This window comes from Salvelinus fontinalis, chromosome 1, assembly GCF_029448725.1.
Source record: "Salvelinus fontinalis isolate EN_2023a chromosome 1, ASM2944872v1, whole genome shotgun sequence".
NCBI classification, from domain to species: Eukaryota; Metazoa; Chordata; class Actinopteri; order Salmoniformes; family Salmonidae; genus Salvelinus; species Salvelinus fontinalis.
In genome coordinates this window covers 15162026-15234114 of record NC_074665.1, presented here as the reverse complement: position 1 = coordinate 15234114, position 72089 = coordinate 15162026, and the positions used below count along the sequence as shown (strand labels likewise).

At 43.2% G+C, this 72089-nt stretch overlaps 1 protein-coding gene across 1 annotated transcript; it reads left to right on the top strand.

The window, feature by feature from the left end:
• The first annotated feature begins 11543 nt into the window (after positions 1 to 11543).
• On the top strand, positions 11544 to 66294 carry gpam (glycerol-3-phosphate acyltransferase, mitochondrial). The gene is made up of 21 exons (XM_055876502.1): positions 11544 to 11701; positions 30421 to 30549; positions 30847 to 30966; positions 31378 to 31451; positions 32185 to 32298; positions 32727 to 32876; positions 33258 to 33357; positions 37380 to 37516; positions 37895 to 37994; positions 47686 to 47898; positions 48096 to 48209; positions 50912 to 50997; positions 51299 to 51414; positions 52897 to 52967; positions 53408 to 53672; positions 53989 to 54146; positions 57768 to 57845; positions 58027 to 58164; positions 61456 to 61645; positions 62013 to 62071; positions 62309 to 66294. The coding sequence occupies exons 2-21, from the start codon at positions 30454 to 30456 to the stop codon at positions 62423 to 62425; spliced, it is 2496 nt and encodes an 831-aa protein (XP_055732477.1). The 5' UTR covers positions 11544 to 11701; positions 30421 to 30453; the 3' UTR covers positions 62426 to 66294.
• The last annotated feature ends 5795 nt before the right edge of the window (positions 66295 to 72089 follow it).

The window sequence follows — 72089 nt, the reverse complement described above, 5'->3', positions numbered from 1 at the left end:
TGTTGCTAAACAACCAACCCGTCTATGTTATCATATCCGCAGGATTATACACATGGCATGCTGCTGCTACCTCTCTCACTCCGACTGTACCATGACCAAATTCATAATTGACCATGACTCATGACAGTCTACTCAGGTGCTGTTCTGGTCAATGATGTATACAAACACTAGATTGGTTATGCTACTGTATGTTGTGACCAATGTGAGGCTTTGAAACCACTGTCCGCCATATTGGTACGACTCAAATGGAGCAGTCCTGCATATTAATGAATGACATTCTGCAGTATTTCAATGTAATGTTTCAAGGACAAAATTACATGTATTTAAGTATTTCTTTGTTGTATATATATTTTTAGTTCACATAATGTAGGTTAGTTTAAAAGTATGCTTTAAGGTGTCTGTAATAGAATATACTTGGCAAAAAGGAATGTAGACATTAACAAATGCATTTCTAAAACTTTCAAAACCTTACTTACGAATGCCAAGAGTGTGCAAAGTTGACATCATTGGAAAGGGTGGCTAATTTGAATTGTTTAACACTTTTTTGGTTACTATATGATTCGAAATGTATTGTTTCATAGTTTTGATGTCTTCAGTATTATTCTACAATGTAGAAAATAGTAAAATAAAGAAAAACCCTTGAATGAGTAGGTGTGTCCAAACTTTTGACTGGTACTGTAAGTCATGTCAAAATGGGTAGAATTGCAGGAAATTAGCTTTAAAACTGAAGTCAGCTAGAGTCACCAGGAGTAGTATGGTGATGATTTATTGTGTCGGAAGAACAAAAGGAACGTGTATTGTGGCTCGGAAAAGGATGGGAGCATGAAGTGAAAAGCTTTGACTTTCTGAGCAGGGCAGCGGTAAAAGGTGTCATCTTTGGCGTCTCATGGAAATTGAGGCTCAATGTCTTATACACCACATACGAGGAGTAGTAGAGGCACTTCGCCTGAACCATATGGTATGGTGGATGGAGGAAGAAGGGAAGCCTATCAGTATTATTACTATCTGATGAAGAGTTTCTCTCACACATGTATAGCTGGGGTATATGAGATACGCGGTGAGAGCTTTTCTGAACAGGCCGTTGCAATGTCCTAATTGTAAGAAGGTTTGGCCGTGTGTCAGACGGTAATAAATACTGCATATTGCTGGATGCACGGTGCTGCAATTGTGGTGGGAACCACATTCCCGAGTTCCATTAGTGCTGTGTAAGAGGGAGGGAGGTCAAAGTAGGAAGATTCTAGGCTGTCCAGCAGGTCTCCTGTGCAAAGGCATTGGAAATTGCTGAAGGAGCAAGTTGAAATGAGGAAGAAATGTCAATAGATGTTTTGCAGCCTGCAGAGAATTTAGCTTATCAATTGAAAGATCCTGAAACTTTGATAGTTAAAAAAAGGTGGATTTTGTTGTGTTAATTGTGCAGGCGATAAATTGTACAGGAAAAACCAACGAGAAATCAAAGTAGTTAGACATCATTGTGAATGCGACTAAAAGGTTTTGGGATCTACAGGACTTTGCGGGGAATACTGTCTGAAGATGTTCCCACCTTGCAGGCCCCAGAGCTTGTGTAGGGTTTTGAGTAGAGATTTGAATCTGACTGAAGGAGAAAACGTGTTTTTATTTGTTTTGTTTTTTTAAGTTGACAGTTTTTGCCCTACCTAGTAGGTAGCGGCAATGCACCTTTTTGATTGTAGTACGCCATAAAGCCTAAGAGAAGAAGAAGAAAGGCGAGCATTTTTGCTAGCTTGGAAGCCAAACATTGTGCCAAGAAAAAAAGATAGCATTTACATTTACATTTAAGTCATTTAGCAGACGCTCTTATCCAGAGCGACTTACAAATTGGTGCATTCACCTTAAGATATCCAGTGGAACAGCCACTTTACAATAGTGCATCTAAATCTTTTAAGGGGGGGGGGGGGGGCAGAAGGATTACTTTATCCTATCCTAGGTATTCCTTAAAGAGGTGGGGTTTCAGGTGTCTCCGGAAGGTGGTGATTGACTCCGCTGTCCTGGCGTCGTGAGGGAGTTTGTTCCACCATTGGGGTGCCAGAGCAGCGAACAGTTTTGACTGGGCTGAGCGGGAACTGTACTTCCTCAGTGGTAGGGAGGCGAGCAGGCCAGAGGTGGATGAACGCAGTGCCCTTGTTTGGGTGTAGGGCCTGATCAGAGCCTGAAGGTACTGAGGTGCCGTTCCCCTCACAGCTCCGTAGGCAAGCACCATGGTCTTGTAGCGGATGCGAGCTTCAACTGGAAGCCAGTGGAGAGAGCGGAGGAGCGGGGTGACGTGAGAGAACTTGGGAAGGTTGAACACCAGACGGGCTGCGGCGTTCTGGATGAGTTGTAGGGGTTTAATGGCACAGGCAAGGAGCCCAGCTAACAGCGAGTTGCAGTAATCCAGACGGGAGATGACAAGTGCCTGGATTAGGACCTGCGCCGCTTCCTGTGTGAGGCAGGGTCGTACTCTGCGGAAGTTGTAGAGCATGAACCTACAGGAACAGGCCACCGCCTTGATGTTAGTTGAGAACGACAGGGTGTTGTCCAGGATCACGCCAAGGTTCTTAGCGCTCTGGGAGGAGGACACAATGGAGTTGTCAACCGTGATGGCGAGATCATGGAACGGGCAGTCCTTCCCCGGGATGAAGAGCAGCTCCGTCTTGCCGAGGTTCAGCTTGAGGTGGTGATCCGTCATCCACACTGATATGTCTGCCAGACATGCAGAGATGCGATTCGCCACCTGGTTATCAGAAGGGGGAAAGGAGAAGATTAATTGTGTGTCGTCTGCATAGCAATGATAGGAGAGACCATGTGAGGTTATGACAGAGCCAAGTGACTTGGTGTATAGCGAGAATAGGAGAGGGCCTAGAACAGAGCCCTGGGGGACACCAGTGGTGAGAGCACGTGGTGAGGAGACAGATTCTCGCCACGCCACCTGGTAGGAGCGACCTGTCAGGTAGGACGCAATCCAAGCGTGGACTGCGCCGGAGATGCCCAACTCGGAGAGGGTAGAGAGGAGGATCGGATGGTTCACAGTATCGAAGGCAGCCGATAGGTCTAGAAGGATGAGAGCAGAGGAGAGAGAGTTAGCTTTAGCAGTGCGGAGCGCCTCCGTGATACAGAGAAGAGCAGTCTCAGTTGAGGCGGGCAGGTTGTTGGGCGGCCGGCCGTCACAAGACGCGAGATTTCATCTGGAGAGAGAGGGGAGAAAGAGGTCAGAGCACAGGGTAGGGCAGTGTGAGCAGAACCAGCGGTGTCGTTTGACTTAGCAAACGAGGATCGGATGTCGTCGACCTTCTTTTCAAAATGGTTGACGAAGTCATCTGCAGAGAGGGAGGGGGGGGGGGGGATTCAGGAGGGAGGAGAAGGTGGCAAAGAGCTTCCTAGGGTTAGAGGCAGATGCTTGGAATTTAGAGTGGTAGAAAGTGGCTTTAGCAGCAGAGACAGAAGAGGAAAATGTAGAGAGGAGGGAGTGAAAGGATGCCAGGTCCGCAGGGAGGCGAGTTTTCCTCCATTTCCGCTCGGCTGCCCGGAGCCCTGTTCTGTGAGCTCGCAATGAGTCGTCGAGCCACGGAGCAGGAGGGGAGGGCCGAGCCGGCCTGGAGGATAGGGGGCATAGAGAGTCAAAGGATGCAGAAAGGGAGGAGAGGAGGGTTGAGGAGGCAGAATCAGGAGATAGGTTGGAGAAGGTTTGAGCAGAGGGAAGAGATGATAGGATGGAAGAGGAGAGAGTAGCGGGGGAGAGAGAGCGAAGGTTGGGACGGCGCGATACCATCCGAGTAGGGGCAGTGTGGGAAGTGTTGGATGAGAGCGAGAGGGAAAAGGATACAAGGTAGTGGTCGGAGACTTGGAGGGGGGTTGCAATGAGGTTAGTGGAAGAACAGCATCTAGTAAAGATGAGGTCAAGCGTATTGCCTGCCTTGTGAGTAGGGGGGGAAGGTGAGAGGGTGAGGTCAAAAGAGGAGAGGAGTGGAAAGAAGGAGGCAGAGAGGAATGACTCAAAGGTAGACGTGGGGAGGTTAAAGTCGCCCAGCACTGTGAGAGGTGAGCCGTCCTCAGGAAAGGAGCTTATCAAGGCATCAAGCTCATTGATGAACTCTCCAAGGGAACCTGGAGGGCGATAAATGATAAGGATGTTAAGCTTGAAAGGGCTGGTAACTGTGACAGCATGGAATTCAAAGGAGGCGATAGACAGATGGGTAAGGGGAGAAAGAGAGAATGACCACTTGGGAGAGATGAGGATCCCGGTGCCACCACCCCGCTGACCAGAAGCTCTCGGGGTGTGCGAGAACACGTGGGCAGACGAGGTGAGAGCAGTAGGAGTAGCAGTGTTATCTGTGGTGATCCATGTTTCCGTCAGTGCCAAGAAGTCGAGGGACTGGAGGGAAGCATAGGCTGAGATGAACTCTGCCTTGTTGGCCGCAGATCGGCAGTTCCAGAGGCTACCGGAGACCTGGAACTCCACGTGGGTCGTGCGCGCTGGGACCACCAGGTTAGGGTGGCCGCGTCCACGCGGTGTGAAGCGTTTGTATGGTCTGTGCAGAGAGGAGAGAACAGGGATAGACAGACACATAGTTGACAGGCTACAGAAGAGGCTACGCTAATGCAAAGGAGATTGGAATGACAAGTGGACTACACATCTCGAATGTTCAGAAAGTTAAGCTTACGTTGCAAAAATCTTATTGACTAAAATGATTAAAATGATACAGTACTGCTGAAGTAGGCTAGCTAGCAGTGGCTGCGTTGTTGACTTTGTTTGAAAGTGTAGCTGGCTAGGTAACCTCGATAGCTGGCTAGGTAACCTCGATAACTGGCTAGATAATTACTCTAAACAACACAATTATCTTAGATACAAGGACAGCAAAGACAACTATGTAGCTAGCTAACACTACACTAATCAAATCGTTCCGTTGTAATGTAATAGTTTCTACAGTGCTGCTATTCGGTAGAAGTTGGCTAGCTAGCAGTGTTGACTAGGTAGGAGAACGGCAGCGCGGCGGACGAAAATAGCTGGCTAGCTAACCGATAATTACTCAAGACTACACAATTATCTTAGATACAAAGACAGCAAAGACAACTATGTAGCTAGCTAACACTACACTAATCAAATCGTTCCGTTGTAATGTAATAGTTTCTACAGTGCTGCTATTCGGTGGCTAGCTGGCTAGCTAGCAGTGTTGACTACGTTATGTTACGTTAGACGGACTAAAATAGCTGGCTAGCTAACCTAGATAATTACTCTAAACTACACAATTATCTTTGATACAAAGACGGCTATGTAGCTAGCTAAGATCAAACAAATCAAACCGTTGTACTGTAATGAAATGAAATGAAATGTGATACTACCTGTGGAGCGAAGCGGAAGTGAATATTCTGTTCAAAACTGATGGCACATCGAGTGGAGATGCGAGTGAGAAGAAATGGATTACAGTGCGAACAAAAATGAGACGAGAAGTAAAGTCTACTAAATCTAGTAAATCCAAGGCTAGTTCTGACTTTTTTTTGTTGGAGTGAGGCTTTTGGAACGATGGAGTTACCTGGGAGATTAGTTTTGAGTCATATTTTTGGGTTATGTGATATACCCTGTAAGACTTTGTGCCAAAACCCATGCAGTGTGACAAATGCAGAATATTTGGACATGTGTCAAGTGTATGTAGACGGGAGGAGTATCGTATGCCAGCTGAGGTTAAATGCTGAAATTGTGGTGGGGAAACATGTGCCCGAAGTCCTGAACTGCCATGTTAGGGTGAAAAGGTGGCAAGAATAAGGACTGTCCAGTGTGTCTCCTATCTGGAGGAGTTGAGAAGAGGGAACGGAGGAAGTGACGTTGAAAAAACAATGGTAGTTGGATTTGAGAGAGAAGTAAATGTTCCTTGCCAACAGAAGGATCCTGACATGTTGCATGTTAAAAATGTGGACTTTGTAACGTTTATTGCAATGGTTATAAACTGCACAGCGCAAACAGAGAGAAAATCAAGAAAATAGGTGTCATTGTGAGTGCAGCTGAAAGTTTTGGGGGGATTGTACAGCAGCGACATCACAAGGAATCCCGTCGATTAATGTTTCGCCCTCACAGGCCCCTTGAGCCTGTGTAGGGATGTGATTTGGACTGCGAGTGCGATGGGTTTTGATTAATTGATTTATTTTTATGATGTAATGTTTTTTTCAAGCTTTCCCGGTCATGGCTAGAAGGGTTACGGCTTATGTCAAAGTGAAGTCACCCTCATGCTCTGAACTCAGACATTGAACAAGTCATCTACTTATGCTGGCTGGCTGGCGTTAATGAAAAATTGTAAAATAAAGTTATGCTTATTTCTATGGGGGAGGTGCACTTGCCGACATGAGTTGCTTCCTACTGTATCATTATGTCGCCGACGGTAGCTAACATGGCCAACTTTTTTCCTCCCAAGATGTATTTATTTCGAGTAGGGTGGCAGCCTACATGGGAAATACATTGTAATATTGGTACGATAATTAGTTAGTAGCACAGTGATCAAAGGAAGCTGCTGAGGGTAGGACAGATCATAATAATGGCTGGAATGGAGTAAATGGAATGGTATCAAACACATGGTTTCCATGAGTTCAATACCATTCCATTTATTCTGTTCCAGCCATTACTATGAGCATATCCTCCTCAATTAAGGTACCCCCCAACCTCCTGTGACCGTGATACAGTTTACTCAATCAATGTGGAGAGGGGAGCATGCACTATCCTTTGCTCCCATTTGCCGAGCACTGCTGTACAGCAAGGGAAATACCTTGTCAGTTGTACAACTGAATGCATTCAACTGAAATGTATCTTCCGCATTTAACCCAACCTCTCTGAATCAGAGAGGTGCGGGGGGCTGCCATAATCGACATCCACGTCTTCGGCACCCAGGGAACAGTGGGTTAATTGCCTTGCTCAGAGGCAGAACGACAGATTTTTACCTTGTTAGCTCAGGGATTCGATCCAGCAACCTTTCGGTTACTGGCCCAAAGCTCTAACCACTAGGCTAGCTAACGTTAGCTAGTGTAGCCAATATGGGTGACAGCTAAAGCGCCATGATTATAGGGATCTTCACCGAAAATGTACAACTCGGACATTAACGTCAACATTTTTGTGGGGAAAAAATGAACAATCACTTTGATCAAAAGAAAAATGTATGATTCTGAACAGTCTTCCAATAGTGCATGGGCCAGAAGGACAAATTTAACACATTTGAGTATGATAGCCACGTATCGAAGGTAGCTAAATGTGGTTATCACTGCATTATATGTTATGACCCCTATGCGATTAGTTGGGCCAACAGGATTGAGGGTATTTCATGTAATTTTGTATTATCAGGGAACAATCTTCTCAAACTAAGGCAATTTGATATGTTATTAATTTCATAATTTTTACATTTACATTTAAGTCATTTAGCAGACGCTCTTATCCAGAGCGACTTACAAATTGGATAATAAATCAAATCAAACTTTATTTGTCACATGCACCAAATACAACAAGTGTAGACCTTACCGTGAAATGCTTACTTACAAGCCTTTAACCAACAGTGCAGTTCAAGAAGAAGAAAATAGTACAACACATATTAAGGTTTGAAAAAATAGGAATGGGAATGTCTATGGGCCCACTTTGGGGGGGGGGGGTCAAAGGTCATACATGTATGCATTTTGGGTTATATTGAGCCAGAATGGACAGTTTTGGGATGTGTTCTATTATTCACATGGTACCCTAGATCAGTGTTTCCCAAACTGTTGGGCATGAGGGATGTCCAGATCAAATGTTCAGATCAACTTGCCCATGTCAGCTAACGTTTTTTAGCTAGGTTTTTTAGCCCATAGATTTTGTTGTAATGTTTGAGTCACTCATATATTACATGAATAAACATTAGACATGGAAGAATGCATGACATTGCAAGAAAATTTGCATTAAAACGGCACAATTTTGGGAACTCCTGTCACGCCCTGGCCTTAGTATTCTTTGTTTTCTTTATTATTTTAGTTAGGTCAGGGTGTGACATGGGGGATGTTTGTGTTTTGTCGGTTTTGGGTGGTTATATGGTAAAGGGGGTGTTGGGTGTAGTGTATGGGTTTGTGTTGAGTGAATGTGTCTAGCTGTGTCTATGGTTGAGTGTAGGTTCTAGGAAAGTCTATGGTTGCCTGAATTGGGTCTCAATTAGACACAGCTGGTTATTGTTGTCTCTGATTGGGAGCCATATTTAAGGCAACCATAGGCTTTAGCTCTTTGTGGGGAATTGTCTATGTCTATGTTGCATGGTTTTGCACTTAGTCATTTATAGCTTCACGTTCGTCTGTTTGTTGTTTTTGTTTTGTTTTGTCATTCTTCTAATAAAGAGAAGATGTACTTTCCACGCGCTGCGCCTTGGTCCTCTCTCAGTCCCTTTGACTATCGTGACAACTCCTGCCCTAGATGATGACTACACCAAATTTCACACAAAACAAGGAGACCCATTGGGGAAGTTTTTAAGTAATAATAGATTTTGTCAATAATTAGTCCCATGAGCCTACTGTTTTTAAAAATGGCTGCCATTAATTTCAATGGGGAGGAACTGCATTGATTTTGCATGGCCATAACTGAATTTATAATTGGTGTAAAAGACCAATAATGGATTAAAATGTGTGTTACAACGAAGATAAACCAAAATGATGGCCAAAGTATGTCAGAATGTATTCACACCTATTGACTTTTTCCACATTTTGTTGTGTTACAAGGTGGGATTAAAATGAATATAATTGTAAAAAATGATCTCAAACACAACCAAAACAAATAGAAAATGCATCCAACTAATTTGTAGAGTTACAACTTTGATGTAGTCATTGCGTGCTATGAATAGGGGACCAAATACTTCACTTTTGACTACTTTAATACACATACGACACCATTCTGTATACTTCTGGCCCTTCTTTGGACACTGTGTTAACTAACTTCCAGATGAGTTTCAATGCCATACAACTCTCCTTCCGTGGCCTCCAACTGCTCTTAAATGCAAGTAAAACTAAATGCATGCTATTCAACCGATGCCCGCACCTGCCCGCCCGTCCAGCATCACTACTCTTGACGGTTCTGACTTAGAATACGTGGACAACTACACATACCTAGGTGTCTGGCTAGACTGTAAACTCTCCTTCCAAACTCACATTAAGCATCGCCAATCCAAAATTAAATTGAGAATCGACTTCCTATTTCGCAACAAAGCATCCTTCACTCATGCTGCCAAACATACCCTCGTAAAACTGACCATCCTACCGATCCTCGACTTCGGCAATGTAATTTATAAAATAGCCTCCAACACTCTACTCAACAAATTGGATGCAGTCTATCACAGTGCCATCCGTTTTGTCACCAAAGCCCCATATACTACCCACCACTGCGACCTGTACGCTCTCGTTGGTTGACCCTCGCTTCATACTCGTCGCCAAACCCACTGGCTCCAGGTCATCTACAAGTCTCTGCTAGGTAAAGCCCCAGCTTATCTCAGCTCACTGGTCACAATAGCAGCACCCACTCGTAGCACACGCTCCAGCAGGTATATCTCAATGGTCACCCCCAAAGCCAATTCCTCCTTTGGCCGCCTTTCTTTCCAGTTCTCTGCTGCCAATGACTGGAACGAACTGAAAAAATCCCTGAAGCTGGAGACTCATATCTCCCTCACTAGCTTTAAGCACCAGCTGTCAGAGCAGCTCACAGATCACTGCACCTGTACATAGCCCATCTGTAAACAGCCCATCCAACTACCTCATCCCCATACTGTATTTATTTATCTTTCTCCTTTGTACCCCAGTATCTACATGCACATTCATCTTCTGCACATCTGCCATTCCAGTGTTTATTTTCTATATTGTAATTTACTTTCGCCACCATGGCCTATTTATTGCCTTACCTCCCTTATCTTACCTCATTTGCACTCACTGTGTATATACTTTTTGTTTTCTTTTTTTCTACTGTATTATTGAGTGTATGTTTTGTTTATTCCATGTGTAACTCTGTGTTGTGGTATGTGTCAAACTGCTATTCTTTATCTTGGCCAGGTCACAGTTGTAAATGAGAACTTGTTCTCAACTAGCCTACCTGGTTAAATAAAGGTTAAATAAAAAATATAAGTGAATTTGTCCCAATACTTTTGGTCCCCTAAAATGGGGGGACTATGTACAAAAAGTGGTGTAATTTCTAAACGGTTCACCCGATATGGATGAAAATACCCTCAAATTAAAGCTGACAGTCGGCACTTTAACATCATAGTCATTGTATCATTTCAAATCCAAAGTGCTGAAGTACAGAGCCAAAACAACAACAAAATTGTCACCGTCCCAATACTTTTGGAGCTCACTGTAACATGTAAGGTTAGAGAGCATAATATTAAGATCATGATGGTCAGGAACAGAATAGATTATAATCACCAATGTTCCTTTTTAGAGATCATTTGTGTTTACCTAAATCTTTCTGGGGACAACTCAACAAATGACAGAGCACACCTTTCATTTTAGCATGATGAGTATTGCTATACAACAGACTATTACAGGTGGCAACTACTGTAGAAAACACAAGATGCTACTGTATTTACATCTCATGGACTATTATTTCCCAGTATGACCAATTTCCATAAAACAAATATGTAGTTCTGCTATTTGTAACACTGTTGTTTCAATGATGAGTCAGGCCAGGTAAATCATTAGATCTGATGGCAAACATTTACCAAATCCACTCCACTCAATAGAATGTTCCATTGTTGTTTGATACAATAATTTTCAATGAGCATGTGAACGTTCCAACTTTTCTCCTTTATCCATAGAGATCCTAATAAATTACTATTAAGTATTCTAATTCCTAATTATATGCCTTTATCAGCCTGTGACCATTGACTCCTATTTAACAAGTTAGATAAAGGTGTGAAAAACATAGAACGCTTCCGTAGAGGCTATCATATATCAATTTGATCAGGGGCTTGTAGGGAACGATTTAGCACCGTCAAACCTTTGCCACCCCAAAGGGAACATTTTCAAACTCTCGCGGGAGCTATCTTTCCTGCAATGGATTTTTTTTTCTTGTTGTTCACCCGGTACAGTAGGTGGCGGCAATACACCAGTATGAAATAGATTTCTAACTAACCTACTTTGTTCAATAGATTGTAGCACAGAAAAAACAATGAGCCAGATATTTCACCGGATGTAAAAATGTGAAGCAACCGGTTCCCGTTTCTACTCACTACCAAATATGGTGATGAGCGGAAGCCCAGTGGCCGGCAGTGGGAGAAGATGGAGCGAGATGGATTTTGTCTGCCATTCTGCATATTTTCTCACATATTAAACATTTCATCTCCTTACAGTTTTCTGATTCCGAAACTAGAATATGTAACAAACCGAGTGGACTGAGTTTGGAAGAGTTTTCCAAAGTAAAAAAGGCGTTTAGGAGTGCATGGGCGAATTGAGTTCTTGTACACGTGCACTTTACATAGTAGGCGTTCCCTAATGGAAATATGCAAATAAATGCTAGAACACGCCAATAGGATCTCACCTCTCATGTTTGTCTCTGCCCACCTCCTTGCTTGTTCGGCCAACTAGGATTAATTTTCTGCCATTGGAAACGACAGGCTCTGGTCTATCTTTAAAAAAATCTTTGATGATAGTCTGCCATTAACTCTCGAAGAAGAACATTGCGCCAACGGGGGTATATTCACAAGACATGGTGGTGCAGCTAGAGGTCGTATACAAGGTAAGACTGAGAAACTTTTTTATTTAAATATTAACGCTAGCTAATATTGTGTTGGCTTGTACCACGACGTTGATTAAACGGTTCGGTGCGGTTGCCTGCGGGTTTCTGTATAGTCGTTCTAGCCACTATGCTAGCTAGCTAAACTAACGGTAGCTAGCTAGCCTGAGTGAATGGTGTGAATTAGGTTGACCATTGAATGAAATAGCGTCATAGTACTAGCTTATGTTAGCTTAACGTCAACTGGTTTTGTGTAGAAGGTTACAGATTTTGTCAAAATTGACTTTAATAACCGGTTTAGGAGGATTTCCATGCACTATCGGCTGCCTAGGCAACTTCAATTTTCCGCAGCAGGTTATAATTATTAACGTATTATGTTAGGATCATTAGGATAACAAGGTCAGGAAGAGGGTTAAGTTAGCTCAAATGCAAAAACTATTTTCAACGTAATTTGACAAAAGCTCTATCCCATCTAAACAACCGAGCCTACTGTGATTTGATGACCAGGCAACAATGTGAGCTAGCCTGTGCTGTATAGCTAAACACTGCACCTGTCCTTGCCTATGCAATTTACTCAGCCATGAAGCTACTTCACACGTCACTTTTATGTTCACTATAACAACTTGCGAAATCATTTTTGTTAAGATTTCATTGTCATCCCCCACCATGGCATCTGTCTTGTCCGGCTTCATTTGACCTGTTTAGTGAAGATTAACAGGCAGTTTGTGAGTCGGATTAACCTAGTTAGTAGCCACCCACGCATGGATAAGATGTTTTGGCATGCAAACGACCGTTCCCTTTCTAGGAAGAAAACATTAATGTATGTTCATGAGTCCAATAAGCGATGTGTGCAGTACCTTTCATATGTATGCCTAGCTTGCAAGATGTGTGAAAGGTCAATGTACCACATCTATAATTTTTTATTTGACCTTTTATTTAACTTGGCAAGTCAATTAAGAACAAATTCTTATTTTCAATGACTGCCTTGTTCAGGGGCAGAACGACAGATTTGTACCTTGTCAGCTCAGGGATTTGATCTTGCAACCTTTCGGTTACTAGTCCAACGCTCTAACCACTAGGCTACCTGCCGCCCCATACATCCTTTCAATTGAAGCATTAATAGGATTAATGATAATAGCTCTCTTAGATTGTTTTGTAAATATTGATGGCCACAGGCAATTCAGATGCCTATACCAGGATCAGTGAAGCGTCCATACGTGTTAAGATTTCTATGAGCAAAGTCCCAAACCCCTCTTTGCCCTGCTTTTTTTGGGGCAGGTGTATTGAAGCCAGATTTTTTTATTTTTTATAACAAAAACAAAACACCTTCAAAAATGTTATGAAGCCTGTGTTTGGTGTTATGATGCTAGTCCTACCATCAATAATTTCCTCACCACCCCTGTTTGAACATGGCAGGCCATTGACCTTTGCAAACCCAGCAGAATTCTAGTCACACTTCTGTCATCAATGTGCGGGTCACCTACTACAGGAACACAAAGGGACAATGCAGCAAAGCTCAGTATGTCATTCATTGCTTGCTTGAGCTGGGCAGGAGCATTTTGGCTTAGTTTATGTCCTATTCAGTGATTAGCCCCCCCCCCCCCCCCCCCCCCCCCCAACACACACATACTCACACTTACAAACATGCACGCTTGTTGGTGTAGCTGTCCATTTATAAAGAGATTCTCTCAGCGACTGATGGTGACCTAGTTCTACACTGGAAGGCACTACCCATGGCGTGATTTTCCGATTAATTACATTAGGAATTCCTCCCCAAGCTATCTGTCCACAAATTTAAGTTTTGTGTGTATACTCGTTTTCTTGTTTGTCAATGCACAGTGATTAGCATAAGCCTACCACAGTGAATGTTGAGCTATTATATTGCCCATGGATTTATACTGTAGCCAGGTTCATTTTAGTAATAGGCTTGATGAACTGTAGTACCCTTTCTGCTTCAGGATCAGAAACGCATTTCAAGCCAATGAATCAGCCTCATTGAAACCGTTTTTATATAGACTTGGCATGAACTGCCAAACTTAAGAAATGGAATGATCAGAAGAATAGTCTACATGTCACTCAGCCCGACTGAGACTTGCCATTGACCTACATCAAAAACAGAGGGACAAAGGGACTGACGGAGGGAAAGGAGGGGGGGAAGGTTCACTTGACTTCAATTCCACCCGGTCCCATAGCTTTGTGCCAGACCTATGTTTCTGAATAAGGATAAATCATTGTAAATAGGTTGGTAGCAACTAACCTAATGCTTTTTATACGAATGCTTTCCTTCCATAAAGTTACGCTTCCGGCTTACGTACAGCAGTAAGGGCTTTTGTGAGGACAAACACTGTTCAGTTGATGACTCAAGCTAAAAGTACTGACGATGGGCTTTTATGATACTGCATCTCATGTCACCCCAAGGTTGGCTTGCTGCTATGTTACAGTGAGTGGGTTCATTTGACTGCAGGTCTACAGGGAAAGGCAATAGTACAGAATATGGTGCTCTTTTTTTAGTGCAAAGTTCCTCTTTCCAGACTGCCTGGGCAATGTGATAACAAGAACTTCGGCTACAGATGCGTATCAGATTGGAGGAAATTGTATTCTCATTGTGCGCTGTTGTATTTTCGCTGAGCTCACTTGGAATAGGCAAACTCCCTTTGCTCAATTTTAGAGGAAAAGACAAGCTAGATTCTGTCCATATTTTCTGTTAAACAAAGAGCCATTTTTCAAAGTAAACACAACATGGTTCCCAGGGTTTGGGTTAAGTAAATAACATTTTTTTTTTTGTGCAGCAAGAAAACACATTTATTGCAACGCAGCTGCAAGAGCAATTGTGTTTTGGTGTTAACCTAGGGTTAGGCGATTCCATATTGAAGCAATCGCCCGTTCTCCCCTATTTATGACCTTGGATCAGATGAGACATCCCGCTGAATTTGAACTAAAAGCATAGTGAAATAAAAAAGTCTTATGTTTACCCATTAGAAATGGTTAGAATGTGATTTCTGGACCTGCCATGTGTATTTATTGATTAGATAATGTAATGTCGAGTCATAGGGAAGACCTTGCCCAAAGGCAGTAGACTGCCAAGTCATCATCCCAGTATTGTAGAGATTTGAAATGGGATATTTCAAGGGTCAACAAAGGATATTCTTATTATGGCTAGTAGGGCATGGAATTGCCAGGGACCTCACGATACTTAGGTGCCGATAGTGCATTTGGAAAGTATTCAGACCCCTTTACTTTTTCCATGTTTTGTTACAGCCTTAGTCTAAAATTGATAAGGGAAAAATAAATGTTATCAATCTACACACAATACCCCATAATGGCAAAGTGAAAGCAGGTTTTTAGAAATGTTTGCAAATGTATTAAAAATGTAAAACAGAACTAGAACTGCCTTAGTTGCTGTCGCTGGCGGTGCAGTTGCCTTACCAAGCGGTGATGCAGCCCAACAGGATGCTCTCACTTGTGCGCCTGTAAAAGTTTTAGGATTTTAGGTGCCACGCCAAATTTCTTCAGCCTCCTGAGGTTGAAGAGGGGCTTTCACCACACTATTTCAGTTTGTTAGTGACTTGTATGCCAAAGAACTTTAAGCTTTCCACCTTCTCCACTGCGGTCCTGTCAATGTGGATAGGGGGTTTCCTGAAGTCCACGATCATCTCCTTTTGCTGATGTTGAGTGAGAAGATGTTTTCCTGGCACCACACTCCTAGCCCTCACCTCCCTGTAGGCTGTCTCATCATTGTTGGTAATCAAGCCTACTACTGTTGTCGTCTGCAGACTTGATGATTGCGTTGGAGGCGTGCATGGCCACGCAGTCATGGGTGAACAGGGAGTACAGGAGGGGGCTGAGCACTCACCCTTGTGGGACCAGCATCATTGCGATGGTTAACACTTAAATGTCTTACTCACGCCGGCCACGGAGAAGGAGAGCCCACAATCCTTGGTAGTGGGCCGTGTCAGTGGCACTGCTATCCTCAAAGCGGGTGAAGAAGTTATTTAGCTTGTCCGGAAGCAAGACGTCCGTAATTGTCTGTAGACCCTGCCACATACGTCTCATGTCTGAGCCGTTGATTTGAAACTCCTTTGTCTCTATACTGCTGTTTTGCCTGAGATTGCCTTACGGAGGGAATAAAAACACTGTTTGTATTCGGCCATGATCCCAGTCACTTTACCATGGTAAATGCAGTGGTTCGCGCTTTCAGTTTTGCGCGAATGCTACCATCTATCCATGGTTTCTGGTTAGGGTAGGTTTTAATAGTCAGTTGGTACAACATCTCCTATACACTGATACTGTTTACCAGGAAGTGTAATCGTCGATGTTATTCTTTGAAGCTACCCTGAACATATCCCAGTCCGCGTGATCAAAACAATCTTGAAGCGTGAATTCCGATTGGTCAGACCAGCATTGAATAGTCCTTAGCATGGGTACTTCCTGTTTGAGTTTCTGGTCATATTTGCCGAAAGGAGGGCGTGGGAGGGCCTTGTAGGCATCTTGCCAGTTGGAGGAGCAATTTTCGAGTGTACTACAGTCTAGAGATCGACCGATTTTAATCGGAATGCCAAATTTAATTAGGGCCGATTTCAAGTTTTCATAACAATTGGCAATCAGCATTTTTAGACACCGATTATGGCCGATTACATTGCACTCCACGAGGAGACTGTGTGGCAGGCTGACTACCTGTTATGCGAGTGCAGCAAGGAGCCAAGGTAAGTTGCTAGCTAGCATTAAACTTATCTTATAAAAAACAATCAATGTTGACACAATCACTAGTTAACTACACATGGTTGATGATATTACTAGTTCATCTAGCTTGTCCTGCGTTGCATATAATTGATGCGGTGCCTGTTAATTTATCATTGAATCACAGCCTACTTCGCTAAACGGGTGATTTAACAAGCGCATTCGCGAAAAAAGCACTGTCGTTTCACCAATGTGTACCTAACCATAAACATCAATGCCTTTCTTAAAATCAATACACAAGTATATATTTTTAAACCTGCATATTTAGTTAATATTGCCTGCTAATATGAAATTCATTTTAACTAGGGGAAATTGTGTCACCTCTTGTGTTCTGTGCAAGCAGAGTCAGGGTATATGCAGCAGTTAGGGCTGCCTGGCTCGTTGCGAGCTGTGTGAAGACCATTTCTTCCTAACAAAGACCGTAATTAATTTGCCAGAATTGTACATAATTATGAAAATATTGAAGGTTGTGCAATGTAACAGCAATATTTAGACTTAGGGATGCCATCTGTTAGATAAAATATGGAATGGTTCTGTATTTCACTGAAAGAATAAACGTTTTGTTTTCGAAATGATAGTTCCCGGATTTTACCATATTGATGACCTAAGGCTTGTATTTCTGTGTTATTTATAATTAAGTCTATGGTTTGATAGAGCAGTCTGACTGAGCGGTGGTAGGCAGCAGCATGCTCGTAAGCATTCATTCAAACAGCACTTTCCTGCATTTGCCAGCATCTCTTCGCTGTGCTTCAAGCATTGCGCTGTTTATGACTTCAAGCCTTTCAACTCCAGAGATTAGGTTGGCAATACTAAAGTACCTATTAGAACATCCAATAGTCAAAGGTATATGAAATACAAATGGTATAGAGAGAAATAGTCCTATAATAACTACAACCTAAAACATCTTAGCTGGGAATATTGAAGATTCATGTTAAAAGGAACCACCAGCTTTTATATGTTCTGAGCAAGGAACTTAAACGTTAGCTTTTTTACATGGCACATATTGCACTTTTACTTTCTTCTCCAACACTGTTTTTACATTATTTAAACCAAATTGAACATGTTTCATTATTTATTTGAGACTAAATTGATTTTATTGATGTATTAAGTTAGTGTTCAGTGTTGTTGTAATTGTCATTATTACAAATATATATAAATCGTCCGATTAATCGGTATCGGCGTTGAAATATCATAATCGGTCGACCTCTACTACAGTCTGAACTTCAGCAGCCTTTTCCCTCACATTTGCTTTGTTAAAATCCCCAGCTACAATAAATGGAGCCTCAGGATATGTGATTTCCAGTTTGCTTAAAGTCCTGTGTAGTTCCTTGAGGGCCATCGTGGTGTCGGCTTGAGGGGGGATCTACACGGCCGTGACTATAACCAAAGAAAATTCTCTTGGGCTAATAGTCGGTATTTTTGGGGGGTTTTCTAGGTTGGGTGAACAAAAGGACGTGAGTTCCTGTGTGTTATCACAATTACACCATGAGTCGTTAATCATGAAACATTCACGCCCACCCTCCTCCTTCCCGGAGTGATCTGTATGGACTCCGACGGTATATCCCGAGTGAGCCATGTTTCCGTGAAACCAAGTGTTACAATCCCTGATGTCTCTCTGGAAAGATATCCTTCCCCTGAGCTCCACAACTGTATTATCCCAAGACTGAACATTAGCGAGTAATATACTCAGAAGCGATTGTGTGTGCGCCTAAGTTGGACTAGAAGACCACTCCGAGTACCTCTCCTCCACCGGCGTTGTTTAGGGTCGGCTTCTGGAATCAGTTGAATTGCCCTTGGGGGTGCGAACAAAAGATCCGCTTCTGGAAAGTCATATTCCTGGTCGTAGTGCTGGTGAGTTACCGCCACTCTATTATACAATAATTCTTTCCGGCTGTATGTAATAACACATTTTCTGGGGGTAACGATGTAAGAAATAATACATAAAAACAAAATACTGCATAGTTTCCCAAGAGCTAGAAGTGAGGCAGCCCTCTCTGTTTGCGCCATTATAAAACATTCTCACGGTTCTATAGATATTGCAATTTGCTCACTGCAGAGAGACGAGTCATGGAGATAAAAGTTCTAAAAAAACATGTTAGTTCACCATTTAAAAAAGATGCTTAGTGCTTTTTTTTCTTTTTAGATCGGTTCGATTCTATAGAAATTATCACAGGTTTCGGTTTAGATAAAACATTTAACTTTTTAAAAACATTATGAAATAATTACATTAAATTTATTTATTTTTTTATTTTTTTGCTTTTTAATGGAAGTTCCAAAGCCCAAAATGGTGAACATTCATTTCACAAAATATTCTATTGTCTCTGTCAGGTCCACATTGGGTATATTTTGCATAGTTTTTATTTGACTTTATTTTCCATTCCTTTAACCCCTAAAAATCTAAGCTGTGGGAAGATTTTACCAAGTTAATGTATGGAATTGATTTAACCTTTCTAGGACACACGTTCCGCTAGCGGACCCCCCCCCCCCCCCCCCCCCCAACATTCCGCTGAAAAGGCAGCGCGTGAAATACAATTTTTTTTGTTGTTGAAATATTTCACTTTCACACATTAACAAGTCCAATACAGCAAATGAAATATAAACATCTTGTTAATCTACCCATCGTGTCCGATTTCTAAAATGTTTTACAGCGAAAACACAACCACCAGGGCAATTAAACTGATTCCAGAAGCCGACCCTAAACAACGCCGGTGGAGGAGAGGTACTCGGAGTGGTCTTCTAGTCCAACTTAGGCGCACACACAATCGCTTCTGAGTATATTACTCGCTAATGTTCAGTCTTGGGATACAACATCATCTTCAAATAATATTTTTGCAGGAATCTCCTTGCGAATGATTTTGCCGAAGATTGTATCTCCGCCGGGCTGGGCAACCACCAAATCCAAAAAACACAGCCATTTTTCCAGCCAAAGATAGTCACACAAAAGCAGAAATAGTAACTATTTCTACTTTTGTAAACTAATCACTAACCTTTGATAATCTTCATCAGATGACACTCATATGACATCATGTTACACAATACATTTATGTTTTGTTCGATAATGTGCATATTTATATCAACATCTCGGTTTACATTGGCGCCATGTTCAGAAATGCCTCCAAGATATCTGGAGTAATTACAGAGAGCCACGTCAAATAACAGAAATACTCATCATAAACTTTGAAAGATACATGTTTTACATATAATTAAAGATACACTAGTTCTTAATGCAACCGCTGTCAGATAAAAAATAAAAAAACCTTAGTAAAAAGCACACCATGCAATAATCTGAGACGGCGCTCAAATATAAATAACATTTCTCCGCCATGTTGGAGTCAACAGAAATACGAAATTACATCATAAATATTCCCTTACCTTTGATTATCTTCATCAGAATGCAATGCCAGGAATCCGATTTCCACAATTAATCATTTTTTTGTTCGATAATGTCCATTACTTATGTCAAATTAGCAACTTTAGCTAGCATGTGTAGTACACGTGTCCAAACACTGGCGCAAGTGAAGACAAACTTCAAAAAGTTATATTACAAGTCGAATAAATTGGTCAAACTTAGTAGAGAATCAATCTTCAGGATGTTGTTATCATATATATCCAATAACGTCCCAACCGGAGCATTTCTTCATGTCTGTATAAGTAATGGCACACATTGCCATTCCATGACTAGCGCACGTGACCAGGAACTGGCAATCTGCCAGACCAGTGACTGAAACACCTCCCATCCGGCCCCACATCACACTAGAGGCTTCATTCCACGTTTTACTGACTGTTGACATCTAGTGGAAGGCGTATGAAGTGCAAACAGATCCATAAATTACAGGGAATTGAATAGGCGATGACTTTCACATCGACCCTTTTCAGAATTCTCACTTCCTGTTTGGAAGTTTGCCTGCTATATGAGTTCTGTTATACTCACAGACATAATTCAAACAGTTTTAGAAACGTCAGTGTTTTCTATCCTATAGTAATAATAATATGCATATATTATCATCTGGGACAGAGTAGGAGGCTGTTCAATTTGGGCACCAATTCATCCAAAAGTGAAAATGCTGCCCCCTATCCCTAAAAAGTTAACTTCTTAGGGATCAAATCCCGTGAACGGGATCGATTTAACAACATCTGGTGAAATGGCAGAGCGCCAAATTCAAATAAAAAAAATTGAATTTTTTTACTTTTAACAATCACAAGTGCAATAAACCAAATTAAACTTTTAATTCTTGTTAATTCAGCTACCGTGTCAGATTTCAAAAAGGCTTTACGGCGAAAGCAAACCATGCTGCTATCTGAGGACAGTACCCCATCAAACAAACACAGACAATCATATTTCATCCCGCCAGGCGCGACACAACTCAGAAATAAATGATATAATTCATGCCTTACCTTTGACGAGCTTCTTCTGTTGGCACTCCAATATGTCCCATAAACATCACAAATGGTCCTTTTGTTCGATTAATTCCATCGTTATATATCCAAAATGTCCATTTATTTGACGAGTTTGATCCAGAAAAACACCGGTTCCAACTCACGCAACATGACTACAAAATATCTAATAAGTTACCTGTAATCTTTGTCCAAACATTTCAAACAACTTTCCTAATACAACTTTAGGTATTTTTTAACATAAATAATCGATAAAATTTAAGACGAACTGCGTTCAATAGTGGATAAAAACAAAGTGGAGCGAGCTTTCAGGTCGTGCGCCCCTAACAAACAGTACACTAGACTCGACCCTCGTTCTGAACAGCCCTACTTCTTCATTACACAAAGGGAAAAACATCAACCAATTTCTAAAGACTGTTGACATCCAGTGGAAGCGATAGGAACTGCAAGTGCCTTAGAAATCTGGATCCCCATAGAAAACCCATTGAAAAGAGTGACCTCATTCAAACGGTTTTAGAAACTTCAGAGTTTTCTGTCCAAATCTACTAATAATATGCATATCCTAGCTTCTGGGCCTGAGTAGCAGGCAGTTTACTTTGGGCACTCTTTTCATCCGGATGTGTGAATACCGCCCCCTAGCCTAGAGAGGATATTAGCTTTCTTAGAGAGCTTAGCAAATATATAAATGTATCCCCCTTTTTTTAATGTTACAAACTGCTGATCTACTTCCCTTTTCTAAACTGGTACAGGGTTACCTTCAGATGAGTCGAAACACTTGTGGGGGTTGTAGAACAAAACGGGACAGCGTGGGTGGGCTAAACCTGTTCGGAGGCTGCAGACGTTTTCGTAAGAAGACCAATTTTTGGGATGTTTCCTAGTCTGACAAACCGCTGGAACTCTGCCGCTTTACACTGCTGATGCGGAAGGCCGACATAGGTGGATGTGGTGGCTTGAGACGTAGCCCATACAAAAAACTAGGGACCTCATGAATTAATATTGCCAACAAACTATTTTAAATTACTACTGATGAATGGAGTTCAGTGTTCGTACGCATAGAAAAAGTGTGATATATCAAACAATCCTACGATTGTCATACGCACACTGGTAGGAGATAACCATTGATCAATACCTGTGCAGCCTTGACTATTTGCATTGTGAAACGCCCCTAAATAACCATAAATGGTCCATCATTCCTTTAAAATCTGTGGGAATATACAACGGTATCCCGGGAAATACAACTTTTCAGAGTCTGAAATACAGGTGCTAGTGTCAGATTAGGTACAATCAAAAGGTTTTATTTGGCTTGCTCAGTTGTGGTTTGACCAGTAAAAACATGGCTACAAAGCGAGGCCCATTAGGACAATTCAAGTTGCTTTTACAATGGCAAATATACTTCAAATGAGTAGACAACACTCTCCAATAAGCCATCAATTGTCAACAGCTCCATCCTGTAGGTGTATAGGCCAACATTGCTGTTCTGCAGAATGAACGGGTGGTGTGTTTTTTTGCCCTTCACATAACCCATCACCTGTACATTAAGAGTGGAAGCCTTTTCTGTTCACGTAGTGGAACTAGTTTTGAGATGGTGTTTTATGGTGATGTGGGTTTGCGTGAAAGTACGTGAAAGTGTATACTTCTCTATCCGAGCCGGAAAGAACGGGCACTATGGATTAGGGTCTTAGTAGTTAATTGCTACGTTTCTGCGCTGACCGGGTTGAATATTTGCTTAATGAAAACAACTCCCTTTAGCCCAGCGTCCCACATAGTCCTTGACTTCATTTCTCTCGTGAATTATTTGATTTCTCTACAGGAATGGCATGTTGGGCTCCCCAAAAAATGAACTAAATGGAACCAACGTTGTTTAATAACCATAACCATAACCAAAACATTTATAAAAGTTAGTGACTCGCTCAGCGCTAGAATTTGGAGAACAAGCTATACGATGAAAAATAGTGGCTTTTTGGTGCGGATACAGTCGACTAGCACTAGCTAATGCTACCAAGTATAGATTTTTGCAAATCGATACTTGGAGTCAAAGTATCGATATATGTAACTGTGTTTTTATTTTTTCATCACTAATGGCTAGGCAATATTTAGCAATAAGGCATGCAGGGGTGTGGTACATGGCCAATATACCAAGGCTGTTACTATGTACAGTGCACTGCATAGTGCTTGGTTACAGCCCTTAATCGTGATATTGGCCATATATCACAAACCCCCGAGGTGCCTTTATTGATATTATAATCTGGTTAACAACATAATTAGAACAGTAAAAATACGTGTATTGTCGTACTCGTGGTATATGGTCTGATACCACGGCTTTCAGCTAATTCGCATTCAGGGCTCGAACATTATAATAACTTGATGATGGGCCTAGCCTAGATAGTCTATCTTAGTCAGTGTTGTTCAAGAACATAGAGCAGCAGCTCCACATGTGTGCACACAAGCACAACACACAACCCTGTGGCTTTGGTGGACCCTGCCTCTGCCATGCCCCTCCATAAATACGGAGTGTCGGGACCCCTATTCCCGATAGCTAAACAATCAGGCGCAGGTGCTACTTTACACACACACACACACACACACACCCAGGCTCTGGCCCCTGTCGCTGCTTCTCCATTCCTGTTCTCACACACCCCGTGGTGATTGGAGGTCTTTGTCTAGTGTGAGACATGGTTTGTTCTGTTGTATTTTCATCAGCTCAAAACTGAATCAATGTCTGCTTGCATTTTTCTCTCGTGGCCCAAACCCAGCAGCTCGTGCCATTAGGCCAAATATATGCTTTGATAAAAACAAAACATGGTGGTTGATAATTGGCGTGCAGATGCTTTATGGACGTTTAACCGGTAAACGTGTTGAGCTATCCAGGGATTGGCATTAGTCTGAAAGGCACTTGCCCATCAGACAAGCCAGCAGTATTTTTTTTGGGGGGGGGGGGGGGGTTGCGATAAGTCACTTGCCTGAAAATGTGAAAAATGGTTCTTCAGTTTTGAGACTCCTATTCGTTTAAATGAAACCTGGGTGTGAGCATGCCGGCTCCGCGAGAGGCCTGCGCTGCTGTAGCGTAAAATTACCTTAAGGTTTTTGTTTAACATTTCGACACACAGCTCATCCCCGGGATCAAAAGGATGTACAGTGCATTCGGAAAGTATTCAGACCCCTTGACTTTCTATATTTTGTTACGTTACAGCCTTATTCTAAAATGGATGTGGTGAAAAAATCCCCCTCAATCTACACACAATAGCCCGTAATAACAAAGCATAAACAGTTTTAATACATTTTTTTTAAATTTACGTAAGTATTAAGACCCTTTACTCAGTACTTTGTTGAAGCACTTTTGGCAGCTATTACAGCCTTGCATATTTTTGGGTATGACACTACAAGCTTGGCACACCTGTATTTGGGGAGTTTCTCAGATTCTTCTCTGCAGATCCTCTCAAGCTCTGTCACGTTAGATGGGGAGCGTCGCTGCACAGATGTTTGATTGGGTTCAAGTCTGGGCTCTGGCTGGGCCACAAGGACATTCAAAGACTTGTCCCGAAGCCACTCCTGCGCTGTCTTGGCTGTGTGCTTAGGTTTGTAGTTCTTGTGGAAGGTAAACCTTTGCCCAAGTCTGAGGTCCTGAGCGCTCTGGAGCAGGTTTTCATCAAGGATCTCTCTGTCCTGACTGGTCTCCCAGTCCCTGCCACCAAAAAACATCCCCACAGAAAGATGCTGCCACCACCATGCTCCACCATAAGGATGGTGCCAGGTTTCCTCTAGATGTGACGCTTGGCATTCAGGCCAAAGATTTTAATCTTGGTTTCATCAGACCAGAAAGTCTTGTTTCTCATCGCCTGAGAGTCCTTTAGGTGCCTTTTGGCAAACTCCAAGCGGGCTGTCGTGTCTCTTACTGAAGAGTGGCTTTCTTTTGGCCACTCTACCTACTTCCGGCGCCGACAGAGATGGCCGCCTCGCTTCGCGTTCCTAGGAAACTGCAGTATTTAGTTTTTTTTATGTGTTATTTCTTACATTGGTACCCCAGGTAATCTTAGGTTTCATTACATACAGTCGGGAGGAACTACTGAATATAAGAGCAACGTCAACTTACCATCATTACAACCAGGAATATGACTCTCCCGAAGCGGATCCTGTGTTTTGCCTTCCACCCAGTACAATAGATCTGATCCCAGCCGGCGACCCTAAACAACTACGCCGTAAAAGGGGCAAACGAAGCGGTCTTCTGGTCAGGCTTCGGGGACGGGCACATCGCGCTCCACTCCCTAGCATACTACTCGCCAATGTCCAGTCTCTTGACAACAAGGTTGATGAAATCCGAGCAAGGTTAACATTCCAGAGAGACTTCAGAGACTGTAACGTTCTTTGCTTCACAGAAACATAGCTCACTCGAGACGCTAACGGAGTCGGTGCAGCCAGCTTGTTTCTTCACGCATCGCGCCGACAGAAACAAACATCTTTCTGGTAAGAAGAGGGGCGGGGGTGTATGCCTTATGATTAACGAGACGTGGTGTGATCATAACAACATACAGGAACTCAAGTCATTCTGTTCACCTGATCTAGAACTCCTCACAATCAAATGTCGACCGCATTTTCTACCAAGGGAATTCTCTTCGATTATAATCACAGCCGTATATTTCCCCCCCCAAGCAGACACATCGATGGCCCTGAACGAACTTTATCTGGCTCTTTGTAAACTGGAAACCACACACCCTGAGGCTGCATTCATCGTAGCTGGGGATTTTAACAAGGTTAATCTGAAAGAATATAGGGAGTTTTGTTATCAGCATATCGATTGTGCTACCAGGGCTGGTAAAACCTTGGATCATTATTATACTAAATTCCGCGACGCATATAAGGCCCTCCCCCACCCTCCTTTCGGAAAAGCTGACCACGACTCCATTTTGTTGCTTCCAGCCTACAAACAGAAACTAAAACAGCAAGCTCCCGCGCTCAGGTCTGTTCAACGCTGGTCCGACCAATCTGATTCCACTCTTCAAGACTGCTTCGATCACGTGGATTGGGATGTGTTCCGCATTGCGTCCAACAACAATATTGACGAATACGCTGATTCGGTGAGCGAGTTCATTAGAAAGTGCATTTACAATGTCGTGTCCACAGCATTCGCGTGAAACTGAAGGCGCGAACCACTGCTTTTAACCAGGGCAAGGTGACCGTAAACATGACCGAATACAAACAGTGTAGCTATTCCCTCCAAGGCAATCAAACAAGCTAAGTGCCAGTATAGACAAAGTAGAGTCGCAATTAAACAGCTCAGACACAAGAGGTATGTGGCAGGGTCTACAGTCAATCACGGGTTACAAAAAGAAAACCAGCCCCGTCGCGGACCAGGATGTCTTGCTCCCAGACAGACTAAATAACTTTTTTGCTCGCTTTGAGGACAATACAGTACCACTGACACGGCCCGCTACCAAAACCTGCGGGCTCTCCTTCACTGCAGCCGAGGTGAGTAAAACATTTAAACGTGTTAACCCTCGCAAGGCTGCAGGCCCAGACGGCATTCCCAGCCGCGTCTTCAGAGCATGCGCAGACCAGCTGGCTGGTGTGTTTAAGGACATATTCAATCAATCCTTATCCCAGCCTGCTGTTCCCACATGCTTCAAGAGGGCCATCATTGTTCCTGTTCCCAAGAAAGCTAAGGTAACTGAGCTAAACGACTACCGCCCCGTAGCACTCACTTCCGTCATCATGAAGTGCTTTGAGAGACTAGTTAAGGACCATATCACCTCCACCCTACCTGACACCCTAGACCCACTCCAATTTGCTTACCGACCCAATAGGTCCACAGACGACGCAATCGCAACCACACTGCCCTAACCCATCTGGACAAGAGAAATACCTATGTGAGAATGCTGTTCATCGACTACAGCTCAGCATTCAACACCATAGTACCCTCAACTCGTCATCAAGCTTGAGACCCTGGGTCTCGACCCCGCCCTGTGCAACTGGGTCCTGGACTTCCTGACGGGCCGCCCCCCAGGTGGTGAGGGTAGGTAACAACATCTCCACCCCGCTGATCCTCAACACTGGGGCCCCACAAGGGTGCGTTCTGAGCCCTCTCCTGTACTCCCTGTTCACCCACGACTGCGTGGCCATGCACGCCTCCAACTCAATCATCAAGTTTGCGGACGACACTACAGTGGTAGGCTTGATTACCAACAACGACGAGACGGCCTACAGGGAGGAGGCGAGGGCCCTCGGAGTGTGGTGTCAGGAAAATAACCTCACACTCAACATCAACAAAACAAAGGAGATGATTGTGGACTTCAGGAAACAGCAGAGGGAGCATCCCCCTATCCACATTGACGGGACAGTAGTGGAGAAGGTGGAAAGTTTTAAGTTCCTTGGTGTACACATCACGGACAAACTGAATTGGTCCACCCACAAACAGTGTTGTGAAGAAGGCGCAGCAGCGCCTCTTCAACCTCAGGAGGCTGAAGAAATTCGGCTTGTCACCAAAAGCACTCACAAACTTCTACAGATGCACAATCGAGAGCATCCTGTCGGGCTGTATCACCGCCTGGTACGGCAACTGCTCCGCCCACAACCGTAAGGCTCTCCAGAGGGTAGTGAGGTCTGCACAACGCATCACCGGGGGCAAACTACCTGCCCTCCAGAACACTTACACCACCCGATGTCACAGGAAGGCCATAAAGATCATCAAGGACAACACCCACCCGAGCCACTGCCTGTTCACCCCGCTATCATCCAGAAGGCGAGGTCAGTACAGGTGCATCAAAGCAGGGACCGAGAGACTGAAAAACAGCTTCTATCTCAAGGCCATCAGACTGTTAAACAGCCACCATTAACATTTAGTGGCCGCTGCCAACATACTGACTCAACTCCAGCCACTTTAATAATGGGAATTGTTGGAAATTATTTAAAAATGTACCACTAGCCACTTTAAACAATGCCACTTAATATAATGTTTACATACCCTACATTACTCATCTCATATGTATATACTGTACTCCATATCATCTACTGCAACTTGCCATCTTTATGTAATACATGTATCACTAGCCACTTTAAACTGTGCCACTTTATGTTTATATACCCTACATTACTCATCTCATATGTGTATTTACTGTACTCTATACCATCTACTGCATCCTGTCTATGCCGTTCTGTACCATTACTCATTCATATATCTTTATGTACACATTCTTTATCCCTTTACACTTGTGTGTATAAGGTAGTAGTTGTGGAATTGTTAGGTTAGATTACTTGTTGGTTATTACTGCATTGTCGGAACTAGAAGCACAAGCATTTCGCTACACTCGCATTAACATCTGCTAACCCCTAAAAAAAAAAAAAAAAAAAAAAAAAAAAAACACAACATCTGCTAACCATGTGTATGTGACAAATAAAATTTTATTTGATTTTCTACCATAAAAGGCCTTATTGGTGAAGTACTGTATAGATGGTTGTCCTTCTGGAAGGTTCTCCCGTCTCTACACAACTCTGGAACTCTGTCAGACTAACCATCGAGTTCTTGGGCACCTTCCTGACCAAGGCCCTTCTCCCCTGATTGCTCAGGTTGGCTGGGCGGCCAGCTCTAGGAAGAGTCTCGGTGGTTCCAAACTTCCATTTACGAATGGAGGCCACTGTCTTCTTGGGACCTTCAATGCTAAAGAAATTTTTTGGTACCCTTCCCCAGATGTGCTTCGACACAATCCTGTCTTGGAGCTCTACGGACAATTCCTTCAACCTCATGCCATGGTGTTTCTCTGACATGCACTGTCAAGTGTGTGACCTTGTATAGACAGGTGTGTGCCTTTCCAAATCATGTCCAATGAATTGATTTTAACCACAGGTAGACTCCAATTTGTGCAATCTCAATTTCTAGTCCTATAGCAAAGGATCTGAATATTTATGTCAAAGTATTTCTGTTTTAATTGAATACATTTCTTAACCTGTTTTCGTTTTGTCTTTATGGGGTATTGTCTGTAGATTTGAGGATTATTTTTTAAATCCTTTTTAGAATAAGGCTGTAATGTAACAAGATGGAAAAAGTAAAGGGGTCTGAATACTTCGAATGCCTAGGCCTGGTTGATAGTGCTCTGCTCACACTGACAAAGTTGTGCTTCAGCGTAGCAGGTAAAATAACTTTCAAACAGTGTAGCACCTATGTAAGGCTATTAGATGTGTTTTTGAATGCCTTAACTGGTCGACCACAGAGCAGGCTCAACCTGCCCAGCTACCTTAAATGCCATACATTTTCCATCTTTCACGTAAACTTTAAGGATGGGCTAGGTATACTGGAATTCTTTGCAGTTATGCTGATTTTTAATTTGAGGTGTCTTGGGTGGACGGGGCGGTTCGGGCTGGTGGCACACTTCTGCCTCAAATATCCCTCTGAGATGGTGTGAACACTCCAAATGCCCTGTTTCCCCCTCGACTCAACCAGCCAGCTCGGTTGTGCTTACTAGGGCTGGGACGATACCAGTATCACTTTTTTTTTCTCTCCCATGGCAAAAAAGAGCAAAGCAAACCTAAACTCTTTGGTCCTTTAAAATTCTGCTGTATGTAAAATATTGTATGCTATAGCTTGGAAAGTAAATTTGACTCGGAAGGCAACATGCGCGGTTATGTGAATGTATGAATCTATATAGAGGTTAACTTATTAGTTTATACATGAGTTTATCTGTGTGTATTTTTACGTGTGTGTGTGTGGGTCTGCGTGTATTTGTGTCTGCATCATTTGGGGAGGGGGGGGGGGGGCTGTGTTCAGTGGCCAGAGCCTGGGTAGCCTATAACCTGACACCGAAGGTGGAAAAAAGCTCTCGCCCACAGGTCAGCAAATTGGTTTCTGGTGGTAATACATACGTAGGTCATGAAGGACGTGAAGGAAAGAACTCGGGCTGGGAAAAAAATATCTCCACTATTTTTGCCACGTGCCAGTGGTGATGCCCCATGATCTATTTTGAGTAGCTGGAGAGGTCACACACACCCAATTTTGTCATTCCCAGTCCCAACTCTAGGGCCCTATAAAATCTACGATGCAGACGGAATCGCAGAAATCAGACAGTAAAACGGAATTCAACAATTATATTTAAAAAAACTTAGCAGGAAATCAATTAAATGTATTCAACTTATTTGCATTTATTTGCCCAAGTTTATCATACGACATGAACAGAATGCATCAGTGACTTGTATTTCCTGCAACTTTCTGCAGTGTGCAATGATAATGGTAGATGTCCCAAAGGCTGTCCCAAAAATCTCCTCAATTCAATGTTGACTTATGCCTCCCCTGGCAGAATTATATCATTACATTTTGTCTCAATCCAGTGGGGATTTGTTTCAAACTCTGCCATGATCATGCGAGGTCCAGAAAACCGTCCCTTGCTAGCTACGCAATTTAACAAAAAAATAACTACTCTGAAATTGACATTTTTAATTTGACACAACCCAAATTCTATCATCTGTCACCCCAGTCCAAACCCCCTCAATTGTTTGGCCTGCTCTGTTAGGTATGTAAGCGCCGTATGGCTTGGAGCTCGGTCATGGCTGTGGGGACCTCTATTGATGGCATTTGTGTTGATCTGTGATTGTCTCTCTCGATCCCGCAGATTCCTAGCTGGTGTGTGATATAAAGGGAGGAGATGGAAGTGGCCGTCACGATTGGGCCAGACAGCCTGCTCCAGGTCAATGGAGCCGACCAGGGAGGCAGCCGCTGGAAGCAGCCTAACGATGACTCAGTAAGATGGGATTGAACGATGACGTAGTGATGTGGTTCCCCGTGTTTTTGTTTTTTTTTAGTTGCTGGGATTTTTATTTTAGGTGGGTTGGTGCTAATTTAGGGAGGACTGTCTTGCTCAGTAATGGTAGAGGAAACACTAAGAAAGACTTGACCACTGATAGTCAGGAGAATTGCTGTTGGTTGAGAATTTTAGTGTGGGTGTGAAAGACCAACACGGCGCAAAAATCTATCTATTTCCTATATGGGATTCTTTTGTGTTTTGAACAATGGCGCAAACTGAAGTGTCTGTGTCCAGGACCGCAGTTCCAGTCCGTCTGTCCTGCGCTGTGTGACCAGCACGTGGAAGGAGGGCTTGCTGAACAGAAAGAGACCATTCGTGGGCCGCTGCTGCCATTCTTGCACGCCGCAAAGTCAGGTGAGCCGAGCCGTGGTCTAGTTTACTCCAGTCTAGCCGTTGGGTTACTCAAACCCCAGCCTGGTGATCCCAGGTTTTGCTTGGTTGTGTTCATTAGGGCAGGATATTTTGTGACGCGAAAAGAGTCATTTCAGGTTTTCTTCTGTTTGGTGCCTACATATTCATTACAACAAACAGAAGAAAAAGACTGAAACAGGAAGGGACTAATTAATTCCACCTGGAGGACGGAAAAATATTGCACTAAATAGATTCTATGGATGATTCTCCCCTATCTGCTCCATCCTCCATTTTAGGTAGAACCACTTGGTGATATTCGATTTCTTAGAACCCCAGGGCATTAACTTATGCATACGTTTCTGTGTCCCAGCTTGCAATAGATTTACTTGACAGAGCTCCTCTGTTTTCTTCCAGGCGAGACTCTTTAACTCGAGCATTCCTTCTCTAGGACTGCGCAACGTGATTTACATCAATGAGACACACACCAGGTAAGCCCACCACAGCACTTAAGTCATTGGTCGGAGAGCCCATAGTGATCGTCTCTCTTTAATAGACCTTTTTCACGTGGCTGTGTATTCAAACGCTGTTCAACATGTTGTGCCAACATTCAACGTATTTCAAGCGCGCAGGTTTGAAACCTGGTACAGTGTAGTAGATATGCTGGCTTCGTACTGTACTTCAAAGAACATGTACTCACCACTTGTCTATGAAGCTCAGGGTGTCCCTGTGAAACAGTGGAAACCTAAAGGATGAATAATTGACTGTCAACGGACACCAGCCACTCCTATCCGGTGACTGAGCTCAGTGGTCCCAAAGTCGGCGATGGCTCCCTTGTGCCTTACAAAACAACAGGACAAATGCATATATATGTTCATGTCAACAAAACACTAACTTGTCCATTTGACAAGATGAGTCTTATGACAGGTGGATTTTGGTGGTGGTGGTAGGGTTGTAAAATGACTAAGTAGAAATTGCTCTTTTTAAAAATAATGACACGCGTTTCACTAACCATATTACTGTTCAAGATAATATAAACATTTCAATTCCACCCAAGTTGCTCCTGTGCTTTGGTGGACTACAGCTGTAACAATGTAATCATTTTAAAAATGTGTTTCTGTAAGGCCACGGTAACTATGTTAATAGTATATACTTGTGATTGGGTGCACTCTGACTGTTGTGGTTACCTTGTATGTGACAAGAGTATTCCCTGTGGTCTTGCAGACATCGGGGCTGGCTGGCCCGCAGGCTCAGCTATGTGCTGTTTGTTCTGGAGAGGGACGTCCAGAAGGACATGTTCGCCCGCAACGTGGTGGACAATGTACTCAACAACAGCAGGTATCACAGAGAGACACAGAGGGAGGGAAGGCTGAAGGGAACCAGCAGGGATTTGGAAGAAGAGACAATGATGTACCATGATTATTTAGTAAATTACTTCCTCATCTCCTTTTGAACTGACTTCATAGACTTGAAGACAAACCAGCCCTTGGTTTCATCTCTAATGTATTTATATCAGAAGTTGTGACGGAAAGGAGATCATGTATTGGTGCACAGCCAAAGAAACAAAGCAGACAACTCTCATGAGTTTAGCAGTGCGTTTGTAACAGTAATTTCCCATGAACGGTACCCTTGAAACTGTCATAACGTGAGCATAGCTCCCTAGAAACTCTAAGTATAATGCCTTTCAAAACTCCATTAGCTTTTGATTTTCCAGTAGAAGAAGAATCAGAAGAATGCTTGTCTCTGACAGTACTTGTCTGTCCCAGGGTGGAGAGTGCAATTGTGGAGGTGGCCACTGAGTTGGATCCTGCGGCCACCGAGGCTGGGGTGGAACATAAAGCGGTCAGCAAGGTGAGGCGGAAAGCCAGAGGGTTCCTGCAAGAGATGGTGGCCAACATCTCACCAGCCTTCATCAGGTACAGCACCTTTCAGCGAGTCCTCTACTCTCAAATCACTTAATGTAATGTTCTTTGGCGCTGGCAGGGTTCCCACCGGCCTTTTGAAATAATTGAAAATGGGCGATGTCGTGGTTGAGGAATCACAATGTCCTTGATAAGTCTGTGCAAATGTATGGTTTTGTCTATGGATATTGCTGCCAATCAGATAACACAGATTTGTATCAATCCTCAAATGCTAGTTCTAATCCATGTAAGCAGTGCTCAAATGAGGAAGACCAAAGCATGCCGTTTTGTCCCTGTTACAACGAAAGTTGCTCAACTAAAAAAACAAAACAAAAAACACCACTGGCAGTGACAATGCCACTGAAGGAGCCATACTTGTACGTTTTTGTCTTTCAGGTTGACGGGATGGGCGCTTCTCAAGCTCTTCAATGGCTTCTTCTGGAGCATCCAGATCCACAAAGGCCAGCTGGAGATGGTGAAGAAAGCTGCTACGGAGGTTAGAATCACCGCTAACACTTTATACTGCTGGCATGATACTGTTGCGCCAGCGTGAAGAATGTCTTCATGTTTTAGAATATGTAAATAACTTTTTGATTAACATTTTATGCATAATCTGTAACATTTGTTATTTAAAGGTACACTATGGAATTTTGAGTTGTTTACCTCAAATGTTGGCGTGTGTTGACTGTATGGTTCATGGAATTATATCAAAGTTTATTTTATATAGCCCTTCGTACATCAGCTAATATCTCGAAGTGCTGTACAGAAACCCAGCCTAAAACCCCAAACAGCAAGCAATGCAGGTGTAGAAGCACGGCGGTTAGGAAAAACTCCCTAGAAAGGCCAAAACCTAGGAAGAAACCTAGAGAGGAACCAGGCTATGAGGGGTGGCCAGTCCTCTTCTGGCTGTGCCGGGTGGAGATTTATAACAGAGCATGACCAAGATGTTCAAATGTTCACAAATAATAATCAGGAGTAAATGTCAGTTGGCTTCTCATAGCCGATCATTAAGAGTATCTCTACTGCTCCTGTGGTCTCTAGAGAGTTGACAACAGCAGGTCTGGGACAGGTAGCACATCCGGTGGACAGGTCAGGGTTCCATAGCCGCAGGCAGAACAGTTGAAACTGGAACAGCAGCAAGGCCAGGTGGACTGGGGACAGCAAGGAGTCATCATGCCCAGTAGTCCTGGCGCATGGTCCTAGGGCTCAGGTCCTCCGAGAGAGAGAAGGAGAGATTTAGAGAGAGCATACTTAAATTCACACAGGACACCGGATAAGACAGGAGAAGTACTCCAGATATAACCAACTGACCCTAGCCCCCCAACACATAAACTACTGCAGCATATAAATGTCTTGCTTCATTAAACCATATAAACCTTAGAAAGGGTCCCATGATTGACCAGGACTGTCTACCCCGGGGACAGAGCTTCCGCAATGTTACCTTAACCGTCTTTTTTGGTTGTTGATAAAGCTACGTCAGTCTTATGTCAAGACAGCTAAAACTAAGATGACGTTTACACAACCTTTACCACCTTGAACCATCATTGATTGCCCATATCACATCCATTGATTGTTAGCTATTGATGGCTGGAGTTAGCTGAGGTTTGTTGTGGCTGTTTTTAAAGAACCAAACCATGGATTATAATGTCTCCTGGCCAATACTGTTGACTACTTCCAGGATTAGGAAACGTCTAACATCCTGAACTTACCCTTCTTTTTATAGGGCGTTCACTCACTGCTCTAACATGTAGTGAAGTATGGGTAAATTCAAGAGGGTGCTACTAAATTAATGTCTAAACCTAGTTTTCTTCAGCCTTTGTCATTATGAATCGCATACAAATAATCAATAGATTGTTCTCTACAATAGTACAACCTTTAATGTGCTTGTACTTAATAGTGTTGATTAAATAATAATGTCAGTTTGTTGTGACCGTTGCTAGTTGAGATCGCCCTACTCTTGGTTGTATTTCTTCCATATTTCAGCATTGGGAGGTGATAACATTAGGCGTTTCCACGCTTTGGGTCAATCAATGTTATATTGACACCCTTGTCATTATAATCTCCAGATCCGTGGCTTTCTATTCCTCTAACCCCGGTCAATCAATGTTGAGGGGCTGTTTCTATGGCAATTTTAAAGGGGGAGACTCACAAAATTCACAATGCAAACTGGAACAGATTTATTTTACTTTTTTCGGGGAGGGTATATATGGATATTCAGTCTGTTCGCTATATACTGAACAAAAATATAAACGCAAGATTTTGCTGAGTTACAATTCATATAAGGAAATTAGCCTATATTAATGAAGGCCCAAATGACTCGGCATAGGCCCACCCACTTGGGAGCCAGGCCCAGCCAATCAGAATGAGTTTTGCCCTACAAGGGCTTTATTACAGACAGTAATACTCCTCACCCCCCCCCCCCCCCCCCCCTCAGACTATCCCACAGGTGAAGAAGCCGCATGTGGAGGTCCTGGGTTGGCGTGGTTACACGTTGTGAGGCCGGTTGGACGTACTGCCAAATTCTCTAAAATGACAGAGGTGGCTTATGGTAGAGAAATGAACCCTGAATTCTCTTGCAAAACTTGAGACGTGGCATTGTGATAACTGCACATTTTAGTGGCCTTTTATTACCCTCAGCACAAGGTGCAATAATGTAATGATCATGCTGTTTTATCAGCTTCTTGATATGCCACACCTGTCAGGTGGATGGATTATCTCGACAAATGCTAAACTCCTCACTAATAGGGATCTAAACAAATTTTTGCACAAAATTTGAAAAAAATAAGCTTTCTTTGCAGATGGAAAATGTCTGGGATCTTTTATTTCAGCTCATGAAACATGGGACCAACACTTTAAGTTTATATTTGTGTGTATGAACAATGCTTAAGGAAAGTATTGAAACCCCTTGACGTTTTCCACATTTTGTTACATTACAGCCGTTCTAAAATGTATTAAGTTGTTTTTTTCCCTTGTAAATCTACACACAAAGCCCCGTAATGACAAAGCAAAAACAGGTTTTTAGAAATGTTTGCAAATTTATGAAACAACAAAAATAGGTATCACGTTTACATAGGTATTCAGACCCTTTACTCAGTACGTTGTTGAAGCATCTTTGGCAGCGATTACTGCCTCGAGTCTTCTTGGGTATGACACTAAAAACTTGGCACACCTGTATTTGGGGAGTTTATCCCTGTCTTCTGTGCAGATCCTCTCAAGCTCTGTCAGGTTGGATGGAGAGCGTCGCTGCACAGCTATTTTCAGGTCTCTCCAGAGATGTTAGATCTGGCTCAAGTCCGGGCTCTGGCTGGGCCACAAGGACATTCAGAGACTTGTCCCGAAGCCACTCCTGCGTTGTCTTGGCTGTGTGCTTAGGGTTGTTGTTCTGTTGGAAGGTGCACCTTCGCCCAGGTCTGAGGTTCTGACTGCTCTGGAGCAGATATTCATCAAGTATCGTTCTGTACTTTGCTCCATCCATCTTTCCCATCTTTCCCTGACTAGACTCCCAGTCCCTGCTGGTGAAAAACATCCCCACAGCAAGATGCTGCCACCACCATGCTTCACTGTAGGGATGGTGCCAGTTTTCCTCCAGGTGTGCCTCTTGGTTTCGTCAGACCAGAAAATTTTGTTTCTCATAGTCTGAGTCTACAGCTGCCTGCTGGCTTCTGTCTGGCCACTCTACCATAAAGGCCTGATTGGTGGAGTGCTGCAGAGATGGTTGTCCTTCTGGAAGGTTATCCCGTCTCCACAGAGGAGCTCTGTCAGTGATCCATAGGTTCTTGGTCACCTCCCTGACCAAGGCCCTTATCCCCTGATTGCTCAGTTTGGCTGGGCGGCCAGCTCTAGGAAGTCTTGGTGGTGCCAAATTTCTTCCATTTAAGAATGATGGGGCCCACTGTGTTTTTGGGGACCTTCAATGCTGCAGAAAGTGTTGGTACCCTTCCCCAGATCTCTGCCTCGACACAATCCTGTCTATGAGCTCTACGGACAATTCCTTTGTCATGACTTGGTTTTTGCTCTGACATGCACTGTCAACTGTGGGACCTTATATAGACAGGTGTGTGCCTTTCCAAATCATATCCAATCAATTGAATTGACCACAGGTGGACTCCAAGTAGAAACATCTCAAGGATGATAGATGGATACAGGATGTACCCGAGTTCAATTTCTTGTCTCATAGTAAAGGGTCTGAATACTTTTGTAAAAGGTATTTTTGTTTTTAATAAATTAGCAAACATTTCTATAAACTTGTTTTTTTTCTTCGTTTTGTCATTATAGGGTATTGTCTGTAGATTGAGAAATGTATTTAATACATTTTAGAATAAGGCTGTAACATAACAAAATGTGGGGGAAAGGAAAGGGTTCTGAGTACACTGTATATATGGTAGAGACCCAGGGTCTGGACTACTGTTTTTCAGATGCAGTTCTCTATTGAATAAAATAATCAATTTTATGGGTGAACACCATGCTCTTTAACCATGGCCTAAATTGTGTGGGGGTTTTTCCTTCTGTGTTTTGCAGTACAACGCTCCCCTTGTCTTCCTGCCCGTGCACAAGTCTCACATCGACTACCTGCTCATCACCTTTATCCTCTTCTGCCACAACATCAAGGCTCCCCACATCGCCGCCGGCAACAACCTCAACATCCCCATATTCAGGTGAGCCAACTGGAAGAAGACCCATCTAGATGCTGATCTAGATCGGTTTTGCTGAGCTTGGTCCGCCCCGTCCCCTTCGCCTAATGATTTGGGACAGGTAAACTGATCCTAGATCTGTGCCTAACTGTCTAGCACTACCTGGTGAAAGCTGATCTCAGGTCTGATAATGAATGAGGTTAAAATCAAGGTAGGAGAAACTGAACCTAGATCTGCACTTGGAAGAAAATGTATTTCAAGTCACCTGTGCAATGTGGGAGTTATTGAGCTAGCCTAGCCATTAGTTGTTTTGAAATATGCCATCCAGATGCGGGATTGGTTTAGTTTTCTTATTAGACTGTATTGTTTCAGTGAACGACTGGGCTTGCTTGTTTCTTTCAGCACATTGATACGTAAACTGGGAGGATTCTTCATTCGGCGAAAACTTGACGAGACGCCAGACGGAAAGAAGGATGTCTTGTACAGATCTCTATTATATGTAGTAAGTCTACAGAGGATAATGGTATCCCCTTTATGGTACTTATTAGCCTGACAGCGCACTATGTGTGTCTGTCCATGAGGGAAAAGGAATCTGTGCGTATGTGTCCATCTGCCTTAGTGTAAAGTGCCTCTGGGGCTCTGCTAATGGCTTTAGTCTTACACCATGTTTGGTGAAATGTGGATATGCTGGCTAAACTGGCACTAGCTGTGTCTCCCTTGTGAAATTTGAGGGATTTATTTTAAAAAACCTAACGCAATCGTAGCGCAGCAGTACAGCGCTGTCAAATGGTTGTCGGAAATATTTCTGCTATTATCACAGCGGGAATCATGGGCGCAATAGCTGGCAGTGACGCGAAAGGTCGATTTTGATGAATGAATAAATAAATTGTATGTGTGAAGGGCTTGACCACTCATTGGACAATAAATGTTCACCGAGGCTAAATACTGCATGCGATTTGTCTCAAGTTGTGTAGGTTATTGAGGGTCTTTGTTATCATCAACTCTAATTCGACTGGAGGGCACGGAATGTTCTCGACCTAGGACATGGATTGATACTGTTTATTAAATGGCATACAGTAACAAATAATAATAACAGTGAAATGCATCCAGATTTGCTTAATATGGTTGGCATGTTTGCAGTCCACAATGTTCTAGTTGGCTTCAACATGTAGTAGGGCTGGGCCATATGGCCTAAAAATCATCTCCATTTTCTTTAACTTACGCTATGTATCGTTTAAAAAAATAAAAAATAAGCATTGTTGCACAATTTAAAGATCAATACACTGCATTTCAAAGAGCCAGGAATGATATAATTAGCCTAGGTATACTTTTACAATTTATTTTAAGCCTTCCACAACCATAAGACCCATTAATAATTAAATTTTTTAGTATAACCTGCTTTTTTGCAATAGTCATTGATTTGGCTTTCAAGTCTATGAAAATGCCATTTTGTTACAAATTTAACCAGAACCATGCACAATGCACCTCCACTAGTAATGACTAACTTCTTGTAGCAGGTATTATAGAAAATGAACACGGGTCTCTCAAGCCCCACGTGCTAGTGAGTAGCCAGCTAATCTTTATATTTTAAGTCCCACCAATTTTGATTTATTTGCTTTGCTAACAAGGTAGAACAGTTGAACTGTTATGAATACACCCTCCTGTCCGTCTCCAACTGTTGGACAACACAGCCTGTTAACTTATTTAGATATTGTAATCAAGTGGCCTACCTGGATAAGGAGACACATATTTCTCAGAATGATAATGATTTACAAAATCCTTATGAATGTGTATTTTTATGCTCATTGCACATTTTTGTAAACCAGACTAGACAGCTAGCACAAGTCTGTGGCTAAAATCTTGATTTTTGCGATACGGGTATTTGGAACATCGACCTAAAATATACATTCAAATGTATCGAATTAATTCAATACATCGCCCAGCCTTAACATGTAAGCCTAAATATCTTTACGTATCACATTGACACTTCTCCAGAGCTTTTTTTATATTTTTTATATTAGGCTCCTATAAATTGTATGTGCGAGTCACAAGATAAATTTGCTGTTGATATGGCTATATAGGACTGAATAATTGTAAATATGTTGGCGGACCATGTATTTGGTAATTGGAAGAGACATGCTCTTTAAAAATGGGGATGGATACTTGAACACGTGAAACGAAGTATGGAGGTACTGTACCAGTCAAGTTTGGACACATACTCATTCCAGGGTTTTTCTTTATTTTTACTATTTTCTACATCGTAGAATAATAGTGAAGACATCAAAACTATGAAATAATACACATGGAATCATGTAGTAACCAAAAGTGTTTAAAAAAAATAATTATTATATATACACTGCTCAAAAAAATCAAGGGAACACTTAAACAACACAATGTAACTCCAAGTCAATCACACTTCTGTGAAATCAAACTGTCCACTTAGGAAGCAACACTGATTGACAATACATTTCACATGCTGTTGTGCAAATGGAATAGACAAAAGGTGGAAATTATAGGCAATTAGCAAGACACCCCCAATAAAGGAGTGATTCTGCAGGTGGTGACCACAGACCACTTCTCAGTTCCTATGCTTCCTGGCTGATGTTTTGGTCACTTTTGAATGCTGGCGGTGCTTTCACTCTAGTGGTAGCATGAGACGGAGTCTACAACCCACACAAGTGGCTCAGGTAGTGCAGCTCATCCAGGATGGCACATCAATGCGAGCTGTGGCAAGAAGGTTTGCTGTGTCTGTCAGCGTAGTGTCCAGAGCATGGAGGCGCTACCAGGAGACAGGCCAGTACATCAGGAGACATGGAGGAGGCCGTAGGAGGGCAACAACCCAGCAGCAGGACCGCTACCTCCGCCTTTGTGCAAGGAGGATTAGGAGGAGCACTGCCAGAGCCCTGCAAAATGACCTCCAGCTGGCCACAAATGTGCATTTTGCCTATCATTTCCACCTTTTGTCTATTCCATTTGCACAACAGCATGTGCAATTTATTGTCAATCAGTGTTGCTTCCTAAGTGGACAGTTTGATTTCACAGAAGTGTGATTGACTTGGAGTTACATTGTGTTGTTTAAGTGTTCCCTTGATTTTTTTGAGCAGTGTATAGAAGATTCTCAAATATATAAGTAGCCACCCTTTGCACACTCTTGGCATTCTCTCAACCAGCTTCATGAGGTAGTCACCTGGAATGCGTTTCAATTAACAGGTGTGCCTTAAGTTAATTTGTGGAATTTCTTTCCTTAATGCGTTAGAGCCAATCAGTTGTGTTGTGACAAGGTAGGGGTGGTATACAGAACATAACCCTATTTGGTAAAACACCAAATCCATATTATGGCTAGAACAGCTCAACTAAGCAAAGAGAAATGACAGTGCGTTACTTTAAGACATGAAGGTCAGTCAATGTGGAAAATGTCAAGAACTTTTAAAGTTTCTACATGTGCAGTTGCAAAAACCATCAAGGGCTATAATGAAACTGACTCTCATGAGGACCGCCACAGGAAAGGAAGACCCAGAGTTACCTCTGCTGCAGAGGTTCATTAGAGTTGCCAGCCTCATAAATTGCAGCTCAAATGTTTCACGGAGTTCAAGTAACAGACACATCTCAACATCAACTGTTCAGAGGAGACTGCATGAATCAGGCCTTCATGGTTGAATTGCTGAAAAGAAACCACTAATAAAGGATACCAATAAGAAGAGACTTGCTTGGGCCAAATAAACACGAGCAATGGACATTAGACCGGTGGAAATCTGTCCTTTGGTCTGATGAATCCAAATTTGAGATTTTTGGTTCCAACCGCTGTGTCTTTGTGAGACGCAGATTAGGTGAATCGATGATCTCTGCATGTGTGGTTCCCACTGTGAAGCTTGGAGGAGACGGTGTGGGGGTGCTTTGCTGGTGACACTGCCTGATTTTGAGTTCAAGGCCCACTTAACCAGCATGGCTAGCATTCTGCAATGATACGCCATCCCATCTGGTTTGCGCTTAGTGGGGATATAATTTGTTTTTTCAACCGGACAATGACCCAAAACACACCTCCAGGATGTGTAAGGGCTATTTAACAAAGAGTGATGGAGTGCTGCATCAGATGACCTGGCCTCCACAATCACCTGACCTCAACCCAATTGAGATAGTTTGGGATGAGTTGGACTGCAGAGTGAAGGAAAAGCAGCCAACAAGTGCTCAGCATGTGTGGGAACTCCTTCAAGACTATTGAAAAAGCATCCTTCATGTTACTATTGAAAAAGCTGTCAAGGCAAAGGGTGGCTACTTTGAAGAATCTCAAATATAAAATTAATTTGTATTTGTTTAAACTTTTTTTGGGGGTTACTATATGATTCCAAATGTGTTATTTCGTAGTTTTGTCTTTACTATTATTCTACAATATAGTAAAAAAAAAAAAAACTTGAATGAGCAGGCGTGTCCAAATTTTTGACTGGTACTGTATGTGATTAATGCAAAAGCATGAGGGCAAAAACCTCCATAGGCTACTTGGCTAATGCATGGCCAGAATTTTTAAAAGACACACCAACACATTGCTCTTGAATCAGACTTTGTTATAGAAAACTTCCAAGACGGCGTAGCAGTGTAGACGTCTTTGTCCTGTCGTGTCCCGTGTCCCTTGTATATATCTTTTTACATCTTTTTCTTCGCATATCTTTTAAAAATACTTTCTTAAACCTTAACTTCTAAATACTCAACTGCAACCCGCCTCACCCAATGTGGCGTGGATCTGCTTTTTTCTAAAGTATTTCTATTTACTTCTGATCTGGAATCCATCTACTGAAGATAGCCAGCTAACTGCCTACCAGCTATCAGTTAGCAAACCATTGCTAGCGGTCATCAGCTAACCTTTAGCTCGGAAAGCTCTCGCTAGTTCGAACAACGTGACTAAAACCAGAGCATAACGGACCTATTTCTCTCCATATCCCCGGATTCCTACCGCAAACTCTGAACATTTTCATCTGGATCTTCGCAACTAGCTAACCACAATCCCGGGTGACCACTCCTGGCTAGCGTCTCCATCCCGGAGCAGGCACCGGAGCAGGCACCAATTAGCCTGAAGCTAATTAGCCTGAAGCTAGGGCTCCTGTGCTACCACTGAAGCCCACTCCTGGGCTACAAGACCCGGACCCATTTACTGCCGGTACGGAGCACGGAACCCCGCCTATCCTCTACGACTGGAATACCGACATAATCTGCCCGGGGACTCCAACAGGCCCCTCAGGCGTGACGCCCGCTGAAGGCCCATTCTGCTAACCTACTAGGCCTGTTAGCTACCTAGAGCTACCTGGAACCCTACTAATTCCACTGACTGGTCTATCGACGTCACCGCACGAAGAGGCAAAAACAGACACCCCCCCCCCCCCCCCCCCCCCATCGCGACGTCCCCCAAAGGCTAACTTGCCTGCCCCGGTCTGCTAACTGCTAGCTTATCTTGCAGCTAGCGCAGCCAGGAAGCTAGCACCAGTTAGCAAACACAATTCTACAATTCACAACCTCTCTTTCGCCATCGCTATCCAGCTTGGATTCTCTGTCGACACGACCACGTCTGGTTTGCAGACGTGCCCTCAACCGGCCTCCGTCTGAGCAGACCCCCTCCGTCTGAGCAGACCACCCCCCCGGGCTACTAACTTTAAACGCGTGCTAGCTTAGTGGAGGCCTCACTACTCCCATCTACGGCTGCCCCCTGGACACTATGATCACTTGGCTACATAGCTGATGCCTGCTTGACTGTCCAATAATTCACGGTACTCCATTCTGTTTATTTGTGTTTTATCTGTCGGCTCTGTGCCTTAACTCAGGATCTGTGTGTAGTTAATCCGACCCTCTCTGCCCAGTCGTCGCCATTTTTACCTTCTGTTGCTGTGTTAGCTGACTAGCTGCTGTTATTTCACCTGCTGTTTTAGCTAGCTCTCCCAATCATGACCTGCAATCACTTTATGCCTTATTGTATGTCTCTCTCTAATATCAATATGCCTTACATACTGTTGTTCAGGCTAGTTATCATTGTTTTGGTTTGCAATGGACCCCGTAGTTCCACTCTCCGTACCTCTGATACCTCCTTTGTCCCACCCCCCACACATGCGGTGACCTCACCCATTGAGACCAGCATGTCCAGAGATACAACCTCTCTTATCATCACCCAGTGCCTGGGCTTGCCTCCGCTGTACCCGTGCCCCACCATACCCTGGTCTGCACATTATGCCCAGAATCTATTCTACCACGCCCATAAATCTGCTCCTTTTATTCCTTGTCCCCAACGCTCTAGGCGACCAGTTTTGATAGCCTTTAGCCGCACCCTCATCCTACTACTCCTCTGTTCCTCGGGTGATGTGGAGTTAAACCCAGGCCCTGCATGTCCCCAGTCACCCTCATTTGTTTACTTCTGTGATCGAAAAAGCCTTGGCCTCATGCATGTCAACATCAGAAGCCTCCTCCCCAAGTTTGCCTTACTCAACACTTTAGCACACTCTGCCAACCCTGATGTCCTTGCCGTGTCTGAATCCTGGCTTAGGAAGGCCACCAAAAATTCTGAGATTTCCATACCCAACTATAACACTTTCCGTCAAGATAGAACTGCCAAAGGGGGAGGAGTTGCAATCTACTGCAGAGATAGCCTGCAAAGTTCTGTCATACTTTCCAAGTCTATGCCCAAACAGTTCGAACTTCTAATTTAAAAAATTAATCTCTCCAGAAATAAGTCTCTCACTGTTGCCGCCTGCTACCGACCCCCCTCAGCTCCCAGCTGTGCCCTGGACACCATCTGTGAATTGATCGCTCCCCATCTAGCTTCAGAGTTTGTTCTGTTAGCTGACCTAAACTGGGATATGCTTAACACCCCGGCAGTCCTACAATCTAAGCTTGATGCCCTCAATCTCACACAAATCATCAAGGAACCCACCAGGTACAACCCTAAATCCGTAAACATGGGCACCCTAATAGACATTATCCTGACCAACTTGCCCTCCAAATACACCTCTGCTGTCTTCAATCAAGATCTCAGCGATCACTGCCTCATTGCCTGTATCCGCCACGGGTCCACGGTCAAACGACCACCCCTCATCACTGTCAAACGCTCCCTGAAACACTTCTGCGAGCAGGCCTTTCTAATCGACCTGGCCCGGGTATCCTGGAAGGATATTGACCTCATCCCGTCAGTTGAGGATGCCTGGTCATTCTTTAAAAGTTACTTCCTCACCATATTAGACAAGCACGCTCCGTTCAAAAAATGCAGAACCAAGAACAGATATAGCCCTTGGTTCACTCCAGACCTGACTGCCCTCGACCAGCACAAAAACATCCTGTGGCGAACTGCAATAGCATCGAAGAGCCCCCGTGATATGCAACTGTTCAGGGAAGTCAGGAACCAATACACGCAGTCAGTCAGGAAAGCAAAGGCCAGCTTTTTCAAGCAGAAATTTGCATCCTGTAGCTCTAACTCCAAAAAGTTCTGGGATACTGTAAAGTCCATGGAAAACAAGAGCACCTCCTCCCAGCTGCCCACTGCACTGAGGCTAGATAACACGGTCACCACTGATAAGTCCGTGATAATCGAAAACTTCAACAAACATTTCTCAATGGCTGGCCATGCCTTCCACCTGGCGACTCCAACCTTGGCCAACAGCCCCGCCCCCCCCGCTGCTACTCGCCCAAGCCTCCCCAGCTTCTCCTTTACCCATATCCAGATAGCAGATGTTCTGAAAGAGCTGGAAAACCTGGACCCATACAAATCAGCTGGGCTTGACAATCTGGGCCCCCTATTTCTGAAACTGTCCGCTGCCATTGTCGCACCCCCTATTACCAGCCTGTTCAACCTCTCCTTCGTATCATCTGAGATCCCCAAGGATTGGAAAGCTGCCGCTGTCATCCCCCTCTTCAAAGGGGGAGACACCCTGGACCCAAACTGTTACAGACCTATATCCATCCTGCCCTGCCTAGCTAAGGTCTTCGAAAGCCAAGTCAACAAACAGATCACTGACCATCTCGAATCCCACCGTACCTTCTCCGCTGTGCAATCCGGTTTCCGAGCCGGTCACGGGTGCACCTCAGCCACGCTCAAGGTACTAAACGATATCATAACCGCCATCGATAAAAGACATTACTGTGCAGCCGTCTTCATCGACCTGGCCAAGGCTTTCGACTCTGTCAATCACCATATTCTTATCGGCAGACTCAATAGCCTCGGTTTTTCTAATGACTGCCTTGCCTGGTTCACCAACTACTTTGCAGACAGAGTTCAGTGTGTCAAATCGGAGGGCATGTTGTCCGGTCCTCTGGCAGTCTCTATGGGGGTACCACAGGGTTCAATTCTCGGGCCGACTCTTTTCTCTGTATACATCAATGATGTTGCTCTTGCTGCGGGCGATTCCCTGATCCACCTCTACGCAGACGACACCATTCTGTATACTTCCGGCCCTTCCCTGGACACTGTGCTCTCTAACCTCCAAACGAGCTTCAATGCCATACAACACTCCTTCCGTGGCCTCCAACTGCTCTTAAACGCTAGTAAAACCAAATGCATGCTTTTCAACCGTTCGCTGCCTGCACCCGCACGCCCGACTAGCATCACCACCCTGGACTGTTCCGACCTAGAATATGTGGACATCTATAAGTACCTAGGTGTCTGGCTAGACTGCAAACTCTCCTTCCAGACTCATATCAAACATCTCCAATCCAAAATCAAATCTAGAGTCGGCTTTCTATTCCGGAACAAAGCCTCCTTCACTCACGCCGCCAAACTTACCCTAGTAAAACTGACTATCCTACCGATCCTCGACTTCGGAGATGTCATCTACAAAATAGCTTCCAATACTCTACTCAGCAAACTGGGTGCAGTTTATCACAGTGCCATCCGTTTTGTTACTAAAGCACCTTATACGACCCACCACTGCGACCTGTATGCCCTAGTCGGCTGGCCCTCGCTACATGTTCGTCGTCAGACCCACTGGCTCCAGGTCATCTACAAGGCTATGCTAGGCAAAGTGCCGCCTTATCTCAGTTCACTGGTCACGATGGCTACACCCACCCGTAGCACGCGCTCCAGCAGGTGTATCTCACTGATCATCCCTAAAGCCAAAACCTCATTTGGACGCCTTTCCTTCCAGTTCTCTGCTGCCTGCGACTGGAACGAATTGCAAAAATCTCTGAAGTTGGAGACTTTTATCTCCCTCAACAACTTTAAAAATCTGCTATCCGAGCAGCTAACCGATCGCTGCAGCTGTACATAGTCCATCTGTAAACTACCCACCCAATTTACCTACCTCACACCCATACTGCTTTTATTTATTTACTTTTCTGCTCTTTTGCACACCAGTATCTCTTCTTGCACATGATCGTCTAATTTATCACTCCAGTGTTAATCTGCTAAATTGTAATTATTCGATTTATTGCTTACCTCATGCCTTTTGCACACATTGTATATAGATTCTCTTTTTTCTACCATGTTATTGACTTGTCTATTGTTTACTCCATGTGTAACTCTGTTGTTGTCTGTTCACACTGCTATGCTTTATCTTGGCCAGGTCGCAGTTGCAAATGAGAACTTGTTCTCAACTAGCCTACCTGGTTAAATAAAGGTGAAATAAAAAATAAATAGTAGGGTAGTCTGAGGGCTTGGTTGTTTATCTAATGAACCGGGAGGAAGCAATTGTGCAGGGAAAATAACTGACTAAGTACAAGGGCCACTGGCATCATCGCATCTCTTGTTCCGTGATGGGTCTATTTCCCAGCTCTGACAAATGTCACAGGACTATTTAAAGCCAAAGCATCGCTTCCCTAAAGCTTTTACTGTCCCGAAGCTGTAGACCAGTTGGAACACACTGCATTTATTACAGAATGGGGACAAAAGCTCACGCACACCATAACTGTGGTCGGTTGACCGCAGTAGGGGGCTGTTGCATCTCTTGCTTTCGCCGCTGTGTGTTATAGGGACCACCTGCTGGGTGCAGACGAGTGGTGGCTACTTGCACAAATTCGACACACAGAATCGTCAGAATTAACAAATGTCAGCTGGTATTCTGGTCCGATGCACTAGGTTGCGCTTGGCTGTCCATTGTTCTGGTGGGTGTTGTGCACCCAGGAGTAGAAATGTGCAATTTAGTTCTAGATGAGTAGATTAAACCCATGTAAGCATGTCTCAAACAGCTAATTTATCATATTGCTAATATAGTTTTTCCCCCTCCCTCTAGTACACAGAGGAGTTGCTGAGGCAGCAGCAGTTCCTGGAGGTCTTCCTGGAGGGCACGCGCTCCCGCAGCGGCAAGCCCTCCACCGCACGCGCCGGCATGCTCTCCATCGTCGTGGACGCCCTTTGCAACGGCGTCATCCCCGAAGTGATGGTGGTGCCCGTGGGCATCTCCTATGACCGCATCCTCGAGGGCAACTACAACAGTGAGCAGCTGGTACGGACGTGTGTTTGCGGGCGGGGCAGGCAAAGGAGTGTGTGTGCATTGATGGGTTCTGTGTGTTGGATTTGTGTTGGCGTATGTTTTGTAGTTGGGGGAATATCTCTGAATACCACCCTAAATGTGTATGTATTTGCTATAAGTATATAACCATAGAGCTATGTGTGAATTATATTTCTGTCTACAACCCTCAGGGGAAGCCGAAGAAGAATGAGAGTCTGTGGGGTGTCGCGTGCGGAGTGTTACGGATGCTGCGGAAGAACTACGGCTGTGTGAGAGTGGACTTCACCCAGCCGTTCTCTCTGAAAGTGAGGACTGAGAGCGAGACCTTTAACACAAGCCCCCTCCGTGAAGCTCCTATGTTAACTGGACCTTTGAAAATGTCAACTAGCCTACTCCCTCTTTTAACCTACCAAAAGTCAACTAATTCCCATTGTAAAGTACACCAGAGTCGTGCTAAGGGCAAGATATAGAAAACAATAATTAGCGTTTGTTACTGGATAAGTCCAGGTAGTCCCTACCTGTTTCAGTCCGTCGTCTTTCGTGTGGTGCCTAATAAACACGTCCCAGTCTTATCCGCTCACAGAGGAGATGAAATTCATCTTTAATACTTCCTAAAGAAAGTTGTGTAAGTGGGGCAGACTTGTGGAAAGGTTGTTGAAACACTGTGGGTGAAATTTGTCACACGAGTACTAGACCCGGTTTCCAAAAGCATCTTAAGGCTAAATTCATTGTTAGAACCTTCATAGGAGCGTTGATAAATCTCTAAGCTGCTGCGCGAAACCATTGCTACTTAAGTTGCACTGAAACGCTTATTTACCGACTTCCTCAGACCACTCGTAGAACAGCTAAGTACAGCATTAGATGCCCCCCCTCCCCCTTTCCATGGCACTTTACACAGAAGATCTCCGCTAAACATGGAATCAAGATGTTTATCTGTCTCTGAACGCTGATAACTTGAAATTGATACAAACGAGGGAAGGGTTGAAAGATGCTTCAAGTGCAAACTGAGATGACTGCATTTAATAGATAAATACAGTATCGGCTACTTAGACCTATATATTTAAATCAAACTAGTATTTCAATATATGTTCTACACGGTGTACAAAACATTAGGAACAACTGCTATTTCCATGAGACTGACCAGGTGAAAGCTGTGATTCCCTTATTGATATCACTTGTTAAGACAGACATGGATGGACTGAGACATGGATTGTTTGTGTCATTCAGAGGGTGAATGGGCAAAACAAAAGATTAAAGTGCATTTGAACTGGGTAATGTAGTAGGTGCCAGGCGCACAGGTTTGAAAGTGTCAAGAACTGCAACGCTGGCGGGTTTATCACGCTCAACATTTTCCTGTGTATCAAGAATCGGCCACCACCCATTCTTGATACAGAATGGTACTGTAACAGTGTATTTTGCTAATTGTAGGCTACGGTGTAATTTTTCCTTCAATAGATTTGTGTGCAATGATGTGCCACATCTGTGATTTTAGTGCATTATTATAGCCTAGGGTAAGCGTTAGAATTAGCTGCCTTAATATTTGCAGCCATATACAGTGCCTTCAGAAAGTATTCATACCGCTTGATTTATTCCACATTTTGTTAGTCTGAATTCAAAATAGATTTTTCCTCACCCATTTATATACAATTCCCCATAATGACAGTGAAAATGTTTTGGGGACATCTCCGGGACGCTGGCCTAGAGTCATCTCTTCACGATTGACGTTGAGACGGGTGTTTTGCGGGTACTATTTAATGAAGTTGCCAGTTGTTTCTCAAACTAGACACTAATGTGTTTGTCCTCTTGCTCAATTGTGCACCGTGGGCTCCCACTCTTTCTACTTTGGTTAGAGCCAGTTTGCGCTGTTCTGTGAAGGGAGTAGAACACAGTATTGTCCCAGATCTTCAGTTTGTTGGCAATTTCTCACATGGAATAGCCTTAATTTCTCAGAACAAGAATAGACTGACAAGCTTCAGAAGAAAGTTCTTTGTTTCTGGCCATTTTGAGCCTGTAATCAAACCCACAAATGCTGATGCTCCAGATACTCAACTAGTCTAAAGAAAGCCAGTTTTATTGCTTCTTTAATCCGGCAACCGTTTTCAGCTGTGCTAACATAATTGCAAAAGGGTTTTCTACTGATCAATTCGCCTTTTTAAAATGATAAAATTGGATTAGCTAACACAACGTGCCATTGGAACACAGGAGTGATAGTTGCTGATAATGGTCGTCTGTACACCTATGTAGATATTCCATTAAATTAGCCGTTTCCATTTACAATAGTAATTTACAATATTAAAAATGTCTACACTGTATTTCTGATCAATTTTATGTTATTTTAATGGACAAAGGCAACAAAATCTTTCAAAAAACAGGAAATTGACCCTAAACTTTTGAACGGTAGTGTATGTAAATGAAAAACAGATCTCTCATTTTCAATAAATGTGCAAACAATTGTAAAAACATGTTTTCACTTTGTCATTATGGGGTATTGTGTGTAGATGGATGAATGGGGGAAAGTATTTAATTTTGTATTCATGCTGTAACATAACAAAATGGATTAAGTCGAGGGGTATGAATAGGTTCTGAAGGCACTGTAGGTGATTTCTCTCCGTCAGTATTGTGAGGTAACGACGCAGTTAGGGAACGTTCTCTCCGGGGGGGTTTGGGAAATGCACGTTACATCTTCAACCGTTGTATGAATTATGCATCGTCAAAACACTCGTTAGCCTAAGTTCCATCGCTATCGGGAAACCCAGGCTTGATCTGTGCAAAAAATACTGTATAACTCAATCTATAGCACAATTTCATAGGAAATGTTAGAATAGGAAACGTTAATGATGTGTGTTACAAACAGGTGAATATTTAACAAGGAGTTTAGTCAACTGTTGTTCAAGGGTCGGCGTGACGCCATGCCTTCATCTTTCAGTCGATTTGAAATATGTTTATTTTGCTCACTGCCAATTACTCACGCAAGATGTCACCCTATTTTTTTTTGTGTGTCCTTAAGGAGTACCTGGACACGCAAAGAAGTCGACATATTCCTCCCACCCTCTCCCTGGAACAGACCTTGGTGCCCACCATCATCGATGCACAGTATGTACACATACACACTGTTTTTTTGGACCAGGCCTACGTGATTCCATTGGATTTAATTGAACTTTATTCCCAAGTGGGAAGTAAATATGTTCAAAGGCGTACATACCACCACATCATAAAACATTTAACATTCACATTACGGACATAGTGCTGATTCCATGTATTTTTACTAAATGTTCTGTTTTCAAGTGAAACTCAATACCTTGCTCTTGTCAAAGCTTTTAGAATTGATTTGTGTGTGTGTGTGCTGATATTTATTTAATTTTTTCCCACCCCCACCCTTTGTGTGTTGGTTCAGACCGGATCAGGCCCAGTTTGAGGGTGAGCAGGAGGAGCAGCCCAACTCCAGGGACCTGTCGGACGAACCTTGGAGAAGACAGGTCATCGCCAACCTGGCCAAGCACGTGCTCTTCAGTAAGTAACAATAACACCCCCTCTTATAGGCCTCAGTCCTATGTTGGTCTTGTGTGGCTCAGTTGGTAAGAGCACGAGGCTAGCAACACCACAGTGGCAGTTTCAGTTCCTGCAGGGATCACAAACGCATACAAAAGAATGTATGCACTTTATTATAGTCCGAGCGTAGTCATTTATTGAAGTTACTCTCCACGTGCACCGTCAGTGGGGCCACCAACGAAAAGCGTAAGCAAATGATGGTTCAATTGCATCCCATGACACTTTCAGGTACAGATAATTGGTTTAGAGTAGCGCACTCTTCAGCCCACGACTTTGTCTAGAGTAAGGGCATTTTCATCATCTATTTTATTAATATAACACGTGTACTTATGTACCTGTAAAATGTGTGCATTTGTAAAATGTATATTTCCTGTGTTATTCATATTATCTCCACTTATCTAGTCCCCCTCACATTTGTTCTCTTGTTATCTGCTTACTGCACTTTGACTTTCCTTATCACTCCTCTCTCCAAGAGCACCCCCTTTTTTACTAAACAAATCCTTATACTTAGAATCTATACTGAAGGATATTACCTTAGAACTTAATTTTTCATGATCCCCCGACAACAATCTGCTTTGTGCTGTGGTCTGAAAACAAACCGGTTCTCCCTAGCTTCATTCAGGGGCATTCTCCTCAGCTAGTCCTATTCGTGTCAGCCAATCAGCTGCTACGGAGCCATATGGCATGTTGTTTTCAGCCAATCCCAGCGAGGGGAGGATAGAGGATCTGGTCAGAGGTGGAATTGCAGTATCAGTGGCTGCAGTTGTAAATGTTTTACACCCAAGCTGACATTCAACCCAAGATTAGGCACGAAAGACACCCTCTTTGAGGTCAGATTGTACTGTATTATTTAAATTATGTTTTTTGTAAACCCACACACTCTCTTGCTCTTTCCCTCTTGCGTCTAGTTCTCTCCCTCACGTCTAATTATCTCTGTCGCTTTCGCTCTCACCCTCTATCATGTTCAGCCTATTCCAGTCCTCTTATCTTGCACCCTTTTTTTGTCCCTTTTTTTCTTAGAACAATATAGAAATCACAAACCCTAGGCAAATATAACACATTTTCCACCTTTTTATAGAGCTCCATCTCACTTCAAGAAGTGACATCTCATCTACTTAGTTGAGAGTTCAAAAGGACTAATTTCACAAGGGCCCATATTCAGTGTCTCAGAGTAGGAGTACTGTTCTAAGATCAGGTCCCCATGTCCATGAAATTGTATTCATTATGATCTAAAAGGCCAGGCTGATCCTAGATTAACACCCCTACTCTGAGACGCTTTAGGAATACAGGCCCTGACCCGTCTTAGCGCCAGCTGACACTGTCATGTTATTTAGAGACAGTCGCTCACTGTTTACTGTCCTTTCTTTCTCTCGGTCATCCATCTGGGCTTCCTGACTGTGACCCTGGTCAGATAACATGTCATCTCTGTTTCCCCTCCCACAGCGGCTAACAAGTCCTCAGCGGTCATGTCCACCCACATTGTAGCCTGTCTGCTCCTTTACAGACACAGACAGGTAAGCAGCCCTACTTTTCACAAGATCCAACGATCACTTTTTGATTCAAGGCCTTGCATTAAAGTAATTGATCCCCATTTCACGGTTTGATGCGCTTAACGCTTAACTCCCTGTTAACAGACGTTAACGACAATAATTTGAATCTGCCTTGACTGTTTATTGGCTCTTCCTAATTTGAGGCCCCTGAGTCATAACCCACATCGAGATGAGCCAATCGTTGCAGATTTGAATTTTGTCTTTTGTTGATTTTATGTAAAAAAAGGAATTACTCCTAGCTGGGTATGATGATGTCATAATGTGGATTTTACCCTTTTAAGTTGTCGATAAAATTACACATTGCTACTCAAAGTATAATTGGTATTAGTGCTTAATTATCCTCAGTTTGAATGAACTTTGTGGAAGTATTATCTTTTTCACCACGTCTGTGTCTCTTTTTCCAGGGGGTTGCGCTGTCTAAGCTGGTGGAGGACTTCTTCAACATGAAGGAGGAGATCCTGTCGCGGGACTTTGACCTGGGCTTCTCCGGCAACTCCGAGGACGTGGTCATGCACGCTCTCCACCTCCTGGACAACTGTGTCAACGTGACCAGCACCAACCGCAACACGGAGTTCACCATCGCCCCGAGCAAAACGGTGCCGGCGCTGTTCGAGCTCAACTTCTACAGCAACGGCCTCTTCCATGTCTTTATCTCGGACGCCATCATAGGTACTGACACCGCACATTGTACTCCGCCGCTGTGTTTTGACATAGGGAAACGTGTTGAGTGAAATAAAGTACACCAATTCATCCGTGTTTCCTAATTGTGTGTTGCGGCCAGTCCCTTTTGGGTTCTGTTCAGATTTCTTTTTTTTTTTTTTGTAGAAAGTTTTGCAGACATGACTTTAATATATTGAATTGCCTCCACTAATGTACATTTATTTTCATCAATGTCTCAACACCGGTTTAATTTTGTAGTCTCACCATCCATTCTGTGTCCCCTTTTTTTGTTGTAATTAAAAAAAAAAAAATCTTGCCCCCTCAGCATGCAGTGCTCTGGCATTGCTACGGGAACAGGCGGCATCTGAGGTGGAGGTGGAGGGGGAGCAGGGCGGGCCCAGCATCCTCCTCAGTCAGGAGAGACTGATCCGGAAGGCCGCTGGTCTCTCCCACTTCCTCACCAACGAAGTGGCGGTTGCACCGGTCAGTCACATTTTCCACCCCCCAGTACACCTATCCCGTGCACTTAACAACCTTGTAACATTCTGTGCATGTGTTAGTTTACACACACAACTTCTTGAACAGCCACTCCGTTTTAGTTATTCTCTCGCAATCTTGTTCAAAATCCCAAAACTATTTTGGTATTTCATTAGTCCGCTGTTGATATAGTCCAAAAATGTTTTGCATTTCAGCGATCAACTTATAAAGAAATATAACTTGTATGTCTTGATTGCTGACATGCAAAACATTTTGGGACTATATCAACAATGGACTAACGAAAAATACTGCTTGTACAGTATTTTTGTTCTGCCAAACCGGTGTTTTCTACCATTTTAATAGAACTATGATCTAACTGCACCCCCTAGCGGGGAAGATAAAGCACTTTCCTTGAGCCAGGAGTAGGCTTTGGTGGTATACCTGGGTATTTGGAAATGGCCACAGGATAGTTTTTCAATACCATCAAAACAACAATTTATTTTTGAATAATTATATAAAAAAGTGGATATTTTTTGCTACTTTTTAAATTAATACCTGTAGTCAACTTGTGTAATACCTTAGAAGATCAAGCAGATTGCATTCTTCATTTCACCTGTCACATTAGTTTACGTTATGAAGCTTAACGTAGTTCCCCAGGACAGTTGAGCCAGTCAAGTGTTTGTTTGTAAATGGCACAACGGAAGAAAGCGGGAGCTGCTATTTGGTTTAACTTGCTTGTAAGCTAAGTAAGTGGCTGAATTAATAAGGAGACGGCACATCCTATAGTGTTAGCTTTCTGCTGTGTTTGAGAATTCAAAGCTCTTTGGATGAGTTATCTGTACAGCTGCCACTGCTATTTTGATTTCCTTGCATTTTCTCTCTCATCTCCGTTCTCGGCCCTTCTCCAAGCAGAGCAGGTAGGCCCATTGCTCTAGCGACTCATTCTCCGCACAGACAGCGTAAACACATGCTGCTTCAGAGCTGATGTTGTTTTTCTGTCAGACAAGCATACGTCAACTTAGTTAATTTGCACAATGTCTCTCGTTCACGTTCACTTGTAAATGTCCAAACTCAACAAAAATGTGTCCCTGTGCCCAAGAACGCCAAGGTAACCTATCTATATGACTATTGCTCGGTTAGCACTCACATCTGTAACCATGAAATGCTTTGAAAGGCTCCCCCTCAGGAGGCTGAAAATATTCTGCATGGGGCCACAGATCCTCAAAGTTCTAGAGCTGCACCATTGAGAGCATCTTGACTGATTGCATCACCGCTTGGTATGGCAACTGTTTGGCAGCCGGCCACAAGTCGCCACTGAGGCTAGTGCATACAGCTCAGTATATCACTGGGGCTGTGCTCCGTGCCTTCCAGGACCTCTATACCAGGCGGTGTCAGAGGAAGGATGAAAAAAAAAAAGTCAGACTCCAGCCACACGTCATACTGTTCTCTCTGATTTTGTTTTATATTGTTCAATCAAACTTCAAACAAAAATCATTTTCATAGATTTCTGAATTTCCAGCACTCATTTGAGGGCCACATAGGGCTGCACATATGAGCAAAACATCTCAGCCTTATTTTTAACAAAATATTGCACTTGCAATTTAGATCACAACACTTGGGTGAGCTGTTGGAGTCATGGAAATAGAATGACTATTTTAATTCTGTAGTTAAAATATAATAGTGGGCACTATGGTTTTTGACATGAGAACAAATAAAAAAAGCCAGGGAGTAGTTATTGTGACAGGGTATAGACCAAAGTGTTGGGCAGTGTTTCCTAGGGGACCCTATAATCTTTGGCTAGATTCAGTGTTTTTCTCTGAGCTACTTTGTGTAGCTAACATAGTCCATGCTTCACCTTTCCTCTTTGATTTAGAAGATGGTGTTGCACAAACAACATGCTGATTTAGGCCTACACCATCTCTGGTATCAGGCTGTATTGGCTATGTTTACTCAGACTCAGTACATTTACTAGCTAGCCAGCAAACTAGCAATTAGCATTAGCAGCTAAAACAATTTATTTTAGCCACAACTTGCTAAGAACTTACTGTTTGTGGACTGTAAGATACACAAACTAATAGTGTCATTGTAGAACGCTTGTGGATTTATATTAAGACGCAGTGGAAATCAGCATCGTTGTCATCAACGTCTTGATGCATGTGCTGCATTGACCTTGCAGACTGAACGCAAGTGGTCTCGTGGTTGAGCAGCAACTGTGCTCCTTGAGTGACGAGGTGGGGCTTGGTCTGTGTGGAAAGTGGCAATGAGAGGGTGGGAGAGGAGAGGGATGACTCAAGTACCGGAGTAAATTAATACAAATGTATGCAACACACAACAGAGTAGCGTATCACATTTAACAAACCAAACATTAAAATACTGGGATAGAAGGTAAAGTAAAAACCCAAACTGGTCCATGCATCAATAACGGTGTATATAGTATACTCTACTACCTACAGGGCCTTCAGAAAGTATTCACACCCCTTTTACCTTTTCCCCATGTTGGCACTAAAGTAATACTGCAAAAAATGTGGCAAAGCATAACTTTTTATCCTGAATACAAAGTTTTATGTTTGAGTAAATCCAATAGAACACATTACTGAGTACCACTCTCCATATTTTCAAGCCTACTGGTGGCTGCATCACGTTATGGGCGTGCTTGTAATCGTTAAGGTCAGGGGTGTTTTTCAGGACAAAAAAAAAATGTACCGGCGCTAAGCACAGGCAATATCCTAGAGGAAAACCTGGTTCAGTGTGCTTTCCACCAGGCACTGGGAGATGAATTCACCTTTCAGCAGGACGACCTAAAACACAAGGCCGAATCTACACACTGGTTACTTACCAAGAAGACAGTGAATGTTGCTGAGTTACTTTTGACTTCAATCTACTTAAATTGATGGCAAGACCTAATCGGTTGTCTAACGATGATCAACAACCAATTTGACAGCGCTTGAAGAATTTTGAAAATAATGATTTGCAAATGTGGCACAATCCAGGTGTGGAAAGCGCTTAAAGATTTAGTCAGACTCACAGCTGTAATTGCTGCCAAAGGTGCTTCTACAAAGTGTTGACTCAGGGGTGTGATTACTTATGTAAATGAGATTTCTGTATTTCATGTTCAATACATTTGCAAGAAAATTATAAAAACATGTTTCGCTTGGTCATTATAGGGTTTTGTGTGTAGTTTGGTGAGGGGAATAAGAATGTCATTAATCAATTTTGAAAACGGGATATAAAACCCTGGAATAAGTTGAGGGGTATGAATACGTTCTTGTATGACTTTGAGCTGGATTGCCTGTCTTTGCCATTATCTTAGTTTGTGGCCATTAGCATATTTTGCTAGCAGTCTAGAAATTTGCGAGTAAAATGTGTTCAATAGGCTTTTTTCCCTCAATTTTTAGCTCCCCTTGTGTACTAAGACGGTAATACCGTAATTCCCGGAATGAGGACGATATGAAAATCTGGGTACACCCTAGTCACTAGAGCGGAAAGGGAAAATGTTGCTTAACGGTCCACAATGTATCACGTTCACCCAGGGTGAAAGCTGTATCAATGTGGAGTCTACACTTTATTTAACACTATCTGTATTGTGTGTGTCTCTTTATAGTGACCTTTTGTCTCCTCCATCTCCAGCCCTGTCAGACTATCTATCAGGTGTTCCACGATGCTGTCAGCCGTTTGATCCAGTATGGAGTTCTGTATGTGGCAGAGGTGAGTTGTACATGACAGGGAATGCTGTCCGTCTGCAAAATGCCAAAACACGGTCTCCAGGCTCAAATGAAATCTTGATTGAAAATGCTTATTTAACTGAATTTTCTAGCAAATGTTCTGAACCGTGTGTGTGTGCGCACGCACCTTTTGTGTAATTGTGTGTGTCCGTGTATTCATCCAGGAGGACCAGGAGGAGCTGACCCCCAGCCCCACCGAGGAGCCATGGCCTAAGAAGTTCCCTGAGCCCCTGTCGTGGAGGAGTGATGAGGAGGACGAGGACAGCGACTTTGCAGAGGAGCAGAGGGACCGCTACCTCAAGGTAAGCCAGCCGCCCTGACCTTGGAAAACGATCACCACAGTCAGTTAGCTTGGGTGTCCAAAATGGCACACATTATTGATGGTGGTGGAAAACGTTGTCTCAAGCACCGCTGCAGGATCTCACGTCTTCAATTGGGTTAAGATCTGGTGACTGAGACACACACACACACACACACACACACACACACACACACACACAATATGCTCCTTTGAGAGCATATTTCAAACCCACTGAGATCTTCTAGCCATGGTATCCAAAATAATGGGCAACTGGGCTTTTTTTATACATGACCACTAAGCATGATGGGGAGCTAATTGCTTAATTAACTCATAACCAAACCAGTGTGAAAGCACCTGATTTCAATATACTTTATATACCTCATTTATTCAAGTGTTGCCACTAAACCTGGACACCCATTCAAATGAATGTAATCGGCTATTTCAGCCACACCCGTTGCTGACAGATGTATAAAATCAAGCACACAACCATGCAGTCTCCATAGACAAATATTGGCAGAATGGCCTTACTGAAGAGCTCAGTGACTTTCAACCTAGCACGGTCAGAAAATGCCACCTTTCCAACAAGTCAGTTTGTTCTGCCCTGCTAGAGCACCCCCGGTCAACTGTTATTGTGAAGTGGAAATGTCTAGGAGCAACAATGGCTCAGCCGCGAAGTGATTTTGCCACACAAGCTCACAGAACGGGACCGAGTGCTGAAGCACGTATTGCATAAAAATAATCTGACCTTGTTTACAACACTCGCTACAGAGTTCCAAATTGCCTATGGGAGCAACACTCGAACAAGAACTGTTTGTCGGGAGCTTCATGAAATGGGTTTCCATGGCTGAGCAGACGCACACAGGCCTAAGATCACCATGCGCAATGCCAAGCGTCGGCTGGAGTGGTGTAAAGCTCGCTGCCATTGGACTCTGGAGCAGTAGAAACGCATTCTCTGGTGTGATGAATCATGCTTCATCTGGCAGTCCGACAGACGAATATGTGTTCGGCGGATACCAGGAGAACACTACCTGCCCCAATGCATAGTACCAACTGTAAAGTTTGGTGGAGGAGGAATAATGGTCTGGGGCTGTTTTTCATGGTTCGGGCTGGGCTCCTTAGTTCCAGTGAAGGGAAATCTTAATGCTACAGCATACAATGACTTTCTAGACGATTCTGTGCTTCAACAGTTTGGAGAAGGCCCTTTCCTGTTTCAGCATGACAATGGTGCACCCCGGTGCACAAAGCGAGGTCCATACAGAAATGAATTGTCGAGATCAGTGTGGAAGAACTTGACTGGCCTGCACAGAGCCCTGACCTCAACTCCATCGATCACCTCTGGGATGATTAGGAAGGCCGACTGCGAGCCAGGCCTAATCGCCCAACATCAGTGCCCAAGCTCACTAATGCTCTTGTGACTAAATGGATGCAAGTCTCTGCAGCAATGTTACATCTAGTGGAAAGCCTTCCCAGAACAGAGGCTGTTATAGCAGCAAAGGCGGACCAACTCCATATTTAATGATTTTGGAATAAGATGTTCGATGAGCAGGTGTCCACATACTTAAGTCCATGTGCTGCATTTTTGATAGATATAGCAAATTTAATTAGATTCTACTGAGTTACAGTTAATATGAGGAAATTAGTCTATGAAATAAATTCTTTACATTTTACTCATTTAGCAGACACACTTATCCTAACAGTAGTGAGTACATACACAATACTTTTTTCGCACTGGTCTTCTGTGGGAATCGAACCCACAACCCAAGCGCCATGCGCTACCAACTGAGCTGCACAGGATCACTAGGCCTTAATATATGGATTGCACATGACTGGAAATGGATATGCATCTGTTGGTCACAGATACCTTAAAGAAAAATGGCCCTCAGGATCTCGTCACGGTATTTTTGAGTGTTCACATTTATATAGATAAAATGCAATTGTGTTTGTTGTCCGTAGCTTATACCTGCCCATACCATAATCCCACTGCCACCATGGGGCATTCTGTTCACAACACTGACATAGGCAAACCGCTCGCCCACATGACACCATACACGTGGACAATTATGCGTTAATCTGCTGCCGACAAAGTATCTGCGCAGTAGCTGCCGCAGTGGCTAATATTTTATTTATTATTGTTATATTTTTAAATATATTTTTACATTCAAATATAAAAATGTATGATGACTTTTCAGGTAGCTGAATAAGAAGTGATAAACAAATCTGAAGTTCAGTTCAATCAAAGCTACCGGAGATAAGATGTGCATTTTATCTGTGGCCAATGACCGTGAGGCTTGTGTGGGGCAGTACTTCTGTGACTCTATGGCAGCACCCAGGGGGGCTAAACCTGCCAGGACCTCCCAGTATGTGCTGCAGTCACACACTATCCTTCACTCACCCACCTGAAGCCCTTGCGCATGCTCCAATTACGCTCATCCTATCACGCACAACTGGAGAAAATTGAGGGCTAGCCCCTCTGTAACCGCACCAAAAGAGTCTGAAATAGCTGAATACGGGAGCTGCCTTACTCAAAGAAAAAGTACCAAAACGTCAATACAACTGGGAAGCGGCCACGTATGATTTATTAACTCAAACAATTAAAAAAACGAAAACATGTTTGCTAACTGATATATAATATGTTGTGGCATGAATGTATGCCAGAATTACATGCAAAACCGATGTATCTGCTGAATGGTGGTGCGGCTGAGACCCACTTGCCCTGAATGACGTGTCGCCACTGAGCTGTCGGCTCTCACTCACTCTATTTTTCTAATGTGTTTTTAGTTCTCACTTCTTCAGGTGGTAAATAGCCTAGGCCAATGTGCATAAAAAAAGATGCAGGCAAATTAATCTCTAAAGATCCAAAAAGAAATCGGATCCTTCTGGATCCTATTTTGACATGTTACACATCAATCATGCTTTCCCTGATCATGTTAGCTCAAATAGCTAACTTCTTTTTTTGTCTTACTACTAAATGGCACTGGAAAAAGTTAGTCTACAGCCCTGACGATAATAGGAAGTAACTGCTGTATCGTTATCAAGCAAAATGTCAATTTATTGTGCTATTACTTTATATCCATATCGAATAGGATGCAGCCCTTTTGTTCTGCAATTATACCTTGACTCATACACCCGTACATTACAAACTCATACTACATACACCCTTACACACACTGATATTGCCTACACCTTTATGTACCAGGTCCAGTGTTTGTGCTGCTGTTTTTTCCACAGCAATCCTGAGCTGTGTCAAACTTTAAAAAAGACATCTCTGACCATTTGCTGTGTGTGTCCACAGGTGAGCCTGTCCCCCGAGCACCAGGAGTTCTTTGTCTTCCTGCAGCGTCTCCTCAGCCCCGTACTGGAGGCCTACAGTGGGGCGGCCATCTTTGTCCACAGCCTGAGCCAGCCCATGGCCGAATCAGAGTACACGCAGCAGCTCTTCCGATACCTGCTCACACGCACCGAGAAGGGAGTGGCCGCCTACGGTACGAACCGTTGTTAGACATTTTATTTTCTGTACTGCGGCTTTTACCAGAAAGACCTCGAGGAGCTCTGAAAATCGTACAACTTCTGAAAGCTCTGAAAATCGCTGCCTAATATCACCTTTGTTATTCTAATCTGGGGCCATAAGTATGAAGCTTCTCAGAGTAGGAGTGCTGATCTAGGGTCAGCTCCCAACGTCCATGTACTCTAATTCATTGTCATCTAAAAGGCCAAACTGATCCCAAATCGGCACTATTCTGAGACTACTACATACAGCCCCAGAGGTTGATCATCTTCGTCAGGACAAACAACCCGACGTAAGATCCTCTCTCGTCTTTCTACCCTTTGTCTTCTGTTCTCTTCTCTTAGGTGAAAGTGCGACACACTACCTCGTGAAGAACACCGTGAGAACGTTTAAGGAACTTGGGGTGAGAGACCGCTAAGTTCTAGCATGTAGCATCCATCCTCCCTCTCTGTTTTGGTAGTTCTGAAGACTGTCTTGTTAGTCAACTTCTGAAAAGATCTATGCATCTATGCACAACTCAGTGGTGGCTCACTGCAGAACAAACTCTGCTGATATTCTAATCTAAATTCCAAAAAGCTTTTCAAATTATATATATTTTTTAATGTCCATCTCTGGTGTTCTCTAATTTAAATGGCTGCAGGTCCTGAAGGAGAGGCGGGAGAACCGTGTGTCATTGGTGGAGCTGAGCAGCACCTTCCTACCTCAGGCGAATCGGAACAAGCTCCTGCATTACATCCTGGGCTTCACCCTTCTGTGACCTACAACCTTCCCACCGAGCTCCACCCACCCTGTCTCCCCTCCACAAGGGCTTTTACTGGCTAGTTCTAACCAATCAGAGGTGCTACTCTATGGAAAGCTTTACCAGGAAGTGCCTTTCGTGAAACCACTATTAGCCAGAAGAGACTTGAAGTCAGTCTTCCTCCTCCAGTTGAGACCCTTCCACCTGTAGAACTGTGCAGCTAGATTGAAAGGAGAAAAAACAAAAAACAAAACTGTCCCTCATCTGACTCTATAATCGTCCTTCAGTGAAAGTCAGTTTTTAATTGGATTGGTCTTTTAACTGTAGGAATACTTATTCATCTTCGTTGGACTAATCATATTGTTTTTCTCTCAGTCCAGTAAATGAATGTCATCTTTACAAACACAAAAAAACAATGCCTTTGGTGTAAAATAAAAATAAAGAGGTTGAGGGCATTTTTTTTGCACCAGAATGCATGTAGAAAATTTGCTCATTGCTAGGCCCCTATCCATACGTTAGAAACTGAAACCACATATTAGAAACGGACATAATGAAGACTATATATAAAAATAAAAAAAAGCATGCAAGTCGAAGATCTCACTATATACAAGTGTTACTCATCTCAAGTTTAGTCCATGGGCATATCTACAGTGAGCAGGCAGTCCATGGTTCTGTAGACCTCTAAAGACATTAACCTCGTGTGTTGTTATTTTTCTATGTTGTATGAATGAAAGGGCATTCTGGTGCAACCACCACATGAAACTTGCCCTTTGTGTTACCTTGAACGTGGGCCACTCGCTTTGACGTCTGACGATCGGCAGACTCGTCGCGCCGCCTTTTTTCCCCGACTGAATTGGCAAACGTGGCTCAGATTCCAAGGCACTTGCCGCTGTTCAACATGAATTCCTGGTGTTAAAACCTAGTATGATTTCCATAGCCATTTGGAACAGCAATGTAGCGACCATGTAAAACATTTTTGCTAGTGTTTTACATCTGCCGAAATGGAATTAGAATTTCTCAATGTGTAACTAAAGCAGAGAGCTGATATGAACAAATATTAATTGCTGCACAATATTTAATAAAAAGAAATACTCTTCCCGAGAGTCATAAAGCATTACGATACCTTGCAAAATCCAGCACTTCCTCTTCATGCACGAGAGTATGTAGTATAGTTTAGGTATTAAAACTGTTGTCCTGCAAAGGTTACAGTACAGCCAAGTAGGTCATTGCAATGCTGGCACCCTTTTTACAAAATGATTCAAATGTAATAACGGATTTTAGTGTTGCTAAAACAACACGTGTTGTATATTACTAACAGTACTTGGAAGCCTTAAATAGCATACAAGGCTCTTGCAATGTATACTTTGACTTTGTCGTGAATCATTTTTGGGTACGGGGGTGGGGGATCCGATTTGTGCGTTTACCCAACATCTACATGAATGTTACGCATCAGAGCACATAAACTTCCTCAAACCTGTCATGCATAAGATCAGCATAGCAAGCCTTTTATTTTCCATGAACTTATCTATGGTCTCCCGTTCTATCTTCCTTGTAGTGGGTGGGATGGGAAACTACTCTTGTCAATTTTACTTGTTCTTACTCGTAAAGACCGTACTGTATATTAACTTTACTTAGGGCGACGTGGTTGCCTCCACACACAGCTTCCAGACACGGTTCTGTCGTTAGCATAGTCACAGGAGGACCTTTTGGTTATGAACAGTAAATACCTGATGAATGTGTAATTCGGTTCATCAAGCAAGCTAACTGGTCCTCCTGAAGCTAGCAAGTCAGATGGGAGGTATTGGCTTAGATGTGTGTGTGCCCTATAGCTAGCTTTGCACGCTGGAATAGGTTATTTTTAGTCACTTCGAGGAAAAGATCTGTCCCCCTTTTTTTGCTTTTTAGCCTCATGTAAAGCCGCAAAGCTTTAGCTAGTTAGGATAGAGGGACTATTGATGTACCAACTCCATTTCTCCTGGTTGTCTCTGGTATGGAGTGTGACCCTAAAAATCCATCAGCTGCACGGCTTGTCCTTTTACAAGTGTGTGTTGACCCTTCTCGTTGTGGACTAGCCCCTCTGGCTGGGTAATAGGGCCCTGTTTTAAGACTTTTAGAAATGCATCCCTCCTGTCTTTAACATCTCTGATCTGTGAAAGCAAGGTTTCTACTCTACTTTATTACTCTGTCTGATCCATCCTTGCCAAGGAAGGAAAGAAGGAATGATTTCAAGTTCTAGATGTATATGAACAGGGCCCAACTCCGTCTGGTAATATTGTGTCTCTGAGGCGTTGGGGGTCGTTCATGCCGATGTGCAGCACAAGCTAGTTTGAAAATGAAGGTTTGAGGTAATAGGAGCAGAGGGAAAGCCAACGAAAGTGCAAGGGATGGCTGCGACGACACAAACGTTGAAAAAGATGAACTAGAGAGATGACAAAACAGAACGTCTCAAGACCAGTCTAGTTTACACTATTGCTACCAATTTTGATTTGAAGAAATATACTAATTTGGTGTTGTAGGGTGTTAAGGTGGAGAAATATGGGTTTGTGTATCATCCCTATTGTGGTATTGTTTATTCATTTGGCAATCATGGTCTGCAAAGGCACATTGATATGTAACGCATCAAAATGAGTTTCAATGCATTAAGCTTAGCTTGAGTCAATGTCAAATGTAGCAGATTCAATTTCCCTGTATTTCTAGTGTAGTTGTGTTAAACTGTTTAGATTAAACACTGGAACTCTGCGTTGGTGTCGGTTGTTTAAAAATGTTGGATCTGAATGCAACTCTGCATTATGATATGGACTGTCATTTTTCCATTTGAATTGCACGTCTTTAGTATTCATTAGGATAGAGTTGACACCATTGAACAGCAGAGGCTCGCAAGGGGACTTGAATGAACACAGAGTATCAAATCCTCATTTTGAAACTTGGTGTTGCCAGGGCCTGGATGTTTAATCTGGGAACCACACATGGGGAAATACACTTTTGTAGCAACTTGTTTGCTAGGTGCCACACGGTACCTATGGTATGTTGAACAGAAATGGTATGTGTATTGAATGGGGACACCGGTGTGCAAGTGCACACTATAAGAACACAATCACAGCTAACGATCTACTCTCTTGGTACAGACTGTCGCTCCGAGAGCCCAGTATTTAAAGCAATAATAAATGCAGATTCTGTAAGTTACTCAAACTCACCCCTGTGGCACGCCCAAGTCGAGACGAGGCTTTGTGCATGTATCCGCTGGTCGCCATAAATTTCATAGGTACCTAAATGTGAACTCTATACTTAACCTGAGAAATGTAGACTAGTGTGTGTGTGTGAATACTTTATTTGAAGAGAATGATAGTAGTTTGAGTAGGAAACCAAGTTGGGTTTGTTACTTCTGTATCTTACCCCCCCCCCCCCCCCCACAAATAGTTGATGTGTTAATTGTAAGACTCTCGCTCAATCAGCGCACAAACATGTTTAGTTTTGGCACATCTGGATGGTGGTTGAATCATGTCACTAATGTGGGCAACATGTTGATGCCAAAAGGATGCATACAAAATGACGTTAACCTGTTGTAGACACTAAACCTTAAATGTATTCTTTGAGCATGATGCCTTTTAATACACTGTAGAGTTTTCTTTGTGTTTTTTGTTGTATGTTGTGCATGTTAGCTGAGGCCCATGTAGCATGGCCACTAAAATAACTCGCTGTAAGAGTAGTAACTTGTTTAAAAAAAAGTCATTTTCTTACAAGAACACAAGTTTACCATAGTCACCAGCTACTAAAAATCAAATGTCACTCTTTATGTTCCTGCTTCCATAGAACAAAAACAATATTCAAGCACAGTTGTCAGCGCATTTTTTTTTGTTTGTTTTTAAATAAATGAATGATTAACAATGCAGCTTTGTCTTGTCGTTTTTGAAAGGAATGATGATCAATCACAAATTGTGGTGATACATTCATGCGTCTGCGTTTTGAAAAGAAAAATTGCAGGGATAGGCAATGCCAGTCCTCGGGGGCCTCACTGTGGGATAAAAAAAAAAAATTGGACCCCCTCTTGACAGTGACGAGAACATTAAGTTATTCTACACATTTTGCCATGGGGTGTAGAGAAATGTGCTTTTTTATGATATCTGAATAAGTGACTAACAAAATTGGACAAGGTAAGCTGGGAATCCAACTAACTTTTCAGAAAATGATATAGTTCTTATTCCCACTACAATCCGATCTCGGATCAGCTCTTCCCTGAGCGCGCCAAACTGACAATGTTCTGCTAGTTTGTGAACAGCTGTGATAAAACTGTCGGTGGTTTCACCCTGCACCTGTTTGCGCATATTAAACCTAGCTCTCTCAAATGTTGTGTCTCCCTACAAAATGCGTTTCAAAACAGTATTTAACGGCACTGTAGTTAAGTTTCTCTTCCTCAGTCAATGATAAAGCATTTAATATATCCTCAGCTTCATCACCCATAGAGTAGATCAGTGTATTAACTTGAAATGCCTAATTTTTCACGTTTAAGCCTGATGCTACCCTGTACCTTTCAAAGCGCCTGATCCATTTCGGCCAGTTTTGAACGTCCATACAATCACAATTCTCCGGGGGACTAATGCGAAATCCGTCAGCACTAGTCACTGTCCTGTCCGTGTTTGCGCCAGAGCTCATTGAACTTGGAGTCGCGAACAGACATTCCGCCAGCTTCTTCCTCTTGCAACATGTTGCTTAGCAGTAATTTAGTCCTTGCTAGTTAGCTAGCAAAATAATGATATGCGCTGTTTTATCTCCATCACTGTGCCCTCCCTGCTTTGAAACAGCCTGAATGTATGATTTACTTGGTACGTCCTTTACGCTTATGTGAATTTTAAAAACACTTCTGACACCATGTAGTATTATCTAAAATAAGGACGCACGACAACGAGGTTCTAGCTCCAGCATGTTTACTAACCTAACCCTCGCATGTCATACACTGACACAGAGCAGTCTGGATCAGAGCCATAGAGCTCCTCCAAAACGTACGATACCCGATGGTCTAGTTACTTGAGTAAGAAGGTTCGTCGGGGAGGGTGCATGGGTGCGCGTAATCTGAGACAGTAGCAATCCAAAAGTTCATGTCGTGTCGGGAAAACGGTTGCATTGAAGATAACCTTTATTCCAAACTTAACCCTTATTCCAAACTTTAAGTTTAGGTAAATTGGGTTATCTTCAATGAAACCGTTGTCCCGACACGACTTGAACATGCAACTTTTGGATTGCGACTGTCGCGGATCATGCACCTTCCCCGACTAACCTTCTTACTCAAGTAACTAGACCATCGGGTAGCGTACGTTTTTGAGGAGCTCAGACATTCGTGAAGTATGTTTCCTATGGCTCTGATCCAGACTGCTCTGTGACAATTAGCCTACAAATTCTGCGCTGTTCGCAAGGCTGGTATTCAATCACAATTTGACAATTGATAGTCACCCATCAGACTATTGTCAATGTAATATGTCATTGTCTTTAGGCTATATATCTATTATATGTGAAATCTGTTTCGATATAGTTTAGGTTTCAGTTAGTGCCGCAGTTTCTAGGTTATTTTGGAGCCTTTGCCAGTGCCACATAGCTAAAGTTAAAAGATTTGTGAGATGGAGATTGCCTAACTGCATGGAGAGGTCCCGTGTAGCCATACACATGATAGTTATCAATGCAATTGATAGGCCTAGAATTCATGCAAGTCCTGATGTTTTCTATTGGGGACTTTCTGTTGAGCAGGCCTAAATATGGAAGGATACAATTGTTGTGATGGCTGGTCAAATGTGTGAATGTTATGTCTGTTTCCAGCAGCTATTTGCACGTGCATATTTTGTGTATTTTTGCATGTACGGCATAGAAATGGTCTGTCATTGGTTCAGGTTCCCATCACCTTTCTTCTCGGGAAACGAGAAGGAGCTTTGTCAGGAAATCTCGGTATCCCAATTACCTAATTATTGCTCCTATCATTGGTATTAGCAAGGTTCTTAGTTTTCGGTTATGGTAATGTAAGACAGTAATCAGACCCTTATATAACGAAATAGCTTAATGACTGTTTATGAAAAGAAATGTCTTCAAACATGGAAAACTGTTGGGAGGAGGCACGATCAGGTGGGACCATTCTAGAAAATGAGATGGCGGATACGCGTGTGAACATCCCGCACAACTCCAATAGTGTTTTTTTTCTCAAAGTTGCAGGGATGTCACGTGTCCTACTTATTACAGTATCCTCATAACAACCTAACGCCATGCACAGACCGGACACGCACGTGCGCAAATTCATTTTGTCCTCCCACACCAAACGCGATCATGACAGGCAGGTTGAAATATCAAAACAAACTCTGAACCAATTATATTAATTTGGGGACAGGTCGAAAATCATTAAACATTTATAGCAATTTAGCAAGCTAGCTTGCAGTTGCTAACTAATTTGTCCTATTTACCTAGCTTGCTGTTGCTACAGTAGCTAATTTGTCCAGGAACATAAATGTTGAGGAGTTATTTTACCTGAAATGCACAAGGTCCTCTGCTCCGACAATTAATCCACACATAAAACGGTCAACCGAATCGTTTCTAGTCATCTCTCCTCCTTTTCTTCTTTGGTATTTATATGGCGATTGGCATCTAACTTTCATAGTATTACCACAACCGACCGACCTCAGTTCATCTTTCAATCCCCCACGTGTGTATAACCAATGAGCAGATGGCACGTGGGTATCTGCTTCTATAAACCAATGAGGAGATGGGAGAGGCAGGACTTGCAGCGATCTCAGCTACAAATAGAACCGACTTCTATTGTAGAGCTTGGCAACGCAGACGCTCGTTGGCACACGCAATGATTGAATAACATGTATGTGTACATTTTGCAGCGCACGTGACGCAAGCGGTGTGGTCAGCATGTTGTTGACCTCCATACAAAAACTTCTCGCTTAGTGAGCAAAAAAATTTTTTCCACCTGCTGGAGAAGACACATTTCTTTTGCCTCATCCTCTCTGGTTTAGCCTACTTCGGAGACCAGAAGAGGAACCGATTTGAATGATGGCCAAAGATTATTATCAGGTTTCTGCTTTCATCTGTGTGACAGGTGAGTATGTAAGTACAAAAACTAAACTGTTTATCTTAATGGTATAGAAGACATCCCATTCAGAGACTGGTTTAACCACTGGAATTCCGTTGTTCAGCCTGAGAAAAGCTTTGCAGGTTTGTTACTTCACTTGTGTCTGTGCTCAACTGCCACAGCTGTAAAAATATATATTTACAACGTTTCTTGTGTTTTTTTAAATATAAATTCACTTCTGGATTACAATATGAATATTGGATTAGCTAGCTACTAGACAGACCACATTAGTCAGTGGGCAGAACAAACAAGGAGGGTAGAGCCAAGCACGAGCTAGCGAGATCCTATTGGAGCGTTCTAGCGTGCATCTGCATATTTCTGTTGGGGAACTCCTCTTCTGTAAAGTGTGCGTGTGCAGTAACTCAACTTGCCTTTGCACTCCTAAACAACGCGATTTAAAAATAACTTTTGCAATGGGTAAAGTCTACAAAACTTAGTCCATTCTGTTCATAACACATTCTAGTTTTGGGAAAATAACTGTATTGAGATCAAATGTTTCATTGATGAGAACATTTGCAGAATGTTGGCCAAAATACATTCGTTCCATCTTCTCCCACTGCCGGCCAGTGGGTTTCCTCTCACTAACATGTTTGGCAGTGACTGGAAACGCCAAGCGGATGCTTCACATTGATACATCCGGTGAAATATCTGTCTCATTGTTCTATCATTGACGATGAGATGGGTCCAATTTATGTCTGACGAAAACCAAACACTGCTTTCCACAGTCAGAACCTCATACCAACAGTCAAGCAATGTGGTGGTGGTTTTGGGATGCTTTGCTGCCTCAGGACCGAGACGTCTTGCCTTAATAGAAGGAACCATTAATTATGCTAAAATAGAGAACATCAGAAAGGGGGCAAATACTTTTTCACAGCACTGTATGTTACCTCTTGGCAGCGTTATCAGAAAGCCCACTCACTAACATGTTTGGCAGTGACTGAAACGCCAAGCGGATGCTTCCACATTGATACATCCCGGTGAAATATCTGTCTCATTGTTCTATCATTGACGATGAGATGGGTCCAATTTATGTCTGACGAAAACCAAACACTGCTTTCCACAGTCAGAACCTCATACCAACAGTCAAGCAATGTGGTGGTGGTTTTGGGATGCTTTGCTGCCTCAGGACCGAGACGTCTTGCCTTAATAGAAGGAACCATTAATTATGCTAAAATAGAGAACATCAGAAAGGGGGCAAATACTTTTTCACAGCACTGTATGTTACCTCTTGGCAGCGTTATCAGAAAGCCCAGCATTGATTTTCACGGGCAATAAAGATAACACTAGGTAAAAAAAAGGTGTTATTTTAGATTCTGAACTCAATTTCGAAGTACACGTTAGGAATGTGACCAAAATAGCTTTTTAGCACCTGAGGAACGTTGCCACGGTGTGTCCGTTTCTATCTTAGGCTGATACAGAGAGACTCATCCAAGCAGGCTTGACTTGTCACAATACAGAGGCGGATGCAAGATGCAAGCAACGATGGTTTAATGAAAATAGTTTACAGTATCCACAAGACAGACAGAATATACTCAGACAGAATCCAACCCAGGGCCTAGGGCACATCCTCTGACGATAGCGTGCTGAGAAATCCAAGGGAGTGAGTCCAGCTGGGTAGGAAGGAGCACAGCAGATAATCCCCACAAGGGCTGAGAGAGAATGAGCACTGACACACGACACAACCTCAGGGAAGAAACAACGATCTGACAACAATAAACACAGGTTACAGAACATATAAAGGGGAAGATAATTAATTCCAGCTGGCGCAGACAATCAGGCCAAGATTGGGAACCACGCCCACACAAACGAGAGAGAGAGAGAGAGAGAGAGAGAGAGAGAGAGAGAGAGAGAGAGGAGAGAGAGAGAGAGAGAGAGAGAGAGAGAGAGAGAGAGAGAGAGAGAGAGAGAAGAGAGAGAGAGAGAGAGAGAGAGAGAGAGAGAGAGAGAGAGAGAGAGAGAGAGAGAGAGAGAGAGAGAGAGAGAGAGAGAGAGAGAGAGAGAGAGAGAGAGAGAGAGAGAGGAGAGAGAGAGAGAGAGAGAGAGAGAGAGAGAGAGGAGAGAGAGAGAGGAGAGAGGAGAGAGAGAGAGAGAGAGAGAGAGAGAGAGAGAGAGAGAGAGAGAGAGAGAGAGAGAGAGAGAGAGAGAGAGAGAGAGAGAGGCAGTGGATTCATGAACCGTGACATGACTACTGTAATGCTCTCCTATCTGGTCTACCAAAGACATCCATTTGTCAACTGCAAAACATACATATGCAGCAGCACGGGTACTGACCAAGACCATGCAGAGAGCACACATTACACCGGTTTTAAGGTCTCTGCACTGGCTGCCTGTGAGTTTTAGAATACATTTCAAGATTATTATTATTTTTTTTTCAATCCACGATTGTGCACCCCAATACATGTCAGATGTGCTTTTAAGTTATGTACCAAGTAGATCCCTCAGGTGCTCTGGCACAGGGTGCCTTTTATTCATTTAGTTATGGCATGTAGAGGCAACCTTTAGTTATTATGCCCACAGCCTCTGGAATAGCCTGCCAGAGATCCTGAGGGGGGATGAAACTGTAGACATACT

What these genes read in the sequence shown, in the direction of transcription:
- gpam (XM_055876502.1), top strand. Translation starts at nt 30,454, where the DNA reads ATGGAAGTGGCCGTCACGATTGGGCCAGACAGCCTGCTCCAGGTCAAT. An exon ending in CTCAACATCCCCATATTCAG is followed by an intron (nt 37,517 to 37,894) that starts GTGAGCCAACTG and finishes TGTTTCTTTCAG; the next exon opens with CACATTGATACGTAAACTGG. An exon ending in ACGAAGTGGCGGTTGCACCG is followed by an intron (nt 54,147 to 57,767) that starts GTCAGTCACATT and finishes CTCCATCTCCAG; the next exon opens with CCCTGTCAGACTATCTATCA.